Source organism: Ochotona curzoniae, unplaced genomic scaffold (assembly GCF_017591425.1).
Source record: "Ochotona curzoniae isolate NIBS_2020 unplaced genomic scaffold, NIBS_Ocur_1.0 scaffold_2656, whole genome shotgun sequence".
Taxonomy (NCBI): Eukaryota; Metazoa; Chordata; class Mammalia; order Lagomorpha; family Ochotonidae; genus Ochotona; species Ochotona curzoniae.
The window spans coordinates 78704-150792 of NW_024467098.1; the positions used below are offsets into that span (position 1 = coordinate 78704).

The 72089-nt window shown below is 40.1% G+C and overlaps 1 protein-coding gene and 1 pseudogene across 2 annotated transcripts; one reads left to right on the plus strand and one right to left on the minus strand.

Moving 5' to 3' along the window:
* Window positions 1-2227: 2227 nt before the first annotated feature.
* On the minus strand, window positions 2228-2975 carry LOC121171449 (annotated as a pseudogene).
* Window positions 2976-4987: 2012 nt separating this feature from the next.
* On the plus strand, window positions 4988-47281 carry LOC121171441 (cytochrome P450 3A6-like). 2 transcript variants are annotated; one of them, XM_041003140.1, is made up of 13 exons: window positions 4988-5058; window positions 7172-7271; window positions 9375-9427; window positions 14608-14707; window positions 18300-18413; window positions 18758-18846; window positions 21616-21764; window positions 35899-36026; window positions 36246-36312; window positions 37547-37707; window positions 39430-39656; window positions 45467-45629; window positions 47186-47281. In XM_041003140.1, the coding sequence occupies exons 1-13, from the start codon at window positions 4988-4990 to the stop codon at window positions 47279-47281; spliced, it is 1518 nt and encodes a 505-aa protein (XP_040859074.1). The 2 variants fall into 2 exon arrangements, with proteins under 2 accessions (XP_040859074.1, XP_040859075.1); XM_041003141.1 differs by having other exon boundaries at window positions 7172-7265.
* The last annotated feature ends 24808 nt before the right edge of the window (window positions 47282-72089 follow it).

Genomic DNA, 72089 nt, shown 5'->3' on the forward strand with positions numbered 1-72089 from the left:
GCGAGGATGTGGGAAAAAGGGAACCCTACTCCACTGCTGGTGGAGCTGCAAATTGGTACAGCCTTTATGGAATCAGTCTGGAGAACATTCAAACAACTCAAAATCTGCATACCATATGACCCAGCAATAGCACTCCTAGGAATATATCCAAAACACCTGTTTTACGACAAACCAACATGCATCCCTATGTTCATTGCAGCACAATCAGTAATTGCAAAAACATGGAAGCAACCGAAATGCCCATCAGCAGAAGATTGGATAAGAAAGCTTTGGTTCATCTACTCCATGGAATACTACTCAGCTATTAAAAAAAGCAAAATGCAGTTCTTTGTGGCTAAATGGGGACAACTGGAAACTATAATGCTAAGGGAAATGAGCGAATCCCAAAAGGTTAGATACCACATGTTTGCCTTGATTTAACCTGTAATTTTTGTTTGGTTGTTTATTATTTTTTGAACCTGTCATTGATACTGTCTCAACCCAGATGTTTCGAAGAATGGAACTTGCATTATTTTTAACATATTGTTTACCCAATACTATGTCAATTAATTCCATAATGTTGTATATTGATACTGAGGCCTTGTTGGGGCTTTTAACTGACCGGATCTTTACTCTGTTAGACCTATCTTCAGACCATAGAAGGTCTCCCCAAGAGGCCACCGAACTTATCTGGACTATAAGACGCTGAACTTTATGCTAGGTATGTGTTTGCAAGCAATGAATCTCAACTGAACTTGAACTATGGTTATGCAACAAGGTGGAGGAATCCACCATGGGGGGAGGGGTATGGGAGGGATGGGGGGAATCCCCAGCGCCTATAAAACTGTACCACATAATATAATGTAAGCAACAATAAAAAAAAAGAAATAAATATTACTGAATAAAAGATTAATTGGAGCTTAAATATAAAGCTAATCAGGTGCAACATTTAGAAGATGCTAAAAAATAAGGCATGTGTTTGCACAACATTAAGCTTTATTTCAATACTCTCCTTTCTTTCTTCGATATATACTTTTCTTGATCTGCTTCTAAATGCTTACTAAACAAAATCTGTTTCCATCTTTAATTTGACCTCAATTGTCTGTAATTCTGTTCTTTTGTTGATATCATTATTTCTGCTTGGAATAGTGATTTTGGTTACTGTGCCATATTTAAATTCTTCCACTAGTCCTTCCACTAGGAACTTGAATTGAATTAAGAAAAAAAAAAAGAAATGCATTCAAACTGTATAGTTCAAAAAGGTTGTCTTTTCCCTTCAAACAGAATAACATTACGCTGAGAGTTTTAAAATCTTTAGAGAAATAGATTCATTAGAATTTTATCATTTTTTCGGCAAGGATGGTGCGGAACAGTGGTGGGAGAGAAAAACAAGTAAGAATTTTATGATTTACACTTTAGAATTGAATATTAAAAAAATCTGTTCTGAAGCACTGTGTACCTTTTCTCCACAAACTGTAAGAAAACACGTATGAATGTCTAATTTGATTTCTGCTGGAAATCTATCTTTGGCATGGAGAGCTCAAGGAGGTCAGCTAAGTGCTGCTGTGAGCTTACTGCCTCTTTTCTTTTTTTTTTTTTTTAAGATTTATTTATTTGTATTGGAAAGGCAGATGTACAGTGCGGAGGAGAGTCAGAGAGGAGGATCTCCATCCAATGATTCACTCCCCAAGTGACCGCAATGAATGGTTTTATGCCAATCCGAAACCAAGAGCCAGGGACTTCTTTCCAGGTCTCCCATGCGGGTGCAGGGTCCCAATGCTTTGGGCCATCCTCAACTGCTTTCCCAGGCCAAAGGCAGGGAGCAGGATAGGAAGTGGAGCTGCTGGGATTAGAAACAGCACCAATATCGGATCCTGGATTGTTCAAGGCAAGGACCTTACCCTCTATGCTAGCATGCTGTGCCAGAACTTACTGCTTCTTAACCAAGCCACACTGATACTATTGCTGAAATTTCCATCATTTTGTAGTACATTTTCATAACATTAAAAAAGAAAAAAAAAATAAGAAAATGTATCTAATTTTTACTGAAATATGCTGAAACTTTTGGCTTTTTGTAAAGTTCAAATAATGAAAACAGTTCAACTCCATGAGACTGGCACCAATGATGAGTTGTTATACGTTATTACTGAAGGGGAAAGGGTCAAGCCAATATTCACACTGCAGTCAATGAGCGGAAGTGGGCAAAGCAGTGGGCTTCTAGAGTAGCAGAGTGTAGGTGTGGCCGGTGTTAGCAGGAACAGCATTTGCTGACTGGTTGGTCCTGAGGCTTTTCCAGTTTTATATCAATCATGTCTTCTCTGCTTCTATCCTGGGTGCTTTCCATTCCAGGCAAGCCTGCTGCCTCATGTCAGAAGAGCAGCGTTACATTTACCCTGCTTTTTCACTACTTTCAATAAACATGACATCCAGCTCTTTGGCTTTCCTCTCTCCCTCCTCAGTAGACACTTGCTTCTTGTCAACAAGATCTCTTTTATTTCCTAATAGCATGATGATAACACCACTCTTTTTGTTCTGACACCATCAATCCATTTGTAGTGTGCTGGAAGCAACTGACATTTGTAACATCGTACTCCATTATGGCTGCAGCAGAATTGTGGATGCAACTGAGAATGAGGCTACAGAAACTTTCCTGACCCACATTATATCACACTGTATTCTGACTGTTCAATCCTGCAAACATATTCTTTTTGACTACAAAATCAATGCCAGCTACTCTCTGATAGGTGTTGTCAAAACTATCATAGATGAATCTGATGATCAAGAATGACTTTCCAATGCTCTGTTCCCTCAGGAATACACAGTGGATTCCCGAAATGTTCTTCTGTGAACATGATGTGGCTGGAAGAGCTGCTGAAGCCGCAGCCCAGAAGATCTTCCACACCGATGCCTACTACCACTGGCTGACAGAGAAGAAAAAACATGAGGATAAATTAAAAATGTTAAAAATGTGTGGTTCAGCACAATACCATGGGCATGACCCCTTGGAGGTCAAGGCTTGCAGCCTCCAATGCCTTCCTTTAGAGAAGCCTAACAATGAATGAGTCCCACAACTTGGTGGCTGAGATGGAGAGAGGTTTCAAAAAAATCAGGGCTGTGCTCATGGCTCCGGAGGCAAGTGCCTTTACCTGCCTCAGCACCTAGCATGGACCCAGGCTGCCAGAGACTGAAGGTGGCTAAATGGCATCCTCAGACACATATGGGATCTCTTTCACCCAGTTTCCCAGCTCCCACAGCTGCCACTAATATTGCCATCACTACAGTCCAACCTTCCAAGTGCACAAACCTCTGGCACTGAGCAGGGCAACCCTGGCGCTTGCTTACCACCACTCTGGCTGATGCCGTGGGTGTGTCACTATGGCTTCTTATTTTAACTGCTTGAGGAAATCTCGCTTCCATCTGTTTGATTTCACAATGACAAAGTGCGTAACACCACAGTCTCTTTTCTAATTATCTCCAAGGACTGCAATGAGATGGTGCAATGAGGATTGATTAAGAAAGGGGTGAGACACTTGGTGAGCCATGCAGTGCTGTGGAGAGGCCTAGGAGTTGTCTATCAGGAGATACATTGCTGGAGGCACCAAATCATGAGCAGTAATGATATGGTCCTGCTCGTCCTTTTTCTCTCAATAGCTTCTCTGCAGCGCAAGGAGGGTAGAAAAGTAAACCCTAGCCTTCTCCCAGCCTTTGCAGGCAGGTTTCAATATTAGATTACTGAACAAGATTTCCCATCCCTCAAAAAACCCCTACTGACTAGGAAATTGGATGGTATGTTCTTCTATCCCCTTTGCCCCAAAGAAGAAGTCCTGAGTTGTATATTTAAAGATCTGAGTGTTTTCTGTGCTACCTAAGCTGACATCTGCCACAACCTTGATGGCCAGTGTGGTTGAGGTCCATGTGGACATGTGGCCCAATTCTCTTGTAGTTTTCTGAGATACATAATCTTTACATACATAGTGTTTTTTGTCACACCCATTCTTTTGGATACATTATCTTCCTGTAGAGAGAGAACCAAAGTGAGTGAAATCTAATCACTCTATTGTAGGACTCTGCATGCACACAACACAGCCTGAATTGATGTAGCTCAAGGCAGCCATGGTTCCATCTGGTCCAATCTTCATGAACTTTGTGGCAGCAGAATCCTGGTGGAACACCCACAATGTTCAGTCATGGGGACTGAGACCCTGATAGCTCCTCTCGCTGTGGAAGATGCAATGTTCTCCACAGGGTCACAGAGAAAGGGCATACAGGGTCCAGCAGTATTACCTGACGCAAGCAACCTGTTGAGACACACCGTGACAGAAGCTAGGGACATAACAGAGACTAAGACCAGGCCATGCCCTTGAAATGCTTGTTATGTAAAGAAAGCACAGGTAGAACGGAGAGTAATACTGGAGGGCAGGGAAGACAATGACCCAAATGTGTGTGTGGGGGACTGATGATACTTGGAAGAGAGTGCTTTGTGTGCTCCAGGGTTTTAATGAGGAGTGATGCTACCTGGAGGGCTTTTATTTATGTATGCGGTGTTTGAAGAACAAATAGCTTTCTAGAGGCAAGGTGTCATTCTAGTCTAGTAACATGTCTTAGTGAGAGATGATTGTGTGGATTTCAGATTATGTGAATGTGGACAGATGTCGAGAAGAAGGTAGGTGGGGAGATTTGCTGTCATAGTTGATGGAGGGTTTTGTTTTGTTTTGTTTTGTTTTGATTTAGAATTGATCTGGCACAGAACATGGACTTGACCGAGATGACTGAGGCGTGTCTAAGATTCCTTAACAAATGTCAGGTTGGAGAAAGTCCCAGATTGCGGGCAGGGCATAAGTAAATCCTCTACTCATTGCAGTTCCAGTTACACCTCATTCCCCAGTACATAAGTATTCCAGTCACCTTGACTGGATCACAGCTTATATGGCATGGCAGCTGTGTACTTATAGCCCAGCACGTAGCAGTACACACAGCTGCAGAGAACACTTAGAGGAGGTTGTTGACAATGGACCTGATGCCGGACTTTTCCTTAGAAACCTGGGTTCTCATGGCTACCAGCCTGGTGCTCCTGTATCTGTGAGTAGCTGTGCATTTGAATTCTACTGTAGTTTTGCATCTGGAATGGTAATGAGGCTTGTCTTTCATTCATCTGCTCTGATGGTTAGAAGGGAAGTTGTCAAAGTGCCTTGTGATACCAATATAAATGTAATTGCAGTTTTCAGTGAGACTACTGACCTATCTCGCCCCACCCAGTTCCCAATCTCTTTCTGCATGAAGTGTTAATAGCATCTGTTTCATAGAAAATATGATGGTTGAATCTCAGTTTGACCTATGCTGTGTAGTTAGAATTACGTTGAGATAGGTTATAAACACATGGATTCCAAGTACAGTGGGATCCTCACCAAAGGCCTATACTCCAGAGATTCTGAGGGCAGAAGAGGTTGACTTCCACTGATCTGCAGTGGCTTTACCTTCTGAGTCTGCATCTGCACTGCAGGAGTGAGGGAAATCCTTCTCTGTGCATGTGGTTGGCTCTTGACTTTTTCCTTTCCATTGTCCACGCATCACTGACACACAGCAACGCAGTGCCCCGGATGTCTGCAGAGGCTTAATTCAGTTTTTCCATCCCTCTGTGTCCCTGCCCTGGAACTCCCCTACTGCCACCTGTCTCCTGTGAATTGACTGCTCAGCCTTGCACTAGGTGAAATGGTGATTTTCAGAGAAGAGCAGACCTGGCAGCCATCTGCAACTGTCTTTCCCTTATTCCTCACAGTTTCTAGTAAATTTAACAAGTTAGGAGTAGTATAGAAATTTATTTTCCCTCTAATGTTCTTCTTCAAGTAGCCTCAAGAAACCAGAGCACCACCAAATCCACTTTATATTTTCTTCTCAATTTTTTTATTTTCCTTTTAATATTGTTCATCATTGAGAGAAATCCGTGTTCATACCGGTTCTGATTCTGATTAGGGTGAGAGTTTAAGGCATGACAGAATGTGTGTGTGTGACATATGCTTCAGATTTGTTTGTTTTTGCCCTAGTCTGCAGTGGAGTGGGCATCAGATGCTATTCCTTGATGTCAGACTACCTCAGAACCCCGGGATGGGGATCAGTCCTTTAATGATGCCTTAGAGACCCACAATTGTGGAAGAATGACTCAAGGGAGTTATTTCAGTAGTTTTGATACTTCTGAGAATTTTTTTATTTCATTACTCAAGTATTGAAAAAAAATCTTTCCAAGGTCTGTTGGTTGACAAAGTCCACCTATTGCATCCGCAGACCTAAGAACATGCTTCAATGCTGGGCCAAAATTGTCCAATCTGTTCTGCTTTTCATCCTCTGGTGAGTCAGTTGATAGCCCCTGCTGACCTAGATGAACTTGCTGTCATGACCCTGGTGTGCATCTGGACATGCTTTCCTCCACAGAGGCATCAGTAACTGAGGTAGTACAGTCCAAAACATGTGCTTCAAAGATGAACCATGCATCCTGTGATTTTCCTTGAGGCCAGTGTCTGAATCTGGCAATTTCCTGGGAGTCCCCTAAGAGACCTCATTTTGATTACCTCATTCTTGACTCTTGTGTTTATTTTCCAGTACAGGTGGGCTTTGTCACATGCAGTAGCCAACGCACACACCATACTGTTTGGTTAGTTCCAATTTTACCCTATCCCTTGTGTGAGTTGATGGTGCTGTGATCCAGCCCTACCTTCTGCAAACCAGTGGGTTATGATGACTAAGTGAGGCAACCTCCAAGACCCCCACAAGGACTGCCCACATCCCTGGCATTTGCCATCTTTTGCTGCAGGCTAGCCCTACTCAGTACACATCCCATCTGTCTCTCATAAAGACTTATGGGTGTTGTGGTTTAGGTCAGAATGCCCCACCTCCACATATAGACATGGTTCTTGTACACCAAGGTGAAAGATACAGCCCAGCATGGGAGTGTTCACAGTTCCCAAACCAAGGATGCTCACAGCACTGAATCCTGTGCCTTCCCTGGTGTACTGCTGTCCAGCCTAATATGATTCACAACTAATGCTGGCACCTGTCAGCTGATGCAGCAGTCCAGCTCAGCCTGGCTCATTCCCAGATGAACCCACACACAGTGTCAGCTCTTATTCTGATATCTGAGCATGTGTCCCTTCTATGTAAAATATCACCCTTGTGATCTGCTTCCTCCTTGACTTTACAGATATGGCACCTCTACACATGACCATTTTAAGAAGCTGGGTATTCCTGGGCCAACACCTCTGCCTTTCCTGGGAAATATCATGGGCTACCGCAAGGTGAGCGTCCTTAAACTGCTGCCTTTTGCCGCAGTCCAGCTCCAGCCAAGTTCAGAGCTCAGGAAGGGTGCGTGTAGTCAGCGATAAAGAAATACACAGACACTGTCACTTGGTGTGTTCTCACACAGCTCAAGAAAAAGTTGTCCTTTTAAATTACTCAGACACCTCAAGGGCTTCTACACAAGCAACTGGTTGTTTTATTTTTTTATTTCAAGACTAGGCGGCATGTACAGACATTTAATCATTCTGTCTGTACTTCAGGGCTTAGCAGGTGCCCCTAAAGATAATTCTGCAAAATATTATATTTATATTCTTCAAAGCAAGCCATTATTCATTCTTCAACAGTAGCCATGGAGCAATAGCCAGCACTCTAAGGCCAAGGCACATGCGATTACCTGCTAATCAGCAGTACATTCCTACCACATTTCTATTTCTACAATTTACCCATTATTTAATGGGAAAATAGGTTACAAGGAAAAAAATATAAAATCTAAAACATAAGTTTCAAATGTTAAATCCCCCTACAATTAAAGAGTCTATAACCCCATAAATAATAAAACAATAATCAAAAGCATTTTTCTTTAACAAAAGCATCCTTAATTTCATAGCTAAAAAGTATAAAAGTGGCTGAAACAGTCACATTTTCTGTGCTACAAAAATCAGAAAGAAAGGCTTTGAGATGACAATTACTATATTTATTGCCATAGCAGTTTCAGCTCTCACTCTGATCACTTCCATTACTTTGTAAAATTCTTATTAAGCCATTTCCCAGAAGGCATGCTATATGTCTGGGCCCGATTTCAGGGAAATGGATAGGTACAAAATAAGGTGTCCAAAATTGGCATGGGTTTAATTGTGCTCGTATGCATAGTTAAAGGCCCACTCACCAAGACATTAACAATAATATTAACTCTCAAGCTCACATTGTTGGCAAAAGCCATCTCAAAGGGTCAAACAATGCCTCAATAGATTACAGAATACTTAGCGGGATGCTTGAGTTTCCATGCAGAAGGGTGGTGAGGCTGTGTCAAAATGGTCAGAGAATAATCCTCCAGACCCTGCCAAACACCTGGAAGCCCCCCGGGGACCTGCCAAGCAGGGGAGCTGTTCTCTTCACACCTTAATGTCACCCACACCCACTGCAAGGACCCCAGCTACATTTTCCTCATGTGTTTGCATAGACTGTTGAATTTTATGAGATGAAATTCTTAGAGGAGTAGGTTTGAATTTACCAGCTTTCTGATGGATGTGTGCATCACAATATCCATGATTACACTTGATCAGAAGCTTAGAAGTACAACTGTATCCAGGCCTTGCAAGTAGAACAGAGGTACCCTGTTAGCTGAGCCATCTATGCTACAGCCTACGATATGTATCAGTGTGAATTTAAAGTGAGAAGGCAGGGACAGATATGGGGCACAGATACTCAAATATGGAAGAGACATGACTTAACTCCTGTGCTGGAATGCCTGACCCTGTGCTATTACTATAATATACTAGTGCTGTGTGTAGAACTTGTATCTGTTACTCTTTCCCAGACTGTGTTCCCAAATTGGAAGGTGAGTTTACATGCATTATTTCACCAATGCACTTTCTCCCTCTGGAACATACTCAAGAGTGACATAAATCTGTGAGTACCGAAGAAATTGACTGGTGTTTTTAGTATCTTAAATTTGTCAGAAGTCTAGAAAGTTCATGATATCTAGAGACGTGACTGAATTAATGTTGGGGAAACTCACAGTTTTCCCCAAGTCTCAATTTCCTCATGTATACATGGAGAAAAATACTTGCTGGGGTATGAAATATTTTAATACCACAGAGGCCCCAGGAAATTTCTTCACAATGATAAGGATTACACAGTCTCTGTAGATAAGGTTTAGCAACAGGGTTTCCACAGTATTTAGGGAAAACTAGAAAAATGCCTTTGAATTCTGCACTTCAAATACCATCTCTCTTTTTTTCCCAGGTCTCTCTGAATTGGAGTTTCTGATAATTAAATCATAACATCTTAAGCTTGTAGTGATTTTATTTTTCTTAGTTTGCTTCAACTGGAGATCAAGTTTACTAGTTTTACAATAATAATCACATTTCATTTCATTTCCCTTTCAGGGTGTGTGGGATTTTGAGATGAAATGTTATAAAAAATATGGAAATATTTGGGGGTGAGTATTTGGAAAGCTTCCTTTTTCTGGTGAGGTAACCAAGGTTTGGGGACAAACTTGTGTCTAGCTGCTCCACTTGTGATACAGCACTCTGCTGGCTGCTTGGAAGGCAGTGGAGAATGACTCAAGAACTTGGTGCCCCCTGGCCCTATATTTAAAACTCAGAAGAAGCTCTTGGTCCAATGTTTGCTTCAACTTAATCATGGCCATTGTGTCAATTTGGGAAGTAAACTAGAGGATGGGAAACTTTCCTATTCTTGCATTCCTTCTCTCTGTGTAAAATATACCATTAATAGATCGATTATAAATGAGTGAATAGAATTATTGAGAAAAGAAAGAAGGACTGGAAGGTACAAGTAAATGTGTTGTATATATACTATATATATATGCAATGTATGTTTATATATGTGTATATTAGGGTTAAATATAGGGCATCCTTGTCCATTTCCAGTATTCATTCAGCAGAGAAAGTGGTATAACTGATGTGCTTGGAATATATGAGCAAGTTGGAAAAGATTTTGCCTCTTCTTATATTTTTTTAAAAATTTCAGATCTTGTCTGATCAAACTCTTATAGCTGGTCCAGGGACTTCTGAGGTAACATGGCCTACAAAACTATTGTGATTGGTTGGAAGAACATGAAGCACTGGATCTCCTTTCACTCAATCTTAAATTTGCCTATCAGCCAGCCAGCCAGTCAGGTCATTGTTGGCTGCTGCCACCTTGTGGTTGGTGGTTGCTTTCACTCCCATTAGTACTCATATTTTAGAGCTAGTATGTGCTAGTGTTGATTAAGTAGTTCTGTGCATAGATTTGCTAATCAGGGCCAGATAGTTTTAGCTTGGAAAGGTTGGCCCTCTCCCTAGACTCCTAAGAAGAACAACAGCAAAGTTTCTATGAAATGATATGCAAAGGAAATGAACAGACATTTTTCAAAAGATGAGATACAATAGCTATCAGACATGTGAAAAGATGCTCCGATTCCTCAGCTGTCAGGGAGATACAACTGAAAACCACACTGAGGTACCACCTAACTCCAGTCAGATTTGCCTACATTCAGAACTCTACTAGCAATACCTGCTGGTGCAGGAAAGGATTTGGGGAGAAATGTACCTGCCTTCACTGCTGGTAGGAATATAGACTAGTACAACCAATATGAGAATCAGTATGGAGGATGCTTAGAGAATTCCAGATAAATCTGCCATATGACCCAGATATTCCACTCCTAAGAATATACACAAAGTTAAAGAAAACTGCATGAGAAAGGGAGCTATAATCCTATATTTACAGCAGCACAAGCTATGATAGCAAAGACATGGAAACAATCTAGATGCCTGTTCAAAGAGGAGGGGTTAAAGAAACTGTGGTACATTGACTCCATGGAATATTACTCAGCCATTAAAAAGAATGAAATTAAATAATTAGCAATTAGACATCCCCAACTAGAGAGCATCATCCTCAATTAAATAATGCAATCACAAAAGGAAAAATACCATATGTTCTCTTTAATATAAGGAAACCATCATGCCAATTAGGCATTTGGGTTTTCTTTCTGTCACCCATGCATTGGTAATTCAGTGGTCTGTTGTTTCAACTCTATCATGAAGTGCAAGGACAGAATACAGGAAAATAAAGTAATCTGGCAATTGGCAGTGGGGGTTCATAGAGAGTCTCAGTACAGAGGGAAGTGGCAGTGAAGGTAGAGTAGTGTTGCAGAGAACAGAGAGCACAATAGTGGCTAATGAGTAGAGATCCAGACCCCAGCAACAGACAAGCGCTCAGCAGCAGTCACGGCTAGATTCTTCTGGCTGCCATGTAATTCATCTTACAAATCAGCGCTAAGGAAAAGAATTTGTCAACCAGAATAGCAAGGTCAAAAGGCAAAAGAAAAGACAGAGGCATAATGAATGTTAGTGAAGACTCTTTAGCAAAGGAGAAAAAGATCTGCCCTCCCTCAGAGTTAATAGAGGATTAAATGGAATACACAGAATTCAGAAAACTTATTATACAGTTATTGAATTTCAATGTGAAGCACATGCAGGAGTTCAAGGAGTGTAAATAATATGTTACATAGGAAATTAGCAGTAATTAATCAAATGAAAGCTGATATATCAGAAATAAAGAACACTGGAGCAAATTAAAAAAACAGTAGAGAGTTTCGATAAATCAATTAGATCTAGCAGAAGAATTTCAGAACTAGAAGATATTTCCCATCAGCATGGGAGAACAAACAAAAATCTGGAAAAAGAGCTGAGTCAAACTAAAAGGAATATTGAACAGATCAAAGATACTATTAAGAGGCCCAACAAAAAGTCTTATGGGACTACCAGAAGGTGCAGAATGAGAAGCTGCAATTAAAGGTGTAGTCAACGAATTAATGAATGAAAACATCCCTAATCTTGAGAAAGAATTGGAAAACAAGATACAGGAGGTTAATAGAACTCCCAACAGAGTTGATGAAAAGTGAATGTCACTGTGATACGTGATAAATAAGCACTCCTCAGTCAAATAGAAGCAAAATCCTCAATGTGCAAAGGAAAAAAATTCCAAGTGGCCTATAGAGGAATCCCAGTCCCAATCAGCCACAAGAGAACAGAGTGACATAGCCCAGATTCTAAAAGAAAAAAAAAATTTCTTACCCAGAATAACATATCCTGTAAAAGCTCTTTGTATATGAAACTGAAGTAAAGTCATTCTACAGTAAAAAAAAAAAAAAAAAAATAAAAAAATAAAAAAAAAAAACCACCTCCAAGATTTTGCCTTTTTCAAACCAGCTTTACAGTTGATACTCAAAGATGTCCTTGTGGAAGAAAAAAAGGAATAACAGCTACCAACACCAAAGACAACCGTAGGGAACTTCCCACTAAAATCCTAGAAGCAGACTAAATCAAGCTTCCACTTATGGATAGTAATATTGAAGTAAATTTCCTAAGCTCATCAATCAAACACCACAAATTGTAGGATGCTATTAAACACACACACACACACACACACACACACACACACACACACACACATCTATCTATTGCTTACAGGAGATACATCTCACCAACAAAGATCAGAGGATGGCCCAAGGCTTTGGGACACTGAACCTGCGTGGAGGACCTGGAGGCGGCTCCTGATTTCAGATCAGCATAGCATTGGCCATTGTACTCATTTGGGGAGTGAATCTTTGGACGGAGGATGTTCCTCTCTGTCTCTCCTCTCTATACATCTGCCTTTGCTATAAAAAAAAAAAAAAATCTTAAAAAAAAGCAACAGGAAAGCAATTCCAAGAACGTAGGAAGAAAAAATGAAATAAACAAACAAGGAAGGAAATTACTCAATTAGAAACCAAAAGAACTATACATAAGAACAATAAATCAAAGAGCTGGTTCTTTGGGAAAATCAACAAGATAGACTCCCTACTAGCTCAACAAATCCCCAAAAGGAGGGAGAAAATACACATGAATAGCATCAAAGATGAGAAAGGAGATATAACAACAGATACCTCGGAAATACAACGAATCTTCAGGAAATAATACAAGAAAGTATATGTGAGCAAATCAGAATACCTACAAGAGATGGCTAGATTTTTGGACACATAAAATCCACCAGAATTAAATCAAGAAGCAATTAACAACCTGAATAGATCTATAACATGGACTGAAATTGAATCAGCAGTTAAAGCCATTCCAACCAAGAAAAGTCCTGGACCAGATAGCTTCAATGCTGAATTCTACCAAAAATTTCAAGAGAACTTACCCCAATCCTCCAAGGCTTTTCCAAACAATAAAAGAGAGACAATCCTTTCAAACTCTTTCTATGAAGCCAGCATTAACTTAATAACACAGCCAGGAAGAGAAGGAACAGAAAAAGAACAATAGACAGATATCCTTGATGAACATAGATGCAAAGATCCTCAATGAAATAGTAGCCAAAAGGAAGCAACATCACATCAGGCAGATCATTCACCCAGATCAGGTTGGATTTACCCCAGGTATGCAGGGATGGTTCAACATTCACAATTCACTAAATGAGATACATCACATTGACAATTAAAACATAAATAAATAAAGACCACATGATCATCTCAATAGATGCAGAGAAGGCATTTGATTAAATTCAACACTATTTCCTGCTGAAAACCATAAGCAAGATTGGCACAGAAGGAACATTCTACAACACAATCAAAGCAATTTACCAAAAACCCAATGGAAGCATCATATTAAACGGAGAAAGACTGAAAGCCTTTCCTCCAAAATCTGGAACTAGGCATGGATGTCTAGTGTAACTATTACTCTTCAATATAGTATTGGAAATCCTTGCCTGAGTTGTTAGGCAAGAAAAAGAAATTGAAAGATCCCAAATTGAATGAGGAACTGAAAGGATCTGTATTTGCAGATAACATGTTTCGATAGATAGGAGAGCCAAAACACAGTTGAGACACTATTGCATCTCAGAGCAGACTTTGGCAGGGTAGCAGGATACAAAATAAATGAAGACAAATATGTGGTGCTGTTATATACAAATGGTTGCATGGCTGAGAAATTGTAAGCATTGTTCACTTTAAGATAGCAGAAACCTTAAGTACCTAGGAATTAATCAAATCAAATATGTGGAAGACCTCTAAGATGAAAACAGTTAAAGATTAAAAAGAAAACAGAAGAAAACATGGAGAAATGGAGAAACGTACCGTTTTTCAGAAATGGTAAGATCAACATCATCAAAATGATGTTGCAAAAGAGCCTGGTCTATTCAACAAATGCTGTTGGGACAATTGGATAGTACCATGCATAATTAAGAAGCAAAACCCACACCTGTCATATTATACAAAAATCGGCTCTAAATGGTCAAGGACCAAAATCTACATGCAGAAACCATCAGAACTGTTAAAGGAAAACATTCGAAGCACTCTCCAAGAAACAGGAACAGGGAAAGGCTTCTTAGAAAAACTATTTCATATTTAAATGCATTTTCTTTACTTGCTTTACCTTAATTTTTTGAAGACAGGAGTGTCTTCTGTGCTTGAAATCTTGCTGTATATCTTACTCTAACTTGAACCAGGAAAGGATGTTGCTTTGTGTTGTACAAAAGGGCTGTAACAAACATAATCTCAGGATCAAAGTGTGGTTCCTGGGGTTGGCTGTGCCTGCTGCATCAGGTTGGTCATGTTTAACAATTTCTGTTTCCCTATAATAGATGTTTTCAGGGTCTACAGCCTGTGCTGGTCATCGCTGATCCAGAGATGATAAAAACAGTGCTTGTGAAGGAATGTTACTCTGTCTTCACAAACCGGCGGGTAGGCATTGGGATATTTTTCAAGTTTAAGTATTAATTGTTAGACTTTTGTTCTCAAATATTAGTTATTCACAAAATGATCATGAAAGATTCATGAGTGTTTCATTTTGTTTTTCTGGATGACACTGTGTGCAAGTACAAAATTAGTGAATTTCTCCAGTAGCAGGTAGACAACAAACTGTATTCATATTTCATGTTTCACCTCTCTTTTTCTCTCTCTCTCTCCCTCTGTGTGTTTGCATGTAGTTAACCACATGAGACAGATGTGTAGATGTGTATAGTTAGTAGCACAAAAAGATCAGAACTCTTCCATCAGAAAAAAAAACTCACTTTTACTCTTCTGTTAGAGTGACAATATGTACCGTATCTCTTACTTTTAACAGAATCCTTGTAAGATTTTTTTGCTTTTTATTTAGAGGAGGTCAATTTCTTCATTTTTCCTAAGGTTAATTTTTTTTCAAAGTTGAATGAAATAATATTGAAATTGAAAATATTAAAATTTTTTGATATAGTTTAGTTGGTGCTGGGTTCTCCCTGCTCCCCATCCAAGTTTCATATCCTCTACTTTTTGTTCCCATCTAGTCTCACAATGTGTGTCTTGAATTTTCCCAAGTCCATCATGCTTCCATTGGAGTGTTTCCCAACCCTTTAGTAGACAATGTCCTTTTTATCAGTGTTATTGGTCCTGCCCATAAATGACAAACAACTAGTTCTCATTTTACCTTCATTAGGGCCCTAGGATACAAGCATGAACTCACAACCAAGTGATTGACAGTCTCCTACATGTTTTTGTTCATTGTGCTTTTAATATCACGTCTGAAAATTCTTTGCCTAGCACTTCTGTGTTTTATAATTTATATATATATATTTAATTTAATTATATATATAATTTTTATATATATATATATATAATCTATATTGACTTAGTATTTATGTCAGGTATGAGGTTTAGACTACTGTTAGCTTTTGACTATGTGCTAACTAATTGTTTCAACATTCCTTCACTCACTTCATTGAACTGATTTGTCACCTGTGAAAATCAGGAGTGATTGTGTGAGTCCAAGTTTCATCATCTGTTCTATTGTACTGATCACTCTGACTAATCCTCCAATAATAATAGTGTCTTGGTTATGGCACCTCTATAATAAGCCTTACCATGTAGTGTGAATTCTCCCACTTTATTTTTCAGGACTGCCTTAGCTGTTCATGTTCTTTTGTCTTTCCATACAAATACAAATTTAGGATAGTTCATTTGTCTGCAGCAAAGTGCAGATGAACTGTATTAGAGTCTGTGTCCTTAGAGTTGTGACTATGTCAGTCTATCACCGTAGCATGCCTCTCCATTGTGTTAGGTTTCTTGGATTCCTTTCCTTAACATATTGCTATCAGCATATACTATCTGTCTATCCATCCATCTATCTTTCTCTATGCATATGTGTTAATTCTTTACCTAAACTGCTTATATATATTATGCCTTCATAAGTTTAACAAGAGAGTGATATCATCTGAATTCTGACTGATGGGAATGGTAAAATGTTGAGTTTCTCCATTGCATCATATGTTGACTTAAAGTTTTTTCTTCTACTCTTTTTTTTCTTTGAAAAACAGCATCTTTTTTTTTTTAAATCAAGTTGAGAAAGTGTGCCTGTAATTCTGTGTTTCAATTATTTTCTTGCATAATATTGGAAATGTTCATTTTAAACAACCTATTGCTTTAGAAGATCGAAAAATATTCCTAGAAATTTGGTTGCTTGGCCAATTTCAGGATGGTGTATATAATTCTTTTTTCCTTTTCCTCTTGTGGTAATATTGAGAAAAATGAACTTCCATACAATTACCTTAATTCTTCAGAATAGCAAATAACTTTACTTTATAAAGATGTATTTATTCTTATTTGAAGGGCAGAGTTTTCAGCAATAGAAGTTGAGATGTAGAAGAGGGAAATCTCCCATTCACTGGTTCACTTCATAAACGGCTACAGTGGCCAGAGCTGATTTAACCAAAGCCGAGTTCCAGGAGCTTCTTCTGGGTCTCCCATGTAGATGCAGGGCCCAGATAACTTCATCATTCTTTGCAGTTTCTCCAGGTTATATGCAGGGAGCTGAATCAGAATGCTGATATAGGATGCCAAAGCTAATATAAGTTGCTTGAACTTCAATGAGAGGTTTAGTATGAAATGCCACATGCTGGCCTCACAAGTAAGTATTAGCCTCAGAGATATTATCTCTTAAAAAAAATCATTGTACAAATGTGTAAGTTTTTTGGTTGCATATAATGTAATTTTTTTCATTCTACTGCATAATATTTCAATAAATAAATGTAGAATCAATTGATCAGGTAGTTAACATTTTCAGTCTTTAATTTTGTAAAGAATTTTCATTAAATATACCAAAAATCTATTAATGAAATGGGTGGTGATGGCAGAGAAAGAATGAGAGAGTGTGAAAGAGAGTAAGAGTGAGACTTAGAGCATGAGCATCTATAAATTTGTTAACTCCAAAATTACTGTATTGCCAGAGCTTGGCCCATTTGAAGCTAGGAGCCAGGAGCTTCTTCTGGGTTTTCTGCGTGGTTGCAGGAACCAAAGTGTTTCATTCATCCTCAGTTGCTTTCCTTGGCCATTAGAAGGAACCTGGATCATAATTAGAGCAGTAGGTGCCCTTATTGGGTCCAACTGACACTGTTCCTTCTATTTTCTTATATTTTGTTTAAGCCAGGGCCTATGAATTATTCTCTTTCAGCGTTTCATTCAATAAAAATAATACATTATTGTGAAGTATAGGTGTGCCACTCTAGTATCAATCCCTAAATCTTATTATGACACAGTATTATTGTGCCTGCCTTTCAACACCCTTCTCTGTTTCCTCCTGCAGTCCTTCAAAGCCTGCAGTAATCACTCCTCTGTGTTCAGATGGGTTATAAAACGTATACACATGAAAGAAATATTTGGTGTTTGCTTTTCTGTGTAAGGTTTATTGTGCTTAAGATAACAAGGTCCTGTTCCATCCATTGAGCTGCAAATAACAGGACTTCAGAGTTTAGTTCTTTTTTTTAAACTATAATTTCATTGTCTGGAGGGGATACATACCTCAAAGTGGAACAGCTAAACCTAAATGAAAGGTATTTTTACTTTTTAAGAAAAGTTCTCCTCTTTTATCAGTTGTGTTTCATGTGCATATTTTGTGTATAGAGAGTGAGCAGTGGGATGGAAAACAAAATTGATTCAAATAAACATACAGTTTTTGGGAAACATATGGCCTTCCACCAGCAACTCATTTTTTTTTCTGCTCTATGTTAGAGGATGCTCTAGGATCTTATTTCTGTTTTGTCTCATGGAAGAACAGATTCTCTGATTTATGGCACATTGACTTTTATAGGAAAATGGAAGAAAAATGACTCAGACCATAGCAAATCTAATATCCTATGTGGCTAGGCATTTGGAATAATATTTATTGAGAACATAATCTTAGCATGCCAACTGATATACTTCGAGTAAATACTTTTGAAATGACTGATGTGTCTGTAACAAATATTTACAACAATGATAATCCTTAGAACTTATGCACGATGAAATGTCTTTATTTGAATTCTAGTCTTTTGGACCAGTGGGAGTTATGAAAATTGCCCTCATGAACTCTAAGGATGAAGAATGGAAGAGACTCAGAACACTGTTGTCTCCAGCCTTCACTGCTGTAAAACTCAAGGAGGTAATGTATTAGTGGAGTTTTAAGTAGAAACTTAGCTGAGTCTGGAAACAAGTAGAAAGGAAATCCTAGTGAGTTTGAAGGGGAAAATTCATTGGGCTCAAGGTTCGTCAAAATGTTCTTTTTTTGTGTACGTGACCTAGAAGAGACATTAGATGTTGCTGAAATACCTCTTTTGTGGTAATCCATTCATTTTGACTTGGATATTTATTTTAACTGTGAATTATGTGGTGAATACTTAGACCAATGTCACTCCTGCATGCATTAGAAAACTATTTCCTTATGTCACTTGAGTCTCTGCATCTCACTGTGGCTGGTGTTGTGTGTGTGTGTGTGTGTGCACCTAGATGTTACCCATCATTGTCCATTATGGAGATGTGTTGGTGAAAAACCTGAGTCAGGAAGCAGAGAAAGGCAAGCCCATCAACTTGAAAGAGTAAGTAGTATATATTTGTGGGGTTCAGTGCTCTTTCAGTGCATGGCATGGCTTTGAAATTTCCCTTCTGGAATCCCTAGAGTCAGCACACAACAGCAGGTATGTTGTGTAAACTCCAATGATTCAACCAGGAAGTTTCAGACCCAACTCAAAGGGAGATGGGGACAGATTGGGCCTTCTTTAAATAGAGCATCTAATGGAGTTACTAGCTTGACTGTCACCTTGAGTACTTGAGAGACAAAATTCAAGTGTAGACAGAAGGAACATGATTGTGTCAAAGTTAAAGTTTTGTTTATTATTGTTTTGGTTTATGGTATGGAATAGGGCTGGGGCAGTAGGGGAAGTATTTGGTACATATGGGGAAGCAAGCTCTATGCCAGGAGGGTCCCAGTGTGTGTGCCGGAAGAACTGAAATGCCTTCATGATATTGCTAAGGATAATAGAAAAATGCTAAACTTTGAAGCATGTTTTTAACTTTAAAGTTCTTGAATATGTGGAGAGAGAAGCCCCGGAAAAGCCTTTGGGGTTGACAAAAATAATTTGTTATCTCAAATAAAAATAATTTGTTATTTATGTGTGTATATTTATTTGGTGTGATGAGAGGCCTAGAGTATGTCATATGTTCTGTCTCCTGATCCTAAATATCTGCAAAAACTAGGGATTATGCAAACCAAGAGGTAGGGATTCAATCTAGTTATCACCTGGGTGTTGAATGACACCAATGCATGAGCTGTTCCTTGATGGCTCCAAGAACATGCATTCTGAGGAAGCTGGGGTTTATTAGTGGAGCTGACATTTGTCCTGGGGAATTACACATGGAATACAGCATCTCAAACAGCATCCTAACTGCGCTATTCTGCTCCTCTAGTTAGTATGGGCTAATATTGAATTATTCACGAGTAGACTGTGTAAACTACAAATTCTTGGACAAGCAGGGAGCATATCACATATTATTTAAAGATTTATTTTTATTATTTTTTATTGGAAAGGCAGATATACAGAGAGGAGAGACAGAGAGGAAGATCTTCCGTCCGATGATTCACTCCCCAAGTGAGCCCAACAAGTTCTTCCGGGTCTCCCACGTGAGTGCAGGTTCCCAAAGCTTTGGGCAGTCCTTGACTGCATTCCTGGTCCACTGGCGGGTAGCTGGAAGGGAAGCGGGGCTGCCAGATATAAAACCCGCGCCTATATGGGATCTCAGGCGTGCAAGGCGAGGAACGTAACCATTGCGCCATCGCGCCGGGCCTAGCATATCACATATTTATGAATTCTTTCCAATAGTAGGTTTAAGGGATATTTATTCTTATACTTATTCATGGTTTTCTATGATTTTTATGTTAACTCTAGCTTCAGGGCCACCTCAGATTTTGGTAATGGAAAAGAGGGTGTATTTTAGAGGTTTGTCAATGGATGGAGGGAAGGAGAAATAAAGTTCCTGCAATTTAGAGCAGAGTGTTGATGTTTAGTAATGTGCTAGGGGAAAAACATTTTTCCCAATAGTTTCTGGTGTGAGTCAAGACCTGGACGCATGTCACCTTCTTTTTATTATTATTATTATTATTATTATTATTAATTGCATTGCATTATGTGACACAGTGTTATAGGCACTGGGATATCTCCACCCCTCCCTGAATCCTTTTCCATGGTGGATTTCTCCACCTTGTTGCATTACCACTGTTCAAATTCAGTTGAGATTCTTTCATTGGAAGTATTTGCCGAGTATATAGTCCAGCATCTTATTATCTGGTAGGTTCAATGATTTCTTGGTGAGACCATCTCTGGTCTGAAGGTAAAGCCAGCAAAGTATCATCCCAATCAATTAAAAGCCCCAACATAACATCAACAACAATGTACAGTCTTTTGGCATTAATTGACATGGTATTGAATAACCAATATGTTAATAGGAAAATGCAGATTCTTAATCACATCCTATGACTTTTTCATAGACATTTCAGTTTTGGTTTATATTCAGCCAGGTTCTATACACCTCAAAATGGCTATAGATTTCTATTCAGATGTCTCGTATCTATTCTCATTCTCATTTGATTTCAGAAACTAAGCAGGGTCAGGCCCTGTTACTACTTGGATGGGAAACCACATGTCATCTTCTTGAATCCATTGGAAAGAGTGAGTTATATCCAAGCTGTCCTGCTAAAGCTTAGATCTTACACGCCAGTTACAAACACATATAGCACCCACTTCTGTAATCTATGTTTTTATGGTCTTTAGCTCTGCTTGAGTGTAGATACATGCCTAATATTCCTGGAGTCCCTGCTACCCCTAGGACAAAAACATCTGCACATTTCACCCTTGACACGTTTGAGTGTGAGTAACAGAAGTAATGTTTATTCTGGTGATCTAGGTTGTAGTTTTATTTTTTCAACAAATACCTTTATCTCCATAGTAGAGAGGTGGATATATCCTGTTTGCTGGTCCACCATGTTAGCTATTTCTGAACTCATGCTTGTCCTGCATGTGTGATATGGTGACAAGCTGTTACACTACAATCTTCTGCATGCCAGGATGTGTTAGCATGAAGCTAGATCAGAAATGTGGTCGGCTGGACTTGAACCAGAATTCTGACTGTTGATTGTGTTTACTAATCATTAGCCACTGAGGCCCTATGCCTGTGTCCTGATGTGGTCCAGGAATAGTTTGGCAGTCTACCTGTTGTGCTTGACATGTGCTTTCTCAGCACTTCCTGCTGCATGTGTGGCTCAGGAATGGCAGATAGGTGCTGGTTTTAATTGTTCTTGTCTCTCTCTACAGAATCCTTGGGGCATACAGCATGGATGTGATCACTAGCACATCATTTGGAGTGAACACTGATTCCCTTAGAAACCCAGATGATCCCTTCTTGAAAAATCTCAGGAGGCTAACTAATTATGATATCTTTAGACCTTTACTTTTCTCAGTAAGTAAGTATTGCACTATTTATTCATCTTTGTAAAATATGTCTTACATATTATTAATAAACAATAACATGCCTATTTTAAATGCATAGTTAAGCCATCATTGTTGCCAATTCTAGAACATTTTTGTCACTTCAGTAATTCTGTTCCTTCTCTCATCACTCCTTTCCCCCTGTAGCACTCATCTTTTATCTCCCTAGATTGACTATTTCTTAAACTGTATCCAAATGGAATTGTTACACACAGGTTCCCTTGTGATTGGTTTATTTCAATCATTGTTATGCAGCAAGTAATGTTCCGTTATGTAACTTTCAATCTTTTATCTATCAAGGGATTCACTGGTTTTTGGACATTTGAATTGTTATTGCTTTGGCTTGAAAATTGTGTTCATTTTTTTATTTTAATTTTTTGTTTCAACATCCATTTCAACCTTTTGAATATATTTTCAGTAGTATAATTAGTGGCAATAATTCTATGTTTAGCTAATTCAATTATTCTCAAGTGTTTTTCAGAAATACCTGTATGACTTTGCTTTCTAACCTGGAGTATGTAAGGTTCCAACCCTTTCACTTTCTTGCCAGTGTTTGACTCTTGCATCTTTTCATCTTATAGCCTTTCTATTGGATAGAGGTCATAACCCATGCCGGTTTTAATGTTCATCCTAAATTGATAATTACATAGCCATTATTTATCATTGTCATGCTTTCTTTCGAGAACTGTATACTCAAGTTCATTGCCATTCAATTAAATTATTTTTCCTGTGTATTGAATTGAAAGATTTCCTTATATTGTAGAGAAAAGTCTCTTTACAGGTAAATGGTTTGTAAGATTTTCTCCTGTTCCATAAGTAGTATCTTTCAGCACTCTACACAGTTTCTGTGCAAGGATAAATCATTTTTTGTTTGTTCCACTATTAATATTTTCTAAATAACTTTTTTATCGTATAATACAATTCCATAGGCTCTTGGATTTCCCTTAACTCCTCTATAAATTCCTACCCTGTGAATCCCCCTATATTATGGCAATAGTACAGTTAGTAATAAGCAGTCATAAGTCCAACATTCTGCTATTTAAATGTACCCTGATATTGCAGTGATGGACAATGGCTGAGAGTTTAGGTTTGTGGGTATCTTTTACTCTAATTAGTTGCTGTGAAAGTGCAAATGATTAACGTTTGATGATGTATGATTTTTGCATTTTCCTTTTATTGCTTGTGATTTGATTATCAAGTCTAAGAATCCATTGCCAAATGTGAAGTCATAAACTCAAACCTATTGGCTTTCTGATAGAATCATATATCTTTATATCTGCTGCATTGTAAGTTGATGCATTTTGGGTTTCTAAAAGTTTCTATAATATATATATATAGGAATTTGTGCAGCCAGGACTTGAAGCAGCACCCGTATGTGATGTCTCTGATGCAGAAAGAAACTTAATTTCTCACAACACAGTGCCAGTCCTTGGAGTTAGCTTTGAACAGAATGATAAAAAAGACTCTCTTTTCTTTTTTGACTGTGATTGTCCAATTGTAGCAGCACTAATGGTTGAACTGAATAGGCCTCTCCCTTATATGCAAATAAATCATTCACGTTATTCAGTGCGACAAAGGAAATAAGGATTGCTTCTGGTCTCTGTTTCTTTTATTTTGATATCTGTCTATACTGAAGGTCTTATACTACTGGTTGTGGTGTTATAGCTTTCCATTTGTTGAAACTGGGAATTCTGAGAGTGATTTTCCATCTGTTGAATCCTTCCTCAAATAGCTGTAACATTTGGAGTTGAGCTAATCTAAAGCCAGTAGTCAACATCTTTTTCTGGTCATTGCATAAATTCATGTATTTATTGAAAAGTCAGGTTTACAGAGAGGAGGAGAGAAAGATAGTAAGATTGTCCATGCATTGTTCTACTACCCAATTGGCCATAACAACAGGAGCTGAGCTGAGCCAAAGCCAAGAACCAGGAGCTTCTTTCCTGGATACACATGCAGGTATAGGGTCCCAAGGCATTGGCCCAACTCCACTAGCTTCCCAGGTCACAAGCAAGGATGGGTGTAGGAGCAGTAGGAATATGAACTGGTGTCCAAATTGGATCCTGCCTTATGGAAGGCAAGGATGTTAGCCACTAGGCTATTGTGCCTTGCCCTGATTGAGTCATTTAATCTGCAGATAGATTATTGCTCAGATTGCCACTGCACAGCCCTTGATATCTAATGTTATTATCAGAGTAATATTAGTTCCATAGTATGCATGTGCAGGTATATATTCTTCCAAATTATAAAAATAATAATGTTATTAGTTTATGATACAGTCCCATTAGTTCTGGTATTTCCCCTTCTGCCTCCTAAATTACCTTCCCTTCATTAATATTCCCTATAGTATTATAACAGTATAGTCCATCATAAACAATCCATCATTCTGTTGTTTAAGTGTGTCTTGACATTGTAGGTGTGGACAATGGCAAAGGATCCATCATCCTATTGTCAAGATATTTTTAGCAGTTTCATTGGAAGTTCATCTGTGATTTGAAAGTAGAGTTGAACAAACCATTGCATCTTCATACTATTTATGAAAGTCTCTATGACATAGTCATTATACATGTTCTTCATGGAAAGCCATAAAGCAAAAGCAGTCATATGTGAAAAGGGGTGAATTTACACCATGAAGTCATGAAGTTAAATAACATGCTGCTGAATGACAAATGTGAAATTGATGAAATGAAAAATTAAGTAAAAGCTTTCTGGAAGAAAATTATGCTACTGTATGACCTATGTGTCACTGAATAAATTTGTAGGAAGAAAATGTTTAGAAATAAAATAAAAGCAAAAATATTGTAACTCATGAAATGTGGCCAAAACAGCATTGCAAGGGACATTTATAACAAGAGGTGCTTACAAAAGAATCAAAATATCTCAAAAGAATGATCTTATAAAGTATCTCAAAGATTATTTAAAAAGGAAAATGAACAGGGATTTGGATGTGATGAAGAAAATCACATCAAAATGAATTGAAACTAAAAGACTATAAATTGCATCAGGAAAGAGCAGTTTTTATTTTTTAACATACTTTTAATGATGTTTATATGTTGATTCAAGTAGAAAAGGTTTAGTATCAGAGTAAAATGGGTCAAACCATTCTATTCACATTTTCTTTTCCTTCTTCCTGTATATGGGGGAAGTGGAGAGTAAGGAGAGAAGCCAAATCCGGTGTGCAGACCACCTCAGTACCTGAGCAATGGAGCATGGCACCTGCTGTCATTGTAACATCCTTGATATGGAGCATGCCACAAGGGTTCTGTTCAAGTGGTTTCAATGGTTCTAAAATGCTTTTGATCTCACAGATGCAAAGATGAGGATATCTTTCCAAGCTCCAGTTGTTGACACAGTCCAACTCTAGGTCTCTGTTGGCTCAGAAATGTGTTGTCATGCTTCACTGTAGTAGTTGACCAATTTGACTACCCTCTTTCCACTGCTATGGTACCAGGTGTCCTCTGCAGGCTCCAATGGTCTGACATTTCTACCATGTGCTTTTGGGTATGCTGTCCACAGCTTGGTCAAAGCCACTTGGGAGGCCCAATTGGGACACATGCACTCCACTGAAAATCCACTGATCCTGCTACTCTCCATGGTTGGAATTATGAGTTCAGCAATATTGTTCAGGGAGCTTCATAGCAATCTTTTATATTTGACCTGACTCTTCTGTGTATACCCACCTTTATGGAGTACAAGTTTGTCTTTCACCTATGTCAACTTGGTTAACCTATGTTAGCTATGATTAACATAGGTAACAGATAGGTTACCTATGTTCACACTGGTAATTGTAATTGCTAGGTCAGGTCTATCTCAAGCCTCATTTATTTTTTAATTTAACTATTTATTTATTTTTATTTATTATTATCAGTTTACAATACAGTTCAATCCGCCCTTGGATTTTCCCTAGACCATCCTTTAATCCCACTCCCAGCCAATGAGTTTTTCCATATCATTGCAACAACATTGTTCCTCATAGACTGTCATAAATCCATCATTGTGGACATGACAATTCTAGTGTTCAGCATCCCATCGTCAAGTAGCATCCAACATTTTTACTGGGAGTCCATCCTTGATCTAGATGTGGAGACGCATACTGAACCATATCCTCACATTTGGACTTGTCAGTCTCCACTCCACAGTCAGTATAAATCCTTTAAGTTAAAAGCCAGAACAGCAGGGGCTCAAAACATTCCTCTGCAGCATCAGACAGCAGATGCTAGCACTGCAGGTTAATCTGTAAAGTTAAATTACAAAACTCTCTGAAAAGTGCATGAGCCAAGTGTGAGAGTGGCCTATGAAAGAAAGAGTGGGCACCTCTCTCTTGGATTACCACTCCCACTGGAGAATATGAAAACCAGGACTGGGGCAGGGATGGCTGGACACAATGGCACCCACCAACATGTGTGTGGGCTGGATGGTGGAGCTGCATCGGATGTACTAGGATTTAATGCCCAATGACAAATGAGAGCTGAATGGAATGTGGGAAAGACTGGAGTGGTCTGCTGTAAATACTGCCAAGCCTGGGAAACTAGGGCAGGGCGGGCCTGGTGGGGATTATTGTGGGTTTCTCTGACAATGCTGTGGCACCCACTGTGGTTTAAGTGATCGCCAAATGTGAAGTGGGCAGAATCAAGCTGGAGTGCAAACACCCATTGGTTCCATTCGAAGACAGGGCTGGAAACTGAACCAGCACAGCAATTGCAACTACCATCTGATTGGGGCGATGGACTGTGCTGCACTTGTAGTTGCAAGTATACATGAGAACCTGGTCTAGGATCACCTCAGACAAAAGTTCTTTGGGGATCTCCCCAGTTGAACCACTGGACTCAGAGCCCTATCCACGAAGAGAAGTGCAGGTTTCATGGTGTGCCATGGATTGCAAATTCCAGATCCAATCCTCCTCAGAGGCTTAGAGCAGTGAACAGCAAACTCTGGTGCACATGGAGGATATGGCAGTCTAGCAGAACCTGCAGAGGGTACCTGGCACCACAACAGAGGACAGAATATATCAACTACCCCACCTATATAATGGCAGTGATAAACTGTGCAAATGGAGACTTTAAGGTGGACTATGCCAGCCAGTGGATTCTACAGCAACTTCATCATACTTGGAATGGCAAGAATGGCATCGATTCATAACTGTTGAATTATCAAAGCCACTTAAGCAAGACCCTCAGAGCATGGACCACATTCCGGACCTTGGCTCAAAGGGAGGCTGGTTGAGGCCTCTCTCTTTGTCTGCACCTTTACCCCAGACTTAACGAGAGAGAGAGAGAGAGAGAGAGAGAGAGAGAGAGAGAGAGAGAGAATATGGAAATAATAGACTTATCCACTTTCCTATAACTCTTGAACCCTTGTGCCCTAATTAACCATGTAAAGATTGTCAAGGATAAAGAAGTTTTTTTAAAAAGCCACAGCACAAACAACAGGAAGAAAAAAAAGAAATTTACAATTCCATGAAGCTAAATAACCTGTCACTGGATATGATGGTCTTCATTACACTTACTGTACAATCCCTTAAATGAAAAACCACAAAATATAGTCAACAACAGGATGAAATGAAGAAATTAAAATACCATGAAGTTAAATAACATGATACTGAATGAGTAGCACTTGCTGAAGATACGAAAAAGGAAATAAAGCACCATTCTAAAGAAAATGATACTAATATATGACCAGAGTTAGGGGAGAATTAAATGAGAAAAAGAATGTGTTTCGAAGAAATAAAATAAAAACAATAAAATCCACGAGATCTAGCCTCTAAGGTTCTTTGTTCATGAGATATATCTCCTGTAATTAACAAAAAGACGGGTTTCTCATTTTTATTCCAGTCTACTCTTCCAAGACATCTAATTGATGAGTTAAACCATTTACATTCACAGTTAAAATAAGTGGGTGGCAATTTGGTCCTGTCATTTGAGGAACGGGTTGTTCAATGATTTAAACTTCTGCTCTTATTTTATTGCATTGATCGTCACATTTGTCTTTGGTATTGGTATATGCTATTCCTCTTCTCTGTCAAGAGAACATCTTCAAGTATCATTTATAAGGCTGGTTTGAAAGAGGAATATTCTTTTAAATTTTCTATATTTTGGAAGAATTTTATTTCATTTTTATAGACAAGGGAAGGCTTTGCTGGGAACATTATCCTGGGCTAACAAGTCCTTGTTTTAAAATCTGGACTATGTTGCTGCATTCTGTTCTGGCCTGTAGAGTTTCCTGTGAGTGATCAGGTATGAATTTAATTGCCATCCCTCTGTATGTCAACTGATTCTTTTTTTCATGTTTACCTTTAAGGATCATATCATTAGTTTCTCTTTCTGTATCTTCTGAGACTCTCTTAAGACTATATTTTCAATTGAATAGTTTTTTTTTCTGTTCTTTAATACTTTTTTTCAGCTTAATGCAGCTCTGCATCCAAAATTTTGTTTGCTTCCCCTTGGTGAGAGAAAATATCTTGCAATTCTGAGATTCTTTCTTCTGCTTTCTTCATTCCATTTTGGAAATTCTCCAGTTTGTGTTTCAATTGCTCCATTAAAAATCAGAAATTCCTCATTTCTGATATATCAGCTTTCATTTGAGTCATTGCTGCTATTTCCTTGTAACACATTCCTTACATTCTTAGAACTCCTGCTTTCCATGCTTCTCGTTGTTAAGGTTTATAACAAGTATTTTTCCATGTATTCCTCAGTTAATTCTGAGGTTGGCCAAGGCTTTTGCTCCTCTGCAGGAGTCACTTCAGTCATATTCATTGTACTTTTATCTCTGCTTTTGCACTTTGTCACTGTATTTCTGGTTATTAGATTCTTCTCTTTGAGGCATGTTTCCAGGCTGTGTCCCACACAGGTCTGCAGTTTGATTTTACTTGTTGTGGGTAGTATGCAGTTCTTTGTTTATGGTCGCATATACCACTCCCTCCAGCAAGTTGCAGATATGTGCTCTTGTTTTACACTTCCACCACATTTTGTGTAACCCAACTCCTGGCTCACTACTCTCTGTCTCCTGTGATGATGTACTAATGTTGCAGCGTTTTCTGTACAATGTTTCTCCCATATTCAGTCACATTGTTCTCAGGATTATGGTGTATGTGCAGCTCACTGTTGTCTCTACAGTTTCAAAGCCTTTGTAACATTGTACAAAATGACACCTCATGTGAAACTTGTGGCGTTCTTGATCAGCTGGCCATTAGGTCTGCATGCTACCTGGACCTATTTTGGGAGAAACTTGAAGCATGGTACATTGTTGTAGTTCGCTGAGCCAGAAATGAGTTCACTTTCAACTTAGTTCATGTGCAGTTCTGTCCTATATCTATTTTCTCCCTACACAAGAAGGCACCCAATTGAGCTCTGGTGGGGTTAAGCTCTGATATCTGCCCTGTTCCCACACTACCTGTTTGGAATCTGATGCTCTGTTTCTGCTCTTGGTCAAAGCAAAAATGACAGCAGATTGGGCAATTCTTTGTCTAGGTTCACTTTCTGAGTTCTCAAACAACAATCATTTGCACATGTTTCCTCCTGGAGTTCCAGCTCCTGATGCAGTTCACGTAGCCATTTGCTTAATGTCATTGGTGTATTTGTTCAATGAGGTACCACACCATTGTCTTCGCTACTTTTCTGTGTCCCTCAGTCTCCAAGTTTCCCTCTGTTGTTGCTGTGTTCTTTTTTATTTCCTTGAAGATGCACTCTGTGCTTGACCTGGATAATATTTCTCCATTTAAAAGTGTCCTTCTGCTGCTACACATACTGTCAAACCATGGTAGGAGGCAGGCCTGGTGGGGGTTATTGTGGGTTGCTCCAACTAGGCTACAGCTCCCACTAGTTTATGCCAGGGCTGAGTATGTGCTGGGCAGAACCAAGATGGACTGAAACATCCATTGGTTCCAGTGAAATCAGGGCTGAAAACAGAACCAACCCAGCGACTGCAACCACCAGCTGATCAGGGAGATGGACTGTGCTGGGCTGTGTACTTGCTAGTACATTCAAGAATATGGTTTGAGAACACCTCAGACAAAGTTTCTTTGGAGATCTCCCCAATCAAAATGCTGGACTTAGAGCCCTAACCAAGAAAAGAGAGAAGACAGAACAGGTCAATCAACCATCTCAGCTATACATTGGCAGTGAAATACGGCGCAAAGAGACACTCTATGATGGACTATGTCAATCAGTGGGTTCTGCAAAGACCTCATACTGCTTGGAGTGGCAATATTGGCAGTGATTCATAACTGGTGAACTATCACACCACTTGAGCAAGAATCTCAGAAGATGCTCTACATCTCACACTTGGGGTGAGTGGGAAATTGGGTGGGCCTTCTCCCTTAATATCCCCCATTAAACTTGAAGGAAACAATATGGAAATAATAGTCCTACCCACTTTCCTATAGCCCTTGAACCTTTTTTACCCTAATTAACTAAGTAAAAATTGTCAAAAATATAATAAAAAATAAGTGTCCTTACATCAGCATGATTATCTTTAGCCCCATTGCTTACATAAAAGTATAGGTGCTGCATCCCACCCTGACACTGTCCTCCACATAGTCTACCCTCATGTACAGCTTTGAGAACTACAGTCCAGTCAGAGGTACCCCCTCCCAAAGCTTCCATATTCAGAAGATTGGTCTGATCTGTCATCCTTCCCCTTTAACTGTCATTCACATAATTGGGCACTGAAACCTAATTCATCCCAGTTGACTCCACTCTCCATCCCACACTCTTGCCAGTGGGTACCAATACATGTCATGGCAGGCCTGCACGCGGTCCTGGTTCTCATGAACAAGCCATTGTTTAAAGAAGTTGAGCAAAACAATGTTTTACTCAGTCTAGCAAGAAATGCAAGAGAGAAAACCAAGTAAAATTAGAGATGAAAAAGAAAAGATCCTAGGAAACAAATTAGTTGATCTCTTTCAGAAGATTGGATACTTTGATCAATATGAGGTATTCTTCTTTGCTTTAAAAGTTTTTCATGTCAATACCAACTTGCTTTTTACTTTTCCTTAGCTTTGAATATGTTTTTGCATCCTTTTACTTTCAGATTCTTCATATCTTTGTTGGTGAGATGAGTCTCCTGTAGGAACCAGATAGATTTTTTTAAAATCTAGTTCTCTAATCTATAACACTTGATTAATGAATTTAATCCATCTCCATTCAGGGTTAATATGAATAGGTAATAATTTGGTCCTGATATTTTAGAAAGGGTGCTATTCACTTAGTCTTCTGTTGTGCTTTTAATGGGACATTCTCCACTTCTATCTTTGCTTTTTTGGGTGCTATTCCTCTTCATTATCAAGAGAATATCTTTAAGTATAATTTTGGTGCAATTCTGAAGAGGAAATTCTTTGAGTTTTTCTTTTATGTGAAAATGTTTTACTTCATTTTAAAGACAAAGGAAAGTTTTTTTGGGAAATTTCTTTTGGTCTGACAATGATTTCCTTTTGTTATACATAACATGTCACTCAATTCTCAATGAATTACCTGATTATCTTCAAGTGCACTTTTAAGGGCATCTTCATTGTTTTTATTTAGCTGAAGTGGTCTTGATTTTCATGTCATAGCAAGGATTTCATTGGTAAAACTTATTGGGAGTTCTCTGCCCCTTATTTTATATTTCCCCAATTCTTTCCCCAAATTAGGGAAGTTTTTCTTTCTTATTCCGCTGCATACATTTTTAAAGCCCAGCTTCTTTTTCTGTGTCTTTTGAAGTTTGCATAATTCTTACATTTGCACTTTTAATACCGTCCCTTAATTCTTAAATGGCTTTGTTAGCTTGATTCATCTTCCAGCCTTTTGGTTTTTCTCCCATTTTTGAAAATAATATCTTCCAATTCAGAGATTACTTTCTTCTTTGAGGGTGCCAATTAATTTTTAATTTGCTCCATTGTGCCTTTTATTTGTAATTATTGACTTAATTTTATTTCAGTGTTGCTATATGCTGTGTGATACATTCTTTAAATTCCTTAGAGTCCTGTGTGTGTTTCTCATTGTTTTTAAGAAGTTTTATAACAAGTCTTAAACAGAATTTTTGGAAATTTTTTTTTTGATTATTTGTACATTATTGATTATGGTGGGAATGGGCAAGGGTTAGAGGAATGAGAATGAGATCATTAGATCCAAAATCTCATTTTTGCTTCTTTTTGTGGGTAAAGGGGGAAATAAGGGGAGAAGCCACACCCATCCCCTCAAGTACCTCTGTTCCCTGGAATGGGAGATGGACACAATGCCATCCCAGAATCCATGATGTAAGGCATGCTCTTAGGGTCCTGTTTAAGTGGCTTTGATAGCTCAGTAGTTTTGAATTACTGCCGATCTTGCCATTTCAAGCACAGTGAAATCCCTTCAGAGCTCACTGGTTGACAATGAATTAAAGTTTGCCCAGCTATTCACTTCCAACACTTTTCTAGGGTAGTTGATCAATTTGTTTCTGTCCTCCATTTTATTTTGTGGTACCAGCTACCCTCTGAAGACTCCAATACACTGCCATATTCCCCATGTGTATCTGGATATGCTGTTTACTGTTCCATCTAATCGACTGAGGAAACCCAGCTCTGACACATGCCCTCCATGTTCAGATCATGGAGCCTACAATTCTCCCTGTGTTTGGAGTTCTGAGTGTAGCAGTCATGTGTGGGGATCCCCAAAGCACCAACATCTGAGGTGATTTTGGACCTGATTCTTGGGTTTGCTTGCCAATACAAGGTCAGGCACAATCCATCTCCCAAATCAGCCCACATGCAAATTGGTAATTACAAATGCTGAGTCAGTTCTTTCTCCAGCCTCATTTCCTATGCAAACCAATGGGTGTTTCAGCCCAACCTAATCCTGCTCACTACACATTCATTCTTCATGTAAAGCAGCAGAGCTGCAACGTAGTCAAAGCAACACCCAACAATCCACAGCAGGCCTGCCCCATGACCTTGCTTGCCATTATAAACAGGCAACAGACCAGTTTGCCCCACAACCTGTTTAGCTCTCATACATCTCAATTGGCCCTGAAGCCTGATTCAATCAAACCAGCCCCACTATCGAGCCGAAACACATGCTGGTGGTTGTCACTCTATCTAGCCATACTTGCCCCACTCCTGTTTTATATGCCCTTCGATGGGAGTGCTACCCAGAAGGGAGGTTCTCAATGTTTCCCTTTTGCACCCACTCCTATACCCAGATATTCAATTCTCCAAGTGGTTCTACAGTTTAGCTCGACAGAATTCACCCCTGTTGCCAGCACCTGACAGCTGATTCTGCAGAAAAGCCCAACCATCCGCAACCACTCTGGCTTAAGCATGTGTAAGTGGATACAGTTAGCCTAGCCTGGCTTCTCCCTAAACCAGTTCATATGCAGGCTAATAAGTGTTCTCCTACTGGGCTTACACCTCTTCCCTCTGGGTCTCATGTGTGCTGGTTGGGTGATTCATCCCAATCTAGCATGGGCCCATCCCATTGGCATTTGCTGGTGGGTGCTCTAGCCTGGCTCAGCCATGCTTATCTCCAGTTCAAGCTCTCAATGGAGTAGGCTACGACCTAGCCCAGCCCAGGGATTGTGGCTCAGCTCTACCCAAACTACACTGTATTGTGGTGCTCAGATTGGCCAGTGGGTGATATGAACTGGCCCATCCTGGCTTGCCCCAGACTTGAGCCAAACATTGTGCTGGTGGGTACTGTAACCTTGTCTAATCTGGGCTGTTTCCTGCCTTGATTCTTGCACTCACCTGCAGGGACTGTATAGAAACAGAGCAGTTTACCAAACTCCTCCATCAAAAACTATCCCAGTGCCAGGTCTCTCACACACTTGTGGGTCAAAGACCTGCCGCCATGACCCACATCCAGACCCTGCAGGAACAGTGTCCTCTCCTAACCAGCCCTCACACATTTGGGTTCTTATTGTTGGGTGTTTCAACTCAGTAAAGCCTGGTCCTCACCCAGGCACAGCTTACACATGGCTCAGCAGGATCATAGACCTAGCCCAGCCTTTTCTTCACCAACCTTGGTTCACATGATTATGGGTAGCTGCTGGATTATAGCCTGGTATGTCTCACCCCATACACGGTTCACACCCATGCCAAGGTACTTTGTTGCCATGTCTAGAGGAGATCATAGACCCCTCCATCTTCACACCCATCAGTTGGAACCCCCACCCAGCTTGGGTTTCCCCTTAGATCCTCAACCAGCCCTGTTTTTAGCCAATGATTACGCACATGCCAGTGGTTGCTCTGCCCTAGTTTGGCATAGCTCCTCCCCTATCTGCCTCATGCCAACTGTTAGATATGAGAGTCAAACCTGGCATGATCTCCACTCCAGCATGGTTTCTGCACTTGCTAGTGTGCTAAGGTTTGCTTGGCTTTGCCGTTCCACCCCATTCCAAAACCAACATACATTTGCCAGTAAGTGGAGCTACGTTGTCAAGCCTGTCCATTACCTGGGCCTGAACCATAGTTCACTAACAGGAACTATGGCCAATCAGAGAAGTTTTCAGAGTTCTCTTACCTGGTTCAGTCCCAGACATAGATCTCACATATGCCAAGTGGTGCAGATCCATAGCTCATAGCATGCCATTTCACCAAGCCTATGTATGAGCCAGTTCATATGTTGGCCTAGTCTGTCCCATGCTCTGATTTAAGGTGCACATACAGGTGCTGCAGCCTGAATCTGAGCTTTCTGGTCCAAACCCCAGTACCCATGAATGTCGGCAAATTCCATTTCATGCCTAGTTCAGCACATCACTAACTCAACCCTTAAGCTATCCAATAAGACTTGTGATTCCACAGGATAAGGCCCATATATTCTCCACAACATCTACCCCGGGCCTGGTTCTCTTGTGTGTTCATTAGTTCATGGGCAAACCTAACATTCCATGTACCCTATGCTGACCCACACTGTCACATACTGTGACCTAATCCTGCAGGTATGCCCCTAGGTTTTGTGTTTTGTGTGGGTTTGTAGTGGTCAGCAGTGTTTCTTGCTAACAAGTCCAACTCAAGGTTTCCATTTGGGAGTGCATCGGTCAGATGCATAAATGCCCTCTGACATCTCCCCTCCATACCGCCAGCTCTCAGGCTGCTTGCTTACTTTCAAGTACAGTGGCCTTGTTACTGGGAGTTCCTCAGGAATAATTATTTGCAAAACACTCCCTGAGCTGACATCCGTTTCCCATGGCCCAACACCCCCTTTCCTAATGAATCCACAATCCTTGTGTTCAATAGTGAATGGGTTCATGAGCCCAGCTTTTGCAAGCATAGTCATTGGTTTACTGATCCAGACCTCGGCCTCCCCACCAAAGTCCAATATCCTAGTGTATTTGCTGATCTGTTTCTTTAATCCTCCATGCACCCAAGATCCAAGATTAAAATTCTCAAGACCTGGTCCACCAGCACACCATGGCAGCACGCTGTCCTGGGGCTCTGCTTCCTCTTCTCCTCACCTCACCCAACAACAAGCACATGGGGAATTCCCCAGGTTTGCTTACCTGCTTAGATGTGAGTTCTCAGGTCCACACATGCCCCACTGTTGCTATGTACACCCCAAGCCCACATCCTCCGGATCCCATGAGCTAACACACTCCCCTACTCTTACTGCCTCCCCCATTTCAGCAAGGGAGTGCCTTTTTAAAACAGTCTTTATCCCCTATTTCCTCAATGTATTCCTCAGTTTGCTTTATGGCTGAAAAGTGGATTTTGCATCTTTGGGAGGGAGGGAGGCAATAGTAATATTCATTGTCCCCGTCTTTTCTTTTGCTCTTGGTCATTGTACTTCTGGTTAGATTTCTCTTAGGCTGGTTTCTAAGCTTTACCACCATAGGTCTGCAGTTCATTTTAAGGAATGTGTTCAATACCCTGTTCTTCATTTGAAGTCACTGGTGCCATTCTCTTTGGTGAGTTTCAGTCCAAGGCCTTTGTGATTGCTAAAATGAAGGAAAGACCATTGATGTTCCATTCTTGTAATGGCCTCTGTGTGTGGTTGTGTCATTATTACTCAGTGTTTGCTCAGGAAGTCTAAAGAAAAATGCTGAAGCATGGTTTCTTGTTGAGAGCCCAAGGACTTTTACTCATCTGATAGGGAAATTGTATTTGTGCCACATAAATTTTGCTTTACATTAGGATTTCTTTATTGTTTCTTTTTCCTATAGCACTCTTTCCTTTCCTCACCCCAGTATATGAAGCATTGAATATCAGTAGGTATCCCAGAGATGTTATAGATTTTTTGAAAACCTCCGTTGAGAAGATGAAAGATGATCGCCTCAAAGATAAGAAAAAGGTAAATCTGATGTTATTTGCATGAGGATGTTCTGTTTGTCCCTTGTTTTGGGGCTGTAAATATATGATCATTTTGAGGCATAGTATTGAAATGATGACTCAGGCCACTCCAGTCAGACCTCTCAGTTTGAGTGGGGTCTCCTCAGAGAGCAGCTGCAGCGCTGAGCTCCTCATGGACTTCTGACAGAGGGTTGTATTATCTTTGACCATTATCTTTCAGCACCAAGTGGATTTACTGCAACTGATGATTAACTCCCAGAATTCCAAAGAAGTTGATTCCTACAAAGGTAACCAAGAATGTATAGGAAGCTCTGATGCAGGAATGGCTGTGTCATACATAGACCTATTTTCAGAATTTGACAAGCTTCCATGTTGTCTTGCATAATTGTTGCTGGAAAATTGTATTTTTAATGAGCTCCCAGGTGCTGTTCATCCTTGGACTGCATTCTGAATGCCACACGTTTATCTGTATTCCATTCTTGTCCCCTTAATTTAACTCACATATGTTTAGATGAATCATCCCTTACTTTTCATATGATAAAGCCTTGGTGTTTTACACTTAGTATTTTCACATATTTTAAGTAGAATACAATATATTTCCTTCAAGGAGAAGGCTATCCCATATTATCCAAGTGGTGTACTTGTTGCACTGTGCATAAGTGACAGAGACACTTTCTCCTGCATTCACCCACTGAGAAAGTGATGAGGATGTTGTAATGAAAAGAGAATAATGGAGCATGTGATAGACTGTCATAAGTCAAGCATTTTTTTTTTTCTGGCTCTGTGTGGATATCATTTTCTTAAACAAACAAACAAACAAAAAAGGTCTATTGGCAATACACACCAGATTTAAAGAGTGAAGCAGACAGAAAAATCCTCATTCCACTGGTTCACTCTCAGATGGCCACAATGGTTAGAGATCAACCGATCTGAAACTGGGAGCCAAGAGATTTTCCCCTCACCCCCATGCAGGTGCATGGGCTCTTGTCTCTGACCATTCTCTATTGCTCTCCCAGGCTGTAAGCAGAGAGCTGGATGGGAAGTAGAACAACTGGGAGATGTACTGGCATACACATGTGATGCTGGTAATGGAAGGTAGAGCATTAATCAATTGAGCCAGTGTGCTGGGTCCTTATACATTTTTTTTTTCTACAAGAATTTTGAAATTTAATGTGAAAATTTTGTTTCTTTAAACATTCATTTATTTAAAATAAGCGTTACAGAAGGAACTGTAGAGTGAGTATTCTACCTTTACTGGTTGATTCCACACATGGCGGCCAAAGCAGGAATAATCCTGGAGCCTGAATGTCCATTGAAAACACTTTAGCATGTCAGGGATCCAAGTAGTGGAGTCATCATTTTTCCATCCCAGAATTATTAACAGAATGCGGGATTGGAATTGGAAACCTGGACTTGAATCCAGCAGGCATATCCAATGCTTACATTTGTGTACTATAACATCTGTTTGCATGTGACTTATAGTGATCTACTTCACCTAAAATGTTTTTCTTCTCTTTTTAGCTCTGACTGATACAGAACTTGTAGCCCAGTCAATCGTCTTTCTTTCTGCTGGCTATGAGACCACTAGCAATGCTCTTTCTTTCATCATGTATTTATTGGCCACTCACTCTGATGTCCAGCAGAAACTGCAACAGGAGGTTGATTCAGCTTTTTCCAATAAGGTAAGTGAGTGAGGGAGTACGTGAGTGAGTGAGGGAGTGATACTTGGGATGGGTGAACTGTGTGGCAGGGGTTAGTGTCTTGATAGAATGCCTCGACAACACTATTCAGGGGACTGCTTGCAAAGTGTGTGGTGAGGATACTTCATTGACAAATAAAGGGGTAAGCTAAAAAGAAAATCACATAGAGAAACAAGGCAAAAGCTGCAATTCACTGAATTATGATATCTTTGAGAATGATCTTTGGTCTTATGTGTGTTTTACAAGAATCCACAGTGGCACCTAGTAGGAGTCTTTGCTACTCAAGTCTGAGGTCACTTGCTCTGCTTCCATTGGCTGGATACTGTCTGGTTGAGTTTTTGTGTGAATAAGGCTGACCTGGGCTGGTCTGGATGGGCATGGGGATGCAGACTCTGCTCTTCTTCCTGCCATTCTCATTCTCCAAACACACCACCAGTGTTAAAGAAGACAATAGATGATCCAGCATGTCTGCTCTTGATTGTAAAGAAGCATGGAATCTAGTGTGGTGTGCCTGTTTTACGTCCAGATAAACACCAGGATCACCTTCTAGTTTGCAGTTGAGGACTGAAGTTATGCTTGAGGAACTATTCCAGAAACAGTATGCAGAGAAGAGGTGCTTTCCTATCTGAATAGAACTCTCACTTGACCTGAATTTGTTGCCACATTTACATGAATTGAAAAAAAAATTGGGGGGCATTAATAGGTCCATATTTTCAAATAAAAGGTTTCTTTTTCTGTTGTTTCTTTTGAGAGTCAAATGTACAGATACTGGACACTATGCAAGGCACATGCTTGCATTGAAAGAAACAAGACTAGATTTGAACAGTAACACTGCAATAAGGTGGAGCAATCGACCATTGGTGGAGGGCAAGCGGTGGGAAGGGAGAACATCAGAGCCCATGAAACGTTGTTATAAAATTAAATGCAATAAAAAGTATATGTAAAAAACGTACAGAAAGAGAAAAAGAGGAGGGACAGAAAAAATCTTGCATTTTCTGGTCACTCTGCCTATGTCCGCAGTGACCAGTGTGGCATCAGGATGAAGCCAGACAGTGTAAGGGGTTTTCTCCTTTTCACACATCCTATTTTGTTGGCAATGTTGTATCCTCTTTTTGAAGGGTGATATTAACTTTGCATGTTTTTGTTGAGCGCAGTGTTCTACTCTGTTCATCTCTACTTTTCAATATTTTTTATGGAAAGCCATATATGTAAGTAGGAAGAGAGACAGAGAGGAAAATCTTATGTCTGATGGTTCACTCCCCACGTGGCTGCAACAAACAGATTCGAGCCAATACGAACCAAGGAGCCAGGAACTTCTTCTGGCTCTCCCATCTGGGATCAGGGTCCCAAGGTTATGGGCCATCCTCAACTGCTTTTGCAGACCATATGCAGAGAACATAATGAGAGTGAGGCCACTGCTTTAGATCCGACACCCATATCAGATTCTGGTGGGTGCAAGGTGAATTCTTTAGCCACTAAGCAACCATGGTATGCAAATATTTATCTCTTTCATACACATGAGACAGCATGAGTATTATAAGGACACATTGAGGTTTTCTGGCCCTGGTTAGGAGTTTGTCCTTAAAATGCCCTAGTTCACATCTACTTACCACATCTGAATGCACTGCCTGTTGAGCAGGATGAAGGACACAACTGTTTTAATTTCTAATCTCATTTTCTCCAAATCTGTTTCTTTCTTCCCAGGCACTTGTCACATATGATGTCATCATGCAGATGGAATATCTGGATATGGTGGTGAATGAAAGTCTCAGATTATATCCAATTTCTAGCAGATTTGAGAGAGTCTGTAAGAAAGACTTCAAAATCAATGGAGTATTCATTCCCAAAGGGACAGTTGTGGTAATTCCGGTCTATGCCCTTCACTATGATCCGAAGTTGTGGCCAGAGCCTTATGAATTCTGCCCTGAAAGGTAGAGGAAAACACCTTGAATCAGGCTGGTTTAAGCATATCTCTGTCTTTGAGTAAACAAAGAACTTGTGATAGCAGAATCATTACTTTTGTAATTTTACTTTTTATTATCATTTTATGATTTTCATAATTTTATATCTTTTTATCATTATCAGTGTATGAAACAGTTCCCTAAGCCCTTAGGATTTCCCTTATCTGCTCCCCAAAGCCTGCCCCCTCACTGAATTCCCCTATATCATTACTATAGTATAGTTCTTCACACATAGTCATATGTCTACCATTGCGGACATGGACAATGGCAGAGAATCCAGCATCTAATCTCAAGATATATTAAATATTTTCATGGAGAATTGAACTTTATCTGGAAGTAAAGATGCATACTGCATTGTATCTTCTCATCTGGGTATGATAGACTCCATTATATAGTTACTGTGCATCCGCTTAAATGAAAAGCTACAAAACAAAATCAACAACAGGAAGAAAAATAGAAATTTGCAACAGGAATTTAGAAACCTGCTATTAGATATGATAGTCTCTGTTACACAGTTACCATATGCCCCTCAAATGAAAAGTCACAAAACAAAACAAAATCAACAACAGGAAGAAAACAAAGGAAATTCAAAATACCATGAAGTTGAATAGCATGCTGCTAGACATGACAGTCTCCATTACAGTTACTATATGTCCCGTAAGTGAACCACCAGAAAACAAAACTAACAACAGGAAGTAGAAAAGAAATCAGCAATGCCATGAAGTCAAATAACATGTGACTGAATGAATAATGTGTTGGTGAAGAAATGAAAAAGGAAATCAAGAACCTTCTTGAAGAAAATCATGCTACTGTATGATCTATGATTCATTGAAGAATTCAATCAGAAAAAAAGTGTTTTGTACAGATGAAACTAAAAACAAAAAATCAAAATCAATGAGATACAGTTTTTGCTGATCTTTATTGGTGAAACGTGTCTCCCGTGGGCAACAAATAAATGGGCTTTGTTTTTAATCCACTCTACTAATCTATGATGTTTGATTGATGTGTTTCAGATGTTGACATTCAGGATTAATATGAACGGATAGGACTTTGGTCCTGTCATTTAACAATGAGTTTTTGGGGCCTGGTGGAGTGTCCTAGTGTCTAAAGTCCACGCCTTGAACATGCCAGGATTCCATACGGGTGCCAGTTCTAATACCTGCAGCTCCACTTCCCATCCAGCTCCCTGCTTGTGGCCTGGAAAAGTAGTCGAGGATGGCCCATTGCTTTGGGACCCTGCACCCATATGGGATACCTGGAAGAAGTTCCTGGATCCTGGCTTCGGACAGGCATGGCATCAGCCATTGCCCTCACTTGGGGAGTGTATCATCAGATGGAAGATCTTCCTCTCTGTCTCTCCTCCTCTCTGTGTATCTCACTTCCCAATAAATAAATAATACTTTTTTTAAAAAAAATGAGTTGTTCATTGATTTAAACTTTTGTTGTTATTTTGCTGAGATGTTCTCGCATTTGTCTTTGGTTTTGATTGGTGATATTCCTTCTCTGACAGGAGAACATCTTAAAGTATCATTCATAAGGCAGGTTTAGAGGCATGTTCTCTTAACTTTTCTTTATTGCGTAAGAATTTTATTTCATTTTCAAACCCAAAGGAAAGTTTTACTGACAATATTTTGCTTTGAGAATCTGGAATATGTCATTTCATTCTCTTCTTGCCTGTAGAGATTCCTGTGAGAGGTCTCTTGTGAATTTAATACGTATTCCATTACATTTCAGTTGATTTTTGTTTTTTTATTCACACATATAAGGATTTTTTTTTTATGTCCAATTGAAGAGAGCTTGATTATCAAGTTTTGTGGTGAAAATCTCTTTTGGTCAACCCTGTTGTGAGTCCTGTGCCCTTCCTTAATGTTGATTCCCAATTCTTTCTCTAGATTAGTAATATTTTCCCTCATGATTTCATTGAATATACCTTTAATCGCAGCTTCTCTTTCTGCAACTTATGGAACTCTCATTATTATTATTTTCTTAAAGATTTATTTTATTTGAAAGGCAGATATACAGAGAGGAGAGACAGAGAGGAAGATCTTCCTTCCAACCATTCACTACCCAAGTGAGTGCAACGGCTGATGCTAAGCCGGTCCAAAGCCAGGAGCCTATTCCAGGTCTCCCATGTCGGTGCAGGGTCCCAAAGCCTTGGGCCGTCCTCGACTGCTTTCCTGGGCCACAGGCAGGGAGCTGGAAGGGAAGCGGGGCCACAGGGATTAGAACCAGCATCCATATGGGATCCCTGGCGTGCATGGCGAGAACCTTAACCAGTGCGCCACTGCACCGGCCCGACTCTCATTATTTTTATACTTGGCCTTTTAATAGCGTCTTTCAATTCTTCAATGCTTTTTTTCTTGTTGTTACTGATACAGCTCTGCATCCAGCTGTGTGTTTGTTTCCCCCTGGCAACAAAAAATATCTTCTACATTTGAGATAACTTCTTCTGCCTTCTGCATTCTATTTTGGAGACTCCACTGCACTTGTGATTTGCTCCACTGTATTCTTCATTTTTGATACATCACCTTTTATTTGATTCATTTCCAGTATGACATGTTTGTTGAATGCCTGCTTTACATGCTTCTCATTGTTGATAAGACATTTTATAACCAGTGTTTCAACTTCTGTATGACTCATTTTCTCGATGTCTTCCTCAGTGGATTCTGAGTTTGGCAAAGGGTTTTTCTCCAATGCAGGGGAGTCTTCAGTCATATTCATTGCACCTTTGTCTCTTCTTTTGGTCTTGGTCATTGTCGGTCAGGTTAGCAGGTTCGTCTCCTTGTGGCATGTTTCTAAGCTTTGTCACCCATATGTTTACGATTAGATTTTACTTATTGCAGTTAGCATACTGCTCTTTGTTTGCAGTCGGTTGTGCAACACCCTCCATCAAGCTCAAGGACTGGGTCCTTATGTCAGATTTCTACCATTTTCTCCATAGCCCCAGCTCCTGGCTCACCAGACTCTAACTCCTGTACCACCTTTCTCCCACTTCCGGTTGCAGCAGGTCCCAAGTTTAGGGAGACACAAGGTGTCCTAGTTGCTAGGATGTTTTCGGTGGTGATCTTGGCTGTACCAATTGGCAGTTATATCTCAGGGCCACATAGACCGATTTTGATCACTGAAAGTTCTGTGTCATTTTCCGTTCGGGACTTAAGTGTGTGCATTTTGTATTTGGTGGGGATTCTGGATATTGCCTTCTTCTGATAAACATAGAGAGTATATTCATATAAAAACTCACATAATTTTGGTGATATTTATGTTTAAGTGTATTTTAGTAACTCCTACCTTATTTTAGATGTACAGCCTTTTAAAAATTCTTTCCAGTTTTGCTATGCTAATTTCTTTGTCTGTCTCATGTCACAGTATCTATGGAAAAGCTGTTTACCTTGCATCTGATGGCCTCTTCTTTAGAGCAATTGTAAAACCAAAGTCTGTGCTTTGTTGACGAGAAGTCCTCATTGCTGAGGAGAAGAGTCAGTCAGGACAGAGGATATTCTGTGTGCCCAGATCCTGGTTCTGGTTGCCATTCTCTGGCAACTCACATGTTGTCTTAGTAGTGAGTGACTCTTTCCAGTGTGAATTAACCAGAATTAACCAGATCTTGAGCCTGCTTGGTATTCTTGGAACTAGCAATATAGGTCAGGCTGTTGTACAATTTGAAATGGATGATTGACTACCAAGGTTGTTTTAATAAGGAAAAATGAGTGAAGAATTTATAGAGCACTGGCTGACTAGTCAGAAGTCTTGGGACACAGATTTTTTTGAAAAAGGCTTATTTTCACTGCAAAGTCAGATATACAGAGAGGAGGAAAAACAGAGGGGAAGATCTTGCATCTGATGGTGTGATGATTCACTCCCCAAATGAGGGCAATGGCTGGTGCTTCGCCAATCCAAAGCAAAGAGGCAGGAACTTCTTCCATGTCTCTCACACTGGTGCAGGGTTCCAAGGCTTTGGGTCATCCTCGACAGCTTTCCCAGGCCTCCAGCAGGGAGCTTGATGTAAAATGGAGCTGGTGGCACCCATATGAGATCCCAGCATGTTCAAGGTGAGTACTTTAGCCTCTAGGTCAAGGTGCTGGGCCCGGGATGCAGACATTTTTATCGCCTACAGGTGGACTTTCTGTTGACAGAAACAGTGTTGTGGGCTTGTTGACCCTACTGATGGTACAGAGTGCTCATGTGGTAATTATGAGTTAATTTTGTGTTCATATAGCCTTTTGGTTTCAAAACCATCAATTGTTTGTTTCCTGCAATCAGAGCTCTACTTTGTTTAGCTTCTTTCATGTTCAGTGACAAATTCATAGGGTTCTCTTTCATTATTCTAGTCACCAAGCTTTAGGTGTCGGTGTTCGGGCCAGGCAGTGAGAACTCTAGATGTTATCAATGTGGATTCTGGAGAATGTTTGAAATATCCCCATATGTAACAGACAGATACAAGTCTTTGGGGGTCCTTCTAATGCATCTGCATGTGCCTAATGCCTTTCACAATACCCACAATCAATGTCAGCTTTCCCACATACTACATTGCTTTGATTGATAGGCGACTGGGGGTAAAACATATACTGCGCTTCCTCTATTAACATGGTATTTTCAGCAAAACAATCTATATGGGCCCAGCTCATTGGCCTACTGCCTGACGTCCTTGCCTTTCATGAACCAAGATCCTATGTGGCTGCTGGTTAGTGACTCAGCAGCCTTGCTTCCCCTCCAGTTCCTTGCTTGTGGCCTGAAAGGGCAATTGAGGATGACACAGGGTGTTGGGACCCTGCACCAGTGTGGGTGACTTAGAGTGTTCTGACTCCTGGCTTTGGATTGACTTAGCTGCAACAATTGTGTCCACTTGGGGAGTGAAACAGTAGATGGGGAATCTTCCCCTTTCTCTCTCTCTCTCCTCCTATATGTATATCTGATTTCCCAATAAAAAAGATGAATAAATGTTTAAAAAATAACAGCCTATAGAAACTTAAACATATTCTCTTAAACTGCAGCTCTATTTTAAAGTCAAAGTAGTATATTTCATGATAATTTTGCCAGTATAAACATTATTTTATTAATGCCATCAACTATCCAAGAATTTTGTAAATAACTTTAATATTCAAATAATTTATAGCCTTGTTGAAGAGACATAAAAGCATTTACTAATACCCTAAAAACTGATGCTATTAGAGTAGAGTAGCATTAGATGTCATCTCAGTAATATCACTTATTTGTGGTAGGGGAGAAGTAGTGTGCTGGAGGGGAGGATCTCAAAGAGTATTTGATGGAGAATTTGGAAAAAGAAGGAGTATATGGAGAAGGAGTGAATTGAAGGAAAGGTCAAAGGGAATGAGTAGGAAGACAGGTAGGAAGCAGGTTGGAGAAGAGAGAAAATGAGGAGAAGAATTATTTAGATACTAGGAGGCATCATCATCTTCTCCCTCAGTTAATCTATGTCCATACGGTTGTCAGTTGAAGCAGGGACCTTCTTCCCCTCCACCACCCTTACTTCCCATATGTATTGCAGAATGTGAACTCATCAACATCCTCAATGTAATTTTAAGGTGTTAAGCTGAATGTCTTTTTACACAGCACTCACATCATCTAATCAATAAGAAAGAAAGATCCTCTAGAGTTAGGGTAATTGGCATTTGGAAAGTTCTCTAATGTACAACTCTTAAAGCTCAATAATAGTAAGATTTGAATGGTCAACCCACAATTATGTGAAAGATGTATTTGACAACTCCAAATAGATGCTTTTAAGCATCACTAATGTGTTTTCATTTCTGTTGTGGAACCAGGTTCAATAAAAAAAACAAGGACAACATCAATCCTTACATATACCTTCCCTTTGGAGCTGGTCCTCGAAATTGCATTGGTATGAGGTTTGGTCTCATGAACATGAAACTTGCTCTGGTCAGATTAATGCAGAACTTCTCCTTCAAACCTTGTAAGGAAACCCAGGTTAGTGTACTTCATGTAGTGAGAATGTTTTTTCTGGCAGTTTTTTTAAAAACTGAATCTTGTAGTGTTATAATAGAATATTTTGTCATTGCAGCATTTTTTCTTAATTTTGTTATTCCTACATCTCTGAATGCTTCCACAAATCTACACTCTAGAGTGTCACTTTTGTCCTTACATAAACCTTCAATAATATTTTTGTGGGACTCATCCCACAGACAGCAGGCAAAAAATTGTTTAAGGAATGATTTGACTTGGATTTGAAATTACTTTGAAACCTGTGTATGTCTTCTATGAAAGTACATGATTGCAATTCATATTTAAATATGATTACATGTTATGTTTATATTATAAAATATGTTCTTCTACCTCCATGTCCAGTAACATAAGAATCTGTAAAACAGAATCCATGAATGTCAATTGCTCATTATATTGATAATAATATACTCACTTCTCAAGGGCTTGTTTCAGAACTCCAATGTGATGACAAAGATAGATGAGAACTAATCTGTGAATTTGCTGATGCCTTAGATGGCAAATTAATAGTTTTATTTCGATGCTCTCAAATACATATTTTTGTAACCATTAAGTGAATATTGTCCTTTGTATAATTATTTCTGATTTAGTGCTACTATTTTCTCTCCCAGCATGTTTGTGTTTATGCCCCTCTTGATTTCATCTTCAAATGTGAACTGTTAATACCATGAAAATGGAGTAACAATACTCAAGCAGTTATATACTTGTGTGGAATGGCTGTTATGTAATCCCAGTTCCAGTGGTTGTCAGGGCCTGTCTGGTGTTAATCTTTTTCTATCTTTTCCTGGACTTGTCATGGGAAGTTTACATGACTGTTTCACTGATTCCTACCAGGGAAGTCTCTGGGAAGCTTATTTCCAGTGCTTAAGTTGCATTTAATATTCATCTCCTTAGTATGATATCTGCAGAGAAACCTAGAAGGATAGAATTGGCCACCAATTGAAGATTAGCATGTAAGTTTAAAGGTGTTTGAAAAATGCAGTCATCCCTCAGAGAAAACAGGTCTCTGTCACACTTGGTGTGGGATACTTCCTCCTTAGCAGGCTTCCAGTCATCTTCATCTTGGCACTTCCTCATGTATATGAGGATTTGCTTGTACTTCTCCTTACTGAGAGGAGAACCATTGGATTCTTCCAAACACTGAATTAAGACTAATTGACAATGAAGCTGAGAGGTTTTCATGAAAGCTCTTCAGAACTTCAGAGTTTTCTTATTTGCCATTTACAATACATTTGAAGGCAAGAGGGAAAGTAAGAAACAAAAAGCACATATTTTGTTTTTCATCACTACTTGGAATTGACTTCTCCAAAATTTGGGAACTATTCATACACTTAAAATGTGCATCACCCATTCAAGAGTAGATTTCAACACAGAATACTTAATTTCGTGTAACTTTTCGCGATGTGTTAACCATATGTTAGGGATGATGTTTACATTTTTCAGTATTGTTATTGCTGTTGTTATTGATGATATGGGTGATGCTTAATTTCTTGATTCTCAGCATGCTTACTTCACCATTTCAGATCCCACTTAAACTAGCCCCAGAAGGAATCCTCCAGCCTGAGAAGCCCATTATTCTAAAGGTCGTGTCAAGAGATGGGACTGTACGCAGAGCTTGATTATCCTGTGGACTTCGTCTTTGTTCTTCGTGAAAGCTGTAATCAAAACACCAGAGATCTCAATCTCAATGTATTTTGTTAATAATAGTTAGAAATAATGTTGTATCCGACCTGTGGTAAAAAAGGAAGGATTACAGATAATGGGCAATTTGATCCATCTGTGTTGCAGAGTTCTGTCTATTGTGTAACATAGAGGAGTTGAGAAAATCAGTTCCAGATATGTAGACTCAGCCTATGGTTGATTTTGATCATCTCTCTCCCTCTTCTTTTAGTCCTCTCATCGTATGCCTAAGCTGAACACACAATAACTATTCTTACTAGTTTGTCGATAACTCTAAAATAGATTTGAATAAATAAGTTTGCCCAGTAATGTCAGTTGTAATCTATATGGTTCATGTTTATTATTTTCCAAAAGCTCACATTTTGCATCCTCATGTGCATTGTGTGTGAAGCCTCCTCAAGAACTCCAGAATGACTATTTTTTATTTTACTTTTAATTGTTATCATTTTATGATACATTTCCAAAGGCCCTGGGATTTGTCTTATCCCCAATAAACTCCCACCTCTGTGAGTTCCCCTATGACATGACTATAGTGTAGTTCTTCATACACAATCATATTACTATCATTGTGGACATGGAGAATGGCAGAGAGTCCAACATCCCATTGTCAAGAAGTAGCAAACAGTTTCATTGGGAGTACATCTCTGTCTGGAAGTAGAGATGCATACTGCATTGTATCCGCACATCTGGGTATGATAGTCTCCATTATACAGTTACTATACATACATTTAAATAAACAGGCAGAAAGAGAGAGGAAGAAACTATCAACACCATAAAGTTAAATGGCATATGACTGAATGATTAATGTATCACTGAATAAATGAAAATCAAGAATTTTCTTGAAGAAAATCATGCTTCTATATGATCTATGAGTCATTGAAGGGTTTCAATCAAAAAAGTATTCTGAAGAGATGAAACAAATAAAGAAAAATCAAAATTCATGAATCATATTTCCACAAGATTTTGTAGACACATCCCCCTGAGAATCTGTTCCTGGATCTGGCTCCCTTGCATTCCGGTTAGTATCATGACCCTGTCTAATCTGACCTGTCTTCTTTTCTGACATACACAGTTAGGTACTGAGATCTAATCCTGGTAGACAGGTCCCAAGCCCTAGCTTTTGTGTGGAGTGGTGTGTGATTCTCTGCCATATTGAATGCTAACAAGCCTTACTCAGCACGCCCATGTGGGCTGGTGTATCAGTTTGAACCATTGAAACCTCCTGGTCTTTCCACTCCATAATAACATGTTTCAGTCCCTTTGTTTACCTGCAGTTACAATGACCCTGTTGTTGGGTTTTCCTCCAATTCATTCCTCACCTACATGTACAGTGGCTTTATCCATGGATGTCTCTATGTAGTAATGCCATACCCCTAACTCCTCAGAGCTTTTGCCGGTCAGGCAGTGCAAGAAACCTGCTGCCATTTGCTCCTGGGCTGCCTGCAAGCCCAGGAATTAGTGTGCCCTGACTCAGGCACCCCTGCATCCTCCATCCTGCTTGAAATTTCATCCACCCAAGCTTAGATGTCGGATTCATGTGGGCCTGTTGCACCAGGATGCTCACAGTGAACAGAGTCTAAGATCTGAGCTGCTGAAATCTTAGGCAAACCCAGGACTCCCACATTGCTTGGAACAGTGGCTGGGGATGCGGCCCCAAATACTGAATCTGACCTGGGTAAGGTTCCCCCAAGCAGTAGCCAAGCTGCCAGGAGGTCCATCCATGCACGATCACTGTTGAAGTCAACATCATGTTAAATTGTAATCATCTGTTGGTTCAATTCACACATACTTGCAATAGCTGGATTGGAATCAGAAATGGAGCTGGACCCAGAAGCTTTAGCTTATAACTGAGCTGTATAAATAAGTGAAAGGGGACCCATGTTGTCTCACAGCTCTGTTAGCTGCTACCTTTAACATTGGCATCCCATGTTTAGGCACAGGTTTGAATTCCAGCTGCTCTGTTTACACTGCAGTTCCATGCTAATTTACCTTGCAAAGCAATGGTGATGGTTCAAGTGTTTGTGCCTCTTTCACCCAACTGGCATTCCCATTTGGACTTCCTGACTCCCAGCTTTGACCTGGCTCAACCCCAGCTGCCTTGAACATTTGGCAAATGAATGGGCAAATAGAAAATATGTTTGTCCTTGAGTCTCTATTACTTTGACTATCAAATACATAAAACAAATATTTAAAAAGTACTTATCAAAACTGAAGTTAACCTAAATGAGTTATAGGATATAGTATCCTGAAAATACCAATAAAGTTCCTACAGATACATCAACAATAAATGACCATTAAAAAGTAATTAGAAAGTTTATCTCATTTCCACTAATAATGAAGTTGCATATTTAGAGTTGCATTTTATTAGAAAAGAGCATTGTTTTTTGTTCAAGAACAACTACAGTGAACAATACCTAGGAGTATGTAAGATATAAGTGAATTCTCATGGAAAGATTCAAATACCCAGATGATAATGATATTAAAGTAAATATATTATTAACAATATATTGCATATATAATGAATACTATATTAAGTATGTAAGTACTAAGTAACTTTACTTCAAACTCTAGATAGGAAGTCATTATATATATGTGTGTGTGTATATATATATATATTTTTTTTTTTTCATAATGGTTACATGGTGGATCAGGGTGGGAAGGATCAAGTTTCAGGGAAAAATGTGTGTACTAATTTCTTCCAAATTTTCTGTTTCTTCTTTTATCTGCGGTAATGGCAGAGACAAAGTAGGAAACCACTCACAACTTTCCACACATTCCACCATCCAGGAATGAGGAACTGTCACCTCATACCAACCCAGAATCTCAATGTGTACATGTAACAAGGGTTCTACCCAAGTGGTTTGCATAGTTCTGAGATTCTGCCAATTTCACCAATGTGAGGATGATGTCACCCTCCCAATGTCCTTTGGCTCCATTCCCCATGAGTTTTACCTGTCATCGTTTGTTTGGGGTAGTTGTGTGGTCAGTTCCGTTCTGCTATAGCCCCAAATGAGCTTTCATATTCACCTTTTACAATAGGGAATGTATTCACTGCTCCAAATTTTTCGTTAAGTAGGACATGTTCTTGTAGGTGAGTCCTAGGACCCAGACCATGTGTTTCAAGCATTACTGAATTCACCCCACCTGCCTGAGGACTCCAGGACCCAGCCTAGGTAAACCAAGACCCACCAGGTTTCCCACTCTTGGATCTCACGTACCTGACATCTACTTTGTAGGTGGGCACTGGGACTCAGGCCAGGGGAACCAAGCCTCTCCCAATCCCCCACTCTTGGATTTCATAAACTCCACACCAATTGAGTAGGTTGGTTTTAGGACCAGCGCCATGAAATCGAAGTCCCATTGGATTCCCCTGGGGCTCATCAGCTCAGCATCAACCTTGCAGGTAGGCCCCAGGACCCAAGCCGGGCAATCCATACCCAGCCAAATTCCCCATCTTTTGGGCTCATGAACCTGACACCCACTCACAGGCAATCCACAGACCTGGGCTAGGTGATCTGAATTCCGCCAGACACCCACCCCTGGGGCTGATAAATCTGATACCACCTAAAGCACAGGCCCCAGGATATGGACCAGATAACTCAAGCTCAGGAACCTTGTTCCCACCATGTTGGTGTTCTCGAGGACCTGAATAAACCTCCCAAGCCCTGTCAGATACCCTGTCCCTGGGACTTCCACAAAGGTGGAACCGCTGGATCCAGGTTGGTGCAATTCACCTCCTCTCAGCCTCTGCAAACTTATTGTAGAGCAGGGCCTAGTCTAATTGTCCCCTTGTTCCAGCTCCTATATCAGCCCAGTCTGACTGTTGTCCTGGTCCTAATGTGAACTGGCCGGTGTTGTGGCTGTATCTGACTCCTGTCCCCTTCCCTGGTTCTCAGATCTGCCAGTGGGTTTTATGGGCTGTCCCAGATTTGCCTGTCCCCAGATCTAACCCACATGTATGTCAGCAAGTACTCTAAACTGACATGGTCTGGGCTGCTCCTTGCCTTGCTTGTGCTCACCTGCAGGGGCTGCAAACCAGTGATGGAGTTTCCCAATCTCCCCCACTGAATCTCCTCCCTGTGGCAGCTCTTGCATACACAACTGGGTTGTTGGCCCAAGCACTTTGTCCACCTACTGTCATGGCAAGACTATAGGCTTTGTTCATCTAGCCACAGCCATTCTGGTTCTTGTTGGTTTTTGCAGCCGAGTGATAAGACCTGGCCTGGCCTGTTCTATACCCAACATGGTTCTCATAAGTACCAGTGGGGACTGGTGTCTAGCACAGTGAGACACTTCACAGTTCCAGTGCACTCCTGCATCAGAGCAAGTTGTAGCCCCATCCAGCAAGTTTATGTTCTGCAATCCAACTCTAGTCCTCTGCAATGGGACACTAACCCATGTGGGTTACCGCCTTAACTCACCAGCAAGGCCTGAACCCATCCACAGTTCTTGGGCTAGGGATTGCAGTTCCAAAAGAGTGAGCCCACACCTTCCTCACAGATTCTGCTAGAAGACCCATTTCTCTCACTCTTGTTCTCCCCTCCAAACCAATTTGCTGTCAGTACCCTGGTTACATATACATGTCATGGATGTTATCTGGAAGTCACTCAGCTGTAATTATTAATCTAAAATTAAAAAAAAAAGCAACAGGTCGTCTCTCACTACCACCCTTTATATCCCATCATTTCTCTATAAATCCAGACCCTTCAAACTGTGATCGTTGGCCACAAGGCAGCCTGAGGGGCTTTGGCTATCAATTTTGGCCCTGCCCAGGCCCTTTGTGGGGGACAAAGCAGCATGATTACAGGCACCTTTGCACTTAATAATAATAATAATGATAATAATAATAATAATAATAATAATAACAACAACTTTCAGGATAAGGTGATGCTGGAAGCTCACTGACCATCCCTTCTTCCCTTTCACCCTACCAGGAAGCCAATGTGCTCAGCAGTACATATCTGTGCTGGTCCAAATGCCTCCAAACAGGGAGTCCTGAATTCCGGCAGTGAGTGTCCTGCCGCAAGCAAGGCAGCCATGCAGGCAAAATACACACACTGTGCAGTACAAAAAAAAAAAAAAAAAAAAAAAAAAAACCTTCCAAGATGGGGTATATCCTGGAAACTGGCTGATCATCCCTGCTATCCAAGGAGCCAGTGTGTTCAGGCAGTGTTAAAAAGTGTTAAAAAAGACAAATTTGTCTATTTTAAAGATAGAATGACAAGGAAAGACAAACAGGTCTCAATCTGTGTGTTTATCCCTAAATGACCAAAACAGCTCTGGCTGGGCCAGGGTTTAGCTTGGATCGTAGAACCCCATCTGGACCTTCTCAGTAATGAGAGGAGCCCAAGTACTTGGGGTATTTTTGGCTTTTCAGGTACAGTAAGCAGGAACATAAGACAGAAGCACAGCAGGCAGGACATGTGTCTGTGTTCCCATATAGAATTCCAACAGTGCAAGCGACAGTTTAACTTTTTGAGTCCCATTGATTGAAAGCCCAGGTGATATTAAGGGGGTATTATATTTCAGTTAGCTGCCATAGGCATCCTTCTGGGAAAATAATTTCATCAATTTTTTTCTTATCTTCCATGTTAGGCTCAATGGATTCCCGCCTTGCATGTTGCACAAGACCTCTTCCTATCTTAAATCAATGATAGATTTCCTTTCCTTTCCAACCATGTCATTTTCATGAGAAGTGGGGGAATAAGAAGACAGTTAATCACCTTGGAAGACAGAGTATGGTGATTCCTGCCATGGAGCCTGTGCCCTGACTCATGGGTAGACAGCACCAGCTTTCAGTTGTGTGCAAGAGATCAAGCCCTTAAATCTTATAGTGTATGGGGCTCCTCATAAGCACCTCCCCCAGTGGTGTCTTCCTGGTTCCAGGGACACCTGAGCAGGCACTCATGGGTTAATCTTTTTTTTTTTTTTCACCCGTGTTCCACATTTGGGCTCTTCTGTCTTCCTTGGTTTCCATGCAGGTGAAAGCAATTCTCATTGGTTATCTCGCTGTGCAGGTCTGTGACTCACCTTGCTTTGTCTGCATCCCTGTTTGCAATTGGTATTCACCCTCCTGGGCTGCCAGTTACCAATGCAATCCTGTCTGTCCTTCATAGCTCTTCCTCACTTTTATGATACCTGTTTCTCTCCATGAATTCTAGGGTGTTTCAGACACCTTGTCCAGCACTTCTCTTCTTTCAACTCTCCATTAGTCTAGACCCAGGATCCTAAGCTTTCTTCGCAGTGATCTGCACCAGCCTTCTGCATTCTGCCATTTTGGATCTCTCCCAAATGACTATATTTAGAATAATAATCATATTTCATTTTATTCAATTTCCAGGGCATATGGAATTTTGAAATGAAACGTTACAAAAAGTACGGAAATATGTGGGTTGAGCATTCAGGAAACTTCTTTTTTCTGGAGAGTTACTGTGTAGGGGACTACCTTAGCTCAGAGCCTTTTCGTATAAGGTGGTGCAGGATAAAGATGTGGAGGCTTGTGTACCAAGGATTACCTACATCCCAGGCGTTGGTGTCTGAATTAGGTGTATATGTTGTAGGTCATCATCTTTTTTCAGCCATTGCTGACTCAGGCACCCCTGGCTTACATTCTATGCAAGGTATGGCTTTCTCTTATTTTGGTTGCCACAGGGCTCCTTGAATTGAGTAATATCCATAATTCCAGATAATTCTAGTGTGCCATTGTAGCTGTGTGATACCGTGTCCTTCCTGTGTTGATCTCTTTCCATTAAAAATCTAAACTCTGTTGCAAAAGGTTTGTATTTAATATGTGCTTTTGAATGAAGGACTGGCAGTGGGGCTTGAGTAATTGTGTGGCAAAGGTATCCTCTACTTGTTAGTGTCGGCATCCCATATAAATACCCATTTGTGTCCTAGCTGCTCCACTTCTAATCCAGTTCTTTTGTATGGTCTGGGAAAGCAGTGGAGGATGGCTGAAGCCCTTAGGTCCCTGCACCCATATGGGAAATTGTGAAGACACTCCTTGTCTCTTCTTTGCATCAGTGCAGTTCTTGCCAGTGTGGCCAGTTGGGGAGTGAACCACAACTAGGAAGACCTCTCTGTCTTTATTTTTCCATTCTGTGTCTCTATAATATGCCTTAGGTGAATGAATGAATGAATGAATGAATAGAAATGTTTAAAAAAAGTAAGAGTGACTGGGAGGTACAGGTACACATGTTGCACACACACACACACACACACACATATATATATATATATATATATGCCTCTGCACGTTAAAAAAACACTTTCTCTCTCTCTCTCTCTCTTTTTTTTTTTTTTTTTTACTAAAAACAGGACTGGTTAGTGCGAGTAAGCACTAGTATTTCTTTGCAAATATAGGGCTATTTAAACTACCCATTCTTCACTTGAGTATGTGAAGCATTCTTGGCCCTTTTCAGCATTCATTTCTTTTGGTAGCTGCTGCTTTTACTGAGACTCAAGGAAGAGTTTTAACCAGCATGCTTAGTGAGCAAGTAAGGCAAGTCTTTGCCTCTTTGTGCATTCTTTTTTTCAAATCTCATCTCATCAAATTCTTAATGCTGGTCCAGGGGCTTCTGAGGTGACACAGCCCATAAAAGTGGTGTGATCTGATAGGGAAACATGCAGCACTGGGTCAACATTCACTCAGTACTAAATGCCCATTGTAGGATTCAGTCAGGCTTAGATTATTCAATTGCCTTGTGTTTCACTTTGTTAATATCCTTTCTAAAAAATAAAGCAAAACAAAAACAAAACAGAGAGCGATAGAAAGAGAAGGAGAAGAAAATCTCTGCAACCTCCTGGTTCACTTCTTAAATGTCAGTGACTGTCAGGGTGCATCTGCATGGATGTGGATGGGAGGTGGGAAGGGCTGGGAACGTATTTCAGATATCCTATGTTGTGACAGGAACCAACCATTTCTGTGATCATCTGCTCCATCTCAGCATTTTCTCCAGTGTAATACTGGAATCATTGTCATGAGCCTGGAATTGAATTCAGCTAGCAGTACATAGGATGTGGGATTGACTGCCACAGTCATAATTATGGAAATGCTCACTCTTTATGTCTTTTTTAAACCATTATATGCATGAGATTCAAAAATTTTTGGAAAATCTGTATTATGACAAACAATGCATGAATTTCCAGCTTTGAGCTAAAGTCTGCTTATCTTTTAACTCATGCAGTTTCAATGTTCCCATACCTTGTAAATTCTTTGACCCTAGACTGAAAAATCCATGCCATGCACAGAAAGAGCACTGAACGCCACATATACATTCCTACTTGCACTTGCAAGTTGATGGGCTTGCCTTTCTCTGCTTCCTGACTCAGATTTTTCACCAACACATCTCCATAATGGAAAATGATGTGTAACATCTAGGTACACAAAAACAACTCAGTCATAGTGAGATGCAGAGATTCAAGTCACATAAGAAAATAGTTTTCTAATACATGTTGGAGTAACATACGTCTAAGAACACACCACACAATTCACATTTAAAATAAATATCCAAGTCAAAATGAATGGATTACAAAAGCAAAGAGGTATTTCAGCAGCATCTTTAATGATCTAATGTCACTTCTAGTTCACATACACAAAAAGATCATTTTGAGGAACCTTATGCCCAATGAATTTCCCTTTGAAATTCACTAGGATTTCCTTTCCACTTCACTTCAGACTCAGCTAAGTTTCTACTTAAACATTCACTAATCTCTTATCTCCTTGAGTTTTCCTGTAGTGAAGGTTGGAGTCTCTTCCATTCTTTATTCTTAGAGTTCATGAGGGCACATTTTATAAATCCCACTGGTCCAAGAGACTAGAATTAAAATACAGACATTTCATCATGCATAAGTTCTAAGCATCATCATTGTTGTAAATATTTGTTACAGACACATCAGTCATTTCAAAAGTATTTAGTGGAAGTATACCAGTTAGTATGCTAAGATTATGTTCTCAATAAATATTATTCCAAATGCCTAGCCACATAGGATAGTAGATTAGCTATAGTCTGAGGCATTTTTCTTCCATTTTCCCATAAAAGTCAATGTGGCATAAATGAGAGAATCTGGTCTTCCAGGAGACAAAACAGAAATAGGACCCTAGAACATCGTCTAACTTTGAACAGAAAAGAAATGAATTCTTGGTGGAAGGACAGATGGCCCACAAGAATTATATCTTTCTTTGAAACAAATTTTTGTTATCCATTCCTCTGCCTCACTCTCTATACACAGAAACATGCACATGAACTACAATTGATAAAGGAAGAGAACTTTTCTTAAAAATAAAAATGGATGTTTAGGTTTAGCTGTACCGCTCTAAGGTATATATCCCCGCCAAGAAAACATAGTGTCAAAGAAAGAACTAAACTCTGAAGTCCAGTTAATTGCTGCACAATGGATGGAACAGAAGCTTGTTATCTTAAGCACAATAAACCTTACACAGAAAAGCAAACACCAAATATTTCTCTCATGTGTATACGTTTTATAACCCATTCTGAACACAGAGGAGTGATTGCTGCAGGCTTTGAAGGACTGCAGGAGGAAACAGAGAAGGGTGTTGAAAGGCAGGCACCATAACACTGTGTCATAATTAGATTTAGGGATTGATACTAGAGTGGCACACCTATACTTCATAATAATGTATTTTTTAATTGAATGAAACACTGAAAGAGAATAATTCATGGGCCCTGGCTTATGAAAATATAAGAAAATAGAAGGAACAGTGTCAGTTGGACCCAATAAGGACACCTCCTGCTCTACTTAGGTTCCAGATCCCTTCTAATGGCCAAGGAAAGCAATGGAGGATGACCGAAACACTGGTTCCTGCAACCACGTGGAAAAATCAGAAAAACCTCCTTGCTCCCAGCTTCAAATGGGCCAAGCTCTGACAATTACAGTAATTTGGGAGTGAAGTAATGGATGGACGCTCATGCTCTAAGTCTCACTCTTACTCTCTTCTATCTTTTCTCTCAATCTTTCTCTGCCATCACTGTCCCTTTCAGTAACAGACTTCTGGTATATTTAATGAAAATCCTTTACAAAATTAAATACTGAAAATGTTAACTACCTGATCCATTGATTCTACATTTATTTATTGAAATACAATACAGTAGAATGAAACAATTGTATTATATGCAACCAATCAAGCATACACGTTTATACAATGATTTTTTAAAAGTAGAAAATACCTCTGAGATCAGACACCTCTTTGTGAGACCAGCATGTGGCATTTCATACTAAACCTCTCACTGCAGTTTTGACAACCTATATCAGCATCCACATCCTATATCAGCATTCTGATCCAGCTCCCTGCATATAGCCTGTAGAAACTGCATAGAATGATGAAGTTATCTGGTACCTGCACCTACATGGGAGATCCAGAAGAAGCTCCTGGATCTGTGCTTTGGTTAAATCAGCTCTGGCCACTGTAGCCGTTTATGAAGTGAACCAGTGAATGGGAGATTTCCCTCTCCATCTCAACTTGTTTCTCTGCAAAATCTGCCATTCAAATAAAAATAAATAAACCTGTAAAAAATAAACTTATTTGCCATTCTGAAGAGATAATGAGATTGTATGGAAGTCCATTTGTCTCCATATCACCAGAAGAAGACAAGGAAAAGAAAGAATTACATAGACTATCCTGAGACTGGTCGAGCAACTCAAAATTCTAGGAACATTTTTCCATCTTCTAAAGCTATGATTTATTTAAAATGAACGTTTCCAACATTATACAAAAAAAAAAAAATAATTCAAACAGAAATACAGGCAAATTTTCTCAACTTGATTAAAAAAAATGCTGTTTTACCAAAAAAAAGGAGAGAAGGTAGAAGAAAACACATTCAGTCAATATAGAATGCAATGGAGAAACTCAATATTTTGCCATTCCCATCAGTAGATTTCAAATGAAATTACTCTGCTGTTAGAGGTATGGAGATATAAAATAAATGCACTTGCAATCACACCCAATACATATAAGCAATTTAGGTATGAAATATACTAATTTTGTAGTTGCACACAGTGTCATCCAGAAAAGCAAAATGAAGCAATTATGAAACTTCCATGATCCCTTTGTGAATATGTAATATTTAAGAATAGAAGTTTAACAATTAATACTTAAACTTAAAAATATCCCAATGCCTACCCGCCGGTTTGTGAAGACAGAGTAACATTCCTTCACAAGCACTGTTTTCATCATGTCTGGATCAGTGATGACTAGCACAGGCTGCACACCCTCAAACAATCTATTATAGGGAAACAGAAATGATTAAACACGACAAGCATGATGCAGCAGGCATAGCCAACCCCAGGAACCACACTTTGATCCTGAGATTATGTTTGTTACAGCCCTTTTATGCAACACACAGCAACATCCTTTCCTGGTTCAAGTTAGAGTAAGATATACAGCAAGATTCCAAGCACAGAAGACACTCCTGTCTTCAAAAACTTAAGGTAAATCAAAGGAAGCAAGAGCATTTAAAAATGTAATAGGGCCCTGCACGGTGGCGCAAGTGGTTAAGGTCCTCGCCTTGTACGCCCGGGATCCCGTATGGGCGCCGATTCCATCCCGGCAGCCCCGCTTCCCATCCAGCTCCCTGCCTGTGCCCCGGAAAGCAGTGGAGGACGGCCCAAAGCTTTGGGACCCTGCACCCGTGTGGGAGACCTAGAAGAGGCTTCTGGCTTCGGGCTTCGGATCAGCTTCGTTGTGAGCACAACGGCTGATGCTTCCTCTCTGGAATATCTTCCTCTCTGTCTCTCCTCTCTGTATATCTGCCTTTCCAATTAAAAAAAAAAAAAAACATAAGAAAAAAAATCTGTTTATAAAAAAAAAATAAAATAGTTTTTCTAAGAAGCCTTTTCCTGTTCCTGTTTCTTGGGGAGTGCTTCCAATGTTTTCCTTTAATAGTGCGATGGTTTCTGAATGTACATTAAGGTCCTTGAGCCATTTAGAGCTGATTTTTGTGTAATGTGACAGGAGAGCGTCTTGATTCTTGATTCTGCATGCTGCTGTCCAATTTTCCCAAAAGCATTTGTTGAATAGACTAGGCTTTGTTGAATAGACTAGGCTTTGTCACTAGATTATTTTCAGTTTTCTTGTTAGAAATTAGTTGGCAATACATGCACAAGCTCCCTTCTTGTTTCTTGATCTCAAGCAGGGAGCTGGATGGGACATGGAGCTGCCAGGATATGAATCAGTGCCCATATGGGATCCCAGCACTTGCAGGTGGATGACTAACCTATCCAGCTACAGCGGCTCCATTCCTTCTTGTGGTTCTATTCCATTCTATTAATCTCTGTTTCTGTACCTGACTGTGTTGATGACCACTGTTCTGTAGTATGTCTTGGGGTCTGGGATAGTGATTCCCGCAGCATGAATTTTATTCTTCAGGATAGCTTTGGGTATTAGGGGTCTCTTGTGTTTCCATATGAACTTTTGTATCATCATTTCCATTTCTGAGAAGAATGTTGTTGGAATTCAGATTGGGATTGTATTGAATCTGTATATCACTTTTGGTAATACATTCATATTGATGATGTTGATCCTGCCAATCCTGAAACATGGTAAGTTTCTCCATTTTTCAATGTCTTCATTTTTCTTTTTAATATTTTATAGTTTTCTTCATAGAAGGCTTCCACATATTTGATTTTAATAAATCCTAGTTATTTAAGATTTCTGCTGTCTTAAAGTGGACCATACTTGCAATTTGTTTTTCAGCCATGGAGTTATTTCTATATACCAGTACTACATATTTGTGTTCATTTATTTTGTATCCTGCTATTCTGCCAAGTCTCTTATGAGATCCAGTAGCGTCTCAACTGTGTTTTGGTTCTCCTATATAGAGAAACATGTTATCTGACATACAGATTATTTCAGTTTTTCATTTTCAGTTTGGAATCCTTTAGCTCTGACCAGGATTTCCAATACTATATTGAAGAGTAGTGGTGACTGGACATCCATGTCTAGTTCCAGATTTTAGTGGAAAGTCTTCTAATCTTTCTCCATTTATCATGATGCTAGCATTGGGTTTTTCATGAATTGCTTTGACTGTGTCCTAGAATGTTCTGTCCAAAAAACTATCCATTTCTTCTAGGTCTTCTGATTTGTTCACATTTACTCTCTTAAAATATTTCCTAATTACTCTTTGTATTTCCAAGGTATCTGTTGTTATATCTCCTTTCACATCCCTGACACTATTGATGCATACCTTCTCACTACTTTTTGGGATTTGTTGAGCTAGTAGGGAGTCTATTTTGTTCATTTTCCCAAAGAACCAGCTCTTTGATTTATTGTTGTTATGTATAGCTCTTTTGGTTTCTATCTGTGTAATTTCCTTCCTTATTTTGATTATTTCATTTTTTGCCTACTATTGTTGGAATTGCTCTTCTGTTGCTTCTCTAAATCCTTCAATTGTAGTGTTAGCTCATTTATTTGGGTCCTTTCTAGTTTCTTAATTTAAGTATTATTTGAGATAAACTTCCCTCTTGACACTGCCTTGATTGTGTCCCATAATTCTTGATATGTTGTGTTGATGCCTTCGTTTGTTTCAAACAATTCTTTCATTTTCCCTTTGATTTTCTCTCTAACCCATTGCTCATTTGGTGACATATTATTCAGTCTCTATGTGTTTACAAATCTTCCTTGTTATGTTGACTTCTTGGTCTCTACCTTTACACCACGATGTTCTGAGAAGATGCATGGTATAATTTTGACTTTAAAATTTGCTGATGTTTGTTTTGTGGCCTGTAATATTGTCAATTCTGGAGAAGATTTCATATACTGATAAGAAATCGTGTATTCTCTGTCAGTAGGATGAAAGGTTCAATACATATCAAACAATGTGTTTGTTGTACAGATTGGTAAGTTCTGTTTTTGTTTTACTGAGATTCATTCTCATCCATCTGTCTATTGATGTTAATGAGGTATTAAGATCACTTTCAGTTTTCTCTGATCTTTGTTGGTGAGATGTATATGCTTTACGCAGTTGATAGATGTAGTTTGTTTTTTGACCTACTCGTACAATCTGTGGTGTTTGATTCATGAGTTTAGGAAATTTACATTCAACGATAATATTCGTAAATGCAAGTTTGGTTTATTGTTTGAATTAGTCTTCTTCTAGGCTTTGGTGCGATGTTCTCTACTTTGCCTTTGGTTTTGGTAGCTGTTATTCCTTTGTTCTTACACAAGAACATCATTGAGTATAAATTGTAAGGCTGGTTTGAAAAAAGGCAAGTTCTTGGAGTTTCGCTTTACTGTGGAACAATTTTATTTCCGTTTCAAATACAAAGAGGAGCTTTACCAAAAAGGTCATTCTGGGGTGAGAAAATTTTCATTTTAGAATCTGGAATATATCACTCCATTCTCTTCTGGCCTATAGTGTTTCTTCTGAGAGGTCAGCTGTCAGTTTTATTGGAATTCCTCTATAGGCCACTTATGTTTTGTTGTTGTTGTTGTTATTGTTGTTGTTATTGTTTTCCTTTGCACATTGAAGGATTTTCTTTATTCGACTGAAGAGAGCTTGATTATCACATGTCCCAGTGAAATTCACTTTTGATCAACACTCTTGGGAGTTCTATTAACCTCCTGTATCTTGTTTTCCAATTCTTTCTTCAGATTAGGGATGTTTTCATTCATTATTTCACTGAATACACCTTTAATCCCAGCTTCTCATTCTTCACCTTCAGGTAGTTCCATAATCTATTGTTGGGCCTACTAATAGTGTCATTCATTTTTTGAATACTTGTTTTTAAGCTTGATCCAGCTCTGTTTCCATATTTTTGTTTGTTCTCCCATGCTGATAGGAAATATCTTCAAGTTCTGAAATACTTCTGCTTCATCCATTCTATTTGTGAGACTCTCCCCTCTACTTTTTATTTGGTCCAGTTTTCTTTATTTCTGATATATCAGCTTTCATTTAATTAATTGCTGCTATTACCTGTATAACATATTTCTTATTCCTTGAATTCCTGCATGTGCTTCACGTTGTTGTTCAATAAACTCTATAATCAGTTTTCTGAATTCTGTGTATCTCATTTATTCAACATCTTCCTCCATTAACTCTGAGGGTGGGCAGATCTTTCTCTCCTTTGCTAAAGAGTCTTCAGTAACATTCATACTGTCTCTGTCTCTTCTTTTGGTTTTTGACATTGCTACTCTGGTTGACAAAATCTTCTCCTAAGCACTGATTTGTAAGATGAATTACCTGGCAACCAGAAGAATCTAGCTGTGACTGCTGCTGGGTGCTTGGCTGTTGCTGGGGTCTGGATCACTGCTCAACAGCCCCCGGTGTGCTCTGTGTTCTCTGCAACACTACCCTCACTTCCACTTCCCTCCGTACAGAGGGTCTCCAAGTACTCCACCCCCCACCAACTGCCAGATCCCTATGTTTTCCTGTAATCTGTCCTTGCACTTCACAGTATGGGATCTCTGTCATCAAACCCTAATTCGCCTATCAAATAGTCATTTAGTCTGGTTGTTGTTGGCTGCTGCCACCTTGTGGTTTGCGGGAGCTTTCACTCTCCTTGGTACTCATATTAAGCAGGGCCAGTTTGTTCTAGCTGGCAAAAGTTTGCCCTCTCCACAGATTCCCAGGGACAACTACAACAACAAAAATGTGAAAAAAAAATGTGCAAAGGAAATGAACACACATTATTCAAAAGATGAGATCCAAATGGCTATCAGACATAAGAAAAGATAATCAATCTACCTAGCTGTCAGGGAGATATAAATGAAAACCACATTGAGGAACCACCTAACTCCAGTCAGATGGGCCTACATTCAGAACTCTGCTAGCAATATCTGTTGTTGTAGTTGTGCAGAGAAAGGTACCTGCCTTCACTGCTGATGAGAGTATAGGCTACTGCAACCAGCATGGAAATCAGTATGGAGGGTGCCTAGAGAATTGCAAATAAATCTGCCATATGACCCGGATATCCCACTCCTAGCAATATACTGTAAGTTAATAAAAACTGTATGAGAAAGGGAGCTGTAATCCTATATTTACAACAGCACAAACAACAATAGCAAAGACATGGAAACAACCCACATGCCAATTCAAGGAGGAGGGGTTAAAGAAACTGTGGTACATTTGCTCCGTGGAATATTACTCAGCCATTAAAAATAATGAAGTTAAACCATTTGCAACTAGATGCTCCCAACTATTATCCTCAGTGAAATAAACCAATGCCAAAAGAATAAATACCAATGTTCTCTCTAATATAAGGAAATCATCATGCAAATCAGGCATTTGTGTTTTCTTTCTGTCACACATGCATTGGTAATTCAGTGATGTTGTTTCAACTCTGTCATGACATATGCTTTTCTTTATTTTCATCCTGTTCTTGTTTTGACCTCATATCTGTTTTCAATCTTATTTTGTGGCTTCTCACTTAAAGGAATGTATACAAATGGATTAATGGAGACTACCATGCTTAGATGTGAAAAAACAATGCAATATGCATTCCTAATACCAAGTCAAAAATGGACTCCCAATGAAACTATTGGACATGTCTAGACAATGGAATACTGGAGTGTCTGACATTGTCTCTACCAACAGTGTTGGGGCACTCTTAAATAAGAGGCTGATCAAATTATAACTTGTGATGGATGACTATACTATTGTAACAATGTGGGTAAAATCAATCGGGGGTGCGAGTTTCAGGGGTAGAAAATCTCAGACCCTACATAATTTTACCATAAAATTCCTAATTAAAAAAAAAAAAAAAACTAGATGTTTCATCATGAAAATCACACACATAGAAATAATGCTAGATTGCTGGCACGGTGGCATAGAAATTGAAAGTCATGACCAGAACTGCTGCTCAAGATTAGAATCAGCTCCAAAATATCAACCTGCAAAAGCAGCTGAAGACAGCCCATGAGTTAGCAGCCCTGACAGCTGTGCTGAAGACTGAATAAATCTCCTGTTCCTGGCCTTAACTGGTCTCATACAAGCTATTTGGTCTTACAGAGAGTCAACCAGCAGGTGGAAAACCTCTCTTTCTCTGATTCTCTCTGTCATCATGATTTTGAACCTATAATAAATATTTTTTGAAAGAATATTAGAACATTTCTTAGATCTATGTTCAAACAATTTAAAAGATAAGATAATTTCAAATTACACTAAATAAAAGATAAGCTGAATTTTAGGTAAAGCTGAAAGTTATGGATAATTCGTTTATCATATAAGTTTCCTACAAACTCTTTTGTAATCTCAGATATTTCATGATTTAAAAAAACATTCTTGGTTTCATTATTTTATGATATATTCCCATAGGTTCTCGGATTTCCCTTCCCCTATATTACGGTAGTACAGTCCTTCATACATAGTCATAAGTCCATCATTCTGCTTTTTATGTATTCTGATGTTATAGGTATAGGCAATAGCAGAGTCCAGCATTCTATTGTTAAGATAAATGTAACACTTTTATTGGGAGTTCATCTGTGATTTGGAAGTAGAGATGCATATTGCATTGTATCTTCATGTCTGGATATGATAGTCTCTCTTGCACCACTACTATACATACCCTTAAATGAAAATCCATACAGCAAAATCAAGAACAGGAAGAAAAACAGAAAATGTATAACACCGTGAAGTCAAATAAGGGAGTAAGCATTTCCCTAGCAGTGATCATGGCAGTCAGTTACCACATCCTACACTATGTTGGCTGAGTTCATTTTGAAGACCCAAACACAGATTCTGTATTATGTCAGAGAAAACCCTGAGTTGCACAAAGTGGTCATACAGGTGATTGCTTCCTGTCACCTCCATGGGAGATCTGGAATATGATCCTGGCTCCTCCCATCTACTACACATATCCACAACCAGACAAACCCTAGCATTCTCTGGCATTTGTGGCATGAGCCAACAAATGGCAGAGATCCTCTTCTCTCTGCATATCTTTTAATTTACAAAACTGGTGCTAAGCAAGTGATATACAAAGGCAAATGAATCATCTAAGATTGACAAGTACTAAATCCAGCAAGAGAAATTTAAGATTGAGTGAAACGAGATACAATGCTTTATGTTCTCCCATCAGATCACAATAGTTTTGTAGGCCGTATTACCTCAGAAGCCCCTGGACCAGCTATTAGGATTGATCAGACAAGATCTGAAATTTTTAAAAAAATATAAGAAGAGGCAAAGTCTTTTCCAACTTGCTTATATATTCAAAGCACATCAGTTATAACGCTTTTTCTGCTGAATGAATGCTGGAAATGGACAAGGATGCCCCATATTTCACCCTAATATACACATATATACACATACATTACATAAATATATAGTATATATACAACATATTTACTTGTACCTCTCAGTCCTTGTTTCTTTTCTTAAGAATTCTATTCACTCATTCATCATTCATCTAGTAAACGCATAATTTGCACAAAGAGTAGAAATGCAAAAAAAGAAAGTTTCCCATCCTCTAGTTAAATGGCCATAATGGCCAGAATTGAGCTGAAGCAAACATTGGCCCAGGAGTTTCTTCAAAGTTTCCCATGTGCAGGCAGGGCGCCAACTTGTTGAGCCATTCTTCACTACTTTCCCAAACAGTCAGCAGAGTGCTGCTAGACACAAACAGGTGTCCATATGCAATGTCAGCACTAACAGGTGGAGGAATAACTGTCTGTACCACAATGCCAGGCCCACTCATAATCCTTCTTTCAAAAGCACATAATAAATGTAATCTTTAGGTAAAAGAATTCATATTTTAATTGAAAGGAATTAACACAAGAAGATATGTTAGCACATAGGTACAAAGACAGATTATAATTTCTTGGAAAAAATGTATTGTACTCATTTAAGAATCTATAAGCAGCCAAAATACACAGCAAAACTCTGTTCAGAATGGGGTTCCTGGGTCAATAACAGCTGAAAAATGTAATGACCAGCAACACTGATACCAAATTCAGACACTGATAGCTGGACTATATGCAGTCCTTCGTAGGACAAGCCTCCACAACTTTACTCTGGATATCCTTATACAAAATGGCTGTGAACTAAAGCTGTCCCCAAAACAGTGAGTACCTCACCAGTACAAGGAAGCTTTCCAAATACTCACCCCCACATATTTCCACATTCTTTATAACATTTCATGTCAAAATTCCACACACCCTGAAAGACAAATAAAATGAAATGTGATTATTTTTGTAAAACCAGTAAATTTGATCTCCAGTTGAAGCAAACTAAGTAAAATAAAATCACTATAAGCTTAATATGTTATGATTTAATTATCCAGAAACTCCAATTCAGAGATACCTAGGAGAAAAAGAGAGACAATGTTTGAAGTGGACAATTCCAAGGAATTCTTTAGTTTTCCCTGAATACTGTGGGAACTCTGTGTGAAACCTTATCTATAGATATTATGTAATCCTTATCATTGTGAAGAAATTTCCCAGGCCTTGAGGTGTTAAACTATTTCATACCCCAGCAAGTATTTTTCTACATGCGCACATGAGGAAACTGAGACTTGGGGAAAAATGTGAGGTTCCCCAACATAAATCCACTCACTTCTAGATCTTGTGAATTTTCTAGACTTCAGACAGATTTAAGGTACTGAAAACACCAGTCAATTTCTTTTGTACTCAAAGATTTATGTCACTCACTCTTGAGTATGTTCCAGAGGGAGAAAGTGCATTGGTGAACAATGCATGTGAACTCACCTTCCAATTTGAAAGCATAATATGGGAAAGAGTAACAGATACCACCTCTACACACAGCACCAGCATATAATAATGGCACAGGGTCAGGCATTCCAACATAGCAGCTAAGACACCTCTCTTCCATATTTGAGTATCAGTGCCCCATACCTGTCACTGCTTTCTCATTTTAAATTCACACTGATACATATCATAGGCTGCAGCAGAGATGGCTCAGCTAACGAAGTATCTCAATTCTATTCGCAAGATCTGGATTCAGGTGTGCCTCAGAACGGGACATCTCATGCCTGGATCCCACACGCCAGCCACAATGTGTACGTGGTGAGCTGTTTCTGGGCCTGTCTGGGCTCCTGGTACTGCTCCCTTCGGGATGAGTACACCAAGAGGGGAAGTCTCCATGATTGGGTAGGTCCCGCTCTCACCCATCGACCTCATTGGGCAGTGAATGAGGTGGAGAAGGGCGCGACCTTGGGCATGCCGGGTTTAAACTTCCAGAAGCCTCCTGGGGGCAGGACTTGGCGTCTCATGCCTAGATCCCATACACCGGCCACCATGTGCACGTGGTGATCTATCCCCAGGCGGTCAGTGCACCATTTAAAGCCAGGCTCCACCTGCTGGCTGCCTGGCCAGGGAGCTCTGGGGTTGTGGTTCTTTGAATCACTGCTTAGGTAGCTCCAGGTTGACCCTACTGTGCTTCTTGGATGTGAGTAATTCCAAAGATTCCCAATGACAGTAATTCTTCCTTTGAAGAACTTGTAATCACTGAAAATGCTGAGTCCTGAACACCACTCCATACAAAAGTTAAGGCTCAGGGCTGGTGCAACAGGATATCCTATGACCTGACAAGATGATGAATCAGAAGACAGGTCACATTAAGCAGGGCCATGACATTAACTAGCACTCAAGAAAACCATACCTGGGGGTAGATTCTGTGGGGGATGTGGCGGCCAAACCCTGTGGAAATACGAAACCCACTGGTTAGCTCAAAGTTTGGGTGGTGATGGGCTAAGCTAGGTGTAACCAAGGAGCTTGCCGTCAACCACAGGTAAAGGAATCCACAATATTCTGAACTGGTCCAGACAGCAGCACACGAATGTGCACCCAGCACTGGGAGTGGGATGGGAAGGGCTGCAACATTCACCATCTCATAGATGGCCAATTGGAAGGCTAGACTGTGCCAGGCACTGCCCTAAAACCAATTGGCATGTATGAGAAGTGGGTTGGGGTGTGGCTCAAGTGGAGGAACTTGGGAAATGCCCCTGGTGAGTCATAGCTCCCACTGGTGAACATGTGGTCCAGACCTGGGAGTTGGACAAGCTGGTCAAAGTAGCTCCAATAGCTGGCTAACATGTCAATTATTAATGGAACAGGGTGTGCCGGGCAGCACTGAGCAAACCTTAGCCCACAAGCAAAACTAGAAACCAGCATGGAGTACAGGTCATGCAGAGCTAGGCTCTTGCACCTACTGGTCTGCATGAGCCAGGGACACTAAGCCATAGCATCTAAGGCAGAGATCGGGACAGGTCAGGGGCTGAGCTAAGCTTAGTCAGAGCAATCACTGGCATGCTCACGATCTGTGGCTAGGAACAGGTCTATTTGGGGAGCTAGAAGGACACCCTAGGTGGATTGAGGTTCCCACCAATGAGCGTGTGGGCTAGAATAGGGTCTGTGTTTTAATCAGGACATAGTTGTACCCTCACTTGGCACAAGTGTGGACTGGGACTGGGACATACCAGGCCAGGCCAGATCCCAACACCATCTGGTGGCCTGGAGGACCAGGGTAGATGTGGGACGGACTAGGCTGGGTATCAACTCCTACTGAGCCATATGTGAGCCATGTCTGGGTATGGACAAGCCATGGCGGGTTGAAATCCAACAGCAGGAAACAGATGCGGATGAAGGCCAGCCAGGAAAAGCCACTATTCCTGCTAGGACAGGAAGTAGACTGAGTAGGTCTGGCTCATGGACCCCTTGATATGTGCAAAACCTGGCATTGGGAGAGGTTCTGATGGAGTAGCCTGGGCAACTCCTCTGGCAGGACACAGTCCCTGCAGGTAAGTGCAAGAAGTATGATGGGAAACAGCCCAGAATAGGCCATGGAAAGTTTTCCACTGGCATACATTTGGCATGGGTCGGAGGCAGACCACGCTGAGTCAGTTCCCATGATCCACTGATCCACTGATGAATCTGAGCACCAGAACAGAGTGTTGGTCAAGCCAGGTTTGGTCACAACAAAACTAGTGCACAATATGGAATACCAAGGCAAGGTTGCCTGTACCAGATAGGACCTCATTGCCCATTCAATACACATGATATCCAGGAAGTGAGTGGACAAAGCCGGAAGGGGGAATAAGAGGTAGTTACCTTGCCGGACAGCTATTCCCACTGGAGATTGTGAGCTGGGATGGGGGCAGACCAGACTAAGCAGGGCTACAACACCTGTAGGCTTCATGTGGACTAGATCAGGAAAACCTGGGCTGATTATTCCTACTGGTGCAAACAAAAATAAGAGTGGGTGAGAGTTGTTAAGGCTTAGCCACAGCAACAGCTGGCAGAAGCTGGCATCGGGGGCTAATTCTGTCAGAACCACCTGACGAGGGCATAACCCAGGAGTAAGAAAAAATTGGGAGGGAAAGAGTGGTCTTCTCCCTCTTGGATTACCACTCCCACGGAAGGACATGAAAACGAGGATGGGGGCTGTGGTGGCTAGACAGAGAAGCACTCAACAGCATCCCTGAGGGTGGGACACCTGAGCTGCTTAGATGGAACTAGCATTTAATACCCATCGACATGAAGCAGAGCCAAGTGGGATGTGGGACAGACTGGACTGGCCTGCTGCACATGCTGGCAGTACAGTGTAGAGGGCAGGCCTGGTGGGGGTTATTGCGGGTTGCTCTGACTAGGCTACAGCTCCCACTGGTTTATGTGAGGGCCGCGTATGTGCTTGACAGAACCAGGCTGGACTCCAACACCCATTGGTTCCAGTGGAAGGTGGGACTGGAGACCAATGCAACCCAGCAAGTGCAACCACCAGCTGATTGGGGTGATGGCATTTGCCAGGCACTGTGCTTGCAAGTACATACAAGAATCTGGTCTGGGAACATCTCAGACAAAGTTTCTTTGGGGTTCTCCGCAATCGAACTGCAGGACTCAGAACCCTAACCAAGAAAAGACAGAAAACAGAGCAAGTCAATCAACCACATCAGCCTTATTTTGGCAGCGAAATACTGAGGAAATGGAGACTCTATGAAGGACTATATCAATCAGTGAATTCTTCAAGGACCTCATTGTGCTTGGAGTGGCGAGAATGGAGGTGATTCCTAACTGGTGAACTATCAAAACCACTTGAGCAAGTATCTCAAAGCATGCCTCACATCCAGGACCTAGGGTGGGTGAGAAACTGGAGGGACTTCTCCCTCAATATAGCCCTTTACCTCAGCTGCATGAAGGAAACAATATGTAAGTAATAGTCTTACCCCTTCCCTATAGCTTTTGAACCATTTTCCCCCTAATTAACTACGGAAAGATTATCAAAAATACAATTAAAACATTGAAAAATAAATATACCTGGATTTAGTTCTGAGCTTCTGATCAAGTGTAGTCACGGATATTGTGATCCACACATCTATCAGAACATGGGTAAATTCAAACCTTCTGCCCTGAGAGCTTGGTCTCATAAAACTCAATATTCAATGCAAATATGTTAATAAAAGGAAGCAGGTTAGGTGACACTCACCTTGTGATAGCCCACGATAATACCCAGCAAAGGCGGTGGTGTTGGCCCAGGAATGCCCAGCTTCTTAAAAAGACCATGTGTAGAGGTGCCACGTCTCTAAATTCAAGAGGTCAGGTCACAGGAATGATAGCATAAAAAGAAGGAATGCCTCTTCAGATATCATAATAAGCGCTGGCACTGTATGTGGATTCATTTGGAAATGGGCCAGGCTGAGCTGGACTGCTGCATCAGCTGAAGGGTGCCTGCAATAGTTGTGAGTCATATGGGGCTGGATGGCAGTACTCACTGAAATGTGCAGGTTTCAGTGTTTTGAATATCCCTGTTTTTTGGAATGATGAACACTTCTGTGCTAGGCTGTATCTCTCACTGTGGTGAGCACAAGAACTAGGAGTGGGTGTGGAGGTGGGGAAGGCTGAACTAAACCACAGCACCAATAATTGTTCATCAGAGCCAGATAGGATGTGCACTGAGTAGGGCTAGGCTGCAGCAGAAGATGGCAAAAACCAGGGCTGGAGACAGTCCTTGTCGGGGAACTTGTAGGTTGCCTCATTTGGTCTGCATAACCCACTGGTATGCATAAGGCAGGTCTGGAACACAGCACCCATCAATCACATGAGAGATGGGGTAAGATTGGAACTGACCAAACAGTATGGTATGTGTGCTGACTACTGCAGGTGACAGCACACCTGATCTACAATAGAAAATAAACAAAAGAATCAAGAATGAGGTAATTCAAGTGAAATTTCTTTGGGGACTCTAAAGTAACTGCTATATTCAGACTCTGGCCTCAAGGATTTCACAGGATTTATGTTTCAATTTTAAGGACATGTATTGGAATTGGACCACCTCATTTACTGATGCCTGTATGCTGGAGGAGAGCATGTCCAGATGTACACCAGGTTCAAGAGAGAAAGTTCATCTAGGTCAGCAAAGGATATCAACTGACTCTTAGAGGATGAAAAGCAGAACAGTTTAGCCAAGTATTGCAACAGGTTGCTAGGTCAGTGGATTCAATAGGTGGACTTTGTCAACCAACAGACCTGGGAAAGATTTTCTCAACAACGGAGTAACGAAACCAAAAACTTCTCAGAAGTATCAAAACTACTGAAATAACTCCCTTGAGTCATTCTTCCACAATTGTGGGTCTCTAAGGCATCATCAAAGCACTGATCACCATCCCAGGGGTCTGAGGTAGTCTGACATCAAGGAATAGCATCTGCTGCCCACACCACTGCTAGCTCAGGACTAAAACAAACAAAACTGAAGCATATATCCTATACACTCTCTCTCATGCCTCAAACTCTCACCCTAATCAGAACCCGTATGGACATGTGTTCCCCTCAATGATGAACAATAT

Excerpts from the sequence above, each read along its gene's own strand:
- LOC121171441 (XM_041003140.1), top strand. The coding sequence starts at position 4,988 with ATGGACCTGATGCCGGACTTTTCCTTAGAAACCTGGGTTCTCATGGCT. Across the intron at positions 5,059-7,171 it reads AGCCTGGTGCTCCTGTATCT|ATATGGCACCTCTACACATG; the intron begins GTGAGTAGCTGT and ends TTGACTTTACAG. Across the intron at positions 14,708-18,299 it reads CTGTCTTCACAAACCGGCGG|TCTTTTGGACCAGTGGGAGT; the intron begins GTAGGCATTGGG and ends TTTGAATTCTAG.